This window comes from Dipodomys spectabilis, unplaced genomic scaffold (genome assembly GCF_019054845.1).
Source record: "Dipodomys spectabilis isolate Male_0828 unplaced genomic scaffold, ASM1905484v1 ptg000069l, whole genome shotgun sequence".
Taxonomy (NCBI): domain Eukaryota; kingdom Metazoa; phylum Chordata; class Mammalia; order Rodentia; family Heteromyidae; genus Dipodomys; species Dipodomys spectabilis.
In genome coordinates, this window is record NW_024870746.1 from 8,748,202 (window position 1) to 8,820,290 (window position 72,089).

Here is a 72,089-nt window from a genome sequence, read left to right on the forward strand (position 1 = left end):
AGTGCAGGCAGGGCAATCCACCTAAGCCCAGCTGTAAACATCCTATTGAGGAACCAACTGAAAAGCCCCACCTCCCTTGACCTAGTGGCTTTTTCATGAACCTCTGCCTCCTTGCTCAGACCTCCTATAAAAACCCAGATCCTGTCCCAACTCTCTGGCACAACCTCCAAAACCACGGGAAGGTCTGTGCCCTTCACTGTTCCTCAATAAACAGTCCTCGCCTGTTCATGATCAAGTCCGGCCTATTCCCTTTTCATTCTCCTCCATTTTCCCAACAAGAAGTGTAAAGTAATACCTTTGTATTATTTTTAATACTTTGTATTGATATAAAACAATAGTTTGTGGTAATATTGGTACAGCAGCATTAGGATACTAATATATACCCTTTGGCCATTTCAGATTAATGAAAGTTTGAGAGAGAATATGTTAATCATAATTGTCAATAACGTCTGTGGTGTTCCTTTCATGGGTGTTTGATGATAGTATAATATAATTTCAAAAAATGGAAGAATCAGTTAAATGGAAGCTAGAGTCACTTCAATCTAATTGTAAACATTAAAACTACAAACTTTATGGGGGCTGGGAAGGTGGCTCAGTGGTAGAGTGCTTGCCTTGCCTGCATGAGGCCTTGAGTTCAATTCCTCAGCACCACATAAGCAGAAAAAGCCAGAAGTGGTGTTGTGGCTCAAGTGATAGAGCACTAGCCTTGAGCTGAAGAGCTGAGGGACAGTGCCCAAGCCCAGAGTTCAGGCCCCACAACCAACAACAACAACAACAAAAAAAAAACTACACACTTTAGGGAATAGTTACAAATAGTTCCACAAAGATATAAAAGAATGAGATCGTGATCTTATAAAAAGATACTATGGAGCCTGTTTGGTCCTTCATCCAAGTGAGAATACACAGAAGTTAGAAGTTGTTGAAGTAAGGAGGTCAGGTTTGGCCAGCACCACATTGGCCACATGGTGGATGGTAGGGTCTGGCATCTTGTCTTCATGCTGGGGGAAGGAAACCCCCTGCCTATCACCTGCCTCCCAGATAATGGGCATGCCTGGATCCCTGGAGCCAGAGGGGCACTTGGCTGATAGGTTAATGAATCTGTCAGTCCAGTGCCTGGGACTGGGAATTTCCTGTGGATCTGCCCCCTGCGCTGACCCTATTTAGGTCTGGACCAGCCCAGCCACCAGGATGCCATGCCATGTGTGTCTCCATGATCATCTCCTGGCTCGTCTCCAGTCATCATGGCATCCAATTCAGCTTTCCATTGGAGCTGAATTGGATTGTTGGTATTATTGGTATTGTTTTTGTTCTTTCTTTCCTCTCTAGCATGTTTCCTAGCTGAGTTATGTGTATTTGGGGGCTGCAGGTCTTTGTAACAACTGGCTGCCTGCAGCCTGCTAGCTGTATAATAAAGACTCCAATATTTTATATTTCAAAATGTGGCTTCTGGGATGATTCACCTTACAACAGTGTCATCTATGACAAACAGCCCCGTGCCAGACTTTCAATCTGCTGGCACCTTGGTGTCGGACTTTCCCATCTTCCAGAATTGTGAGAAATAAACTATTCTTATTTACAAATGGCCTAGTCTGAGGTATTTTGTTAGAACTTCTCAAATAAACTAAGATACAAATAGACTACTCAAATGGGAAGCTGGGTCTAGATGGTGCCATCTTGGCCACATAGTAGATAGGGAAATGGGTTTAACTGACACCATCTTGTCTTCATGGTGGAGGAAGATTAAGTCCCAGCTCCCAGGAGATGGGCATGCCTGAATTCCTAGAGGTAGGGGCAGGGACTTGGATGATAGGTCACTGGACCTGTCAGTCCTGTGCTTTGAACTTGAGAGGCTCATGAGTTTCCTGTGACCCTGACCCCTGACCCTGACACTACCTAGGCGCAGACCAGCTCAGGCACCGTTATGCTTTACCTCTTGTTCCTGTGTCTCCTATCTCCTGGCTCTCTTCAGGTCACCATAGCATCCCACTTCAGCTCTCCATTGGGTTGCTCTGGTTTGTTAGTATTGTTTTTCCTCTCTTTTTTCCCCTCTCCTGCTCTCTTGGTTCAGTTTTCTGACAGTGTTAAGTGTAGTCGAGAGGTTGTAGGTCTTTGGGACAGGAATCCATCTGCAGTCACTGGCTTTCCCATAAAGACTCCTGATTTGACCTCTGTTTCTCACAACTAAGATACCTTACAACATTACAAAACCAAACTCTATGGACATTTATATATATATATATATATATATATATATATATATATATATATATATGTATATATACTAGATGATAAACTATCCCCATGAACCTCAAAACCGAAGAAGGTATTTAAAAAAAAAAAACCCTGCATAGTATCAGCATCACTATGGGGGAAAGGGGATGAAGCAGGAAGAAATTGGGGCAGTAACTGATGGACTTTTTTTTTTTTTTTTTGTCGGTCGTGGGGCCTGAACTCTGGGCCTGGGCGCTGTCCCTCAGCTCTTCAGCTCAAGGCAAGCGCTCTACCACTTGAGCCACAGCGCCACTTCCGGTTTTCTGGTGGTTTATTGGAGATAAGAGTCTCACGGTCTCTCCTGCCCGGGCTGGCTTTGAACCGCGATCCTCAGATCTCAGCCTCCTGAGTAGCTAGGATTACAGGCGTGAGCCACCAGCGCCCGGCTACTGATGGACTTTTGAATCCTAAATAGCAATAGATATAGACACAGCTGAAAGACGATTTTCTTCTCCATCCAATACTAGCTGAATTCAGCTGCTCCCAGTAAGGACTGAAAGGAGTAGAACAGTTTGCCCTGTGTGAACTCTCAGAATTCTAAGACTAGGCCCCATGCAGGGGGAAAACCTCCAGGAAATAGGTTCAAATTGAGCAGGACTAAGACAAAGAGGAGGCAAAAAGAAGGTTCCAAAGTTAAGGGAAAGCCAGAATCTCAAGAAGCAAGCTTGCTTGCTTTCTTTTTTCTTTTGACAGTCCAAGGGCTTGAACTCAGGGCCTGGGCATTGCACCTGAGCTTCTTTTGCTCAAGGTTAGCATTCTGCTACTTGAGCTACAGCACCACTTCTGGTTTTTTCTGTTTATGTGGTACTGAGGAATCAAACCCAGGACTTCATGCATGCTAGATAAGTACTCTACCACTAAGCCACATGCCCCAAGCTTTCATATTTAAAATATATTTTTGTCAGTTTTTAAAATGGCTATTGTGATAATTAATTCATATCTGATAATTTGTATTTCTCTCAAAATATGGCAATAAAACAACAGCAGAAGGAGTCCTATTAGAGAATTTTCTTACTCTATTCTAAAAGTTCATGAAAACAACTTCCACATAAAAATAAGCAGCAGAAGCTGGGTGCTGGTGGCTCACCCCTATAATCTTAGCTATGCAAGGGGCTGAGAGTTGAGGATTACAGCTCAAAGTCAACCCAGGCAGGCTTGAGCTGAGGCTCAAGTGATAGAGCACTAGCCTTGAGCAAAAGAAAGCTCAGAGACAGGGCTCAGGCCCAAGCTCCAAGACTAGCACTCCCCACCCCCCACAAAAAAGGTAAAAAACAAACAGAAAAAGGTTTAAGTGGAGTCTTTCCAGAGTTATTATAATTTTAAAAAGTAAAGAACAGAACAGAATAACATTTCTACAAATAATAAAGCATGTTACAACATGGATAAAAATCATAGACTATTATTTTCAAGTGTACTAAAAGGCATAATGAAGATATAAACGTTAAGGCTACAGCTCAATGGGTTTATACATGTTAAAATATCCAAGTAAACACTGCCTACTTCAAGAACTGAAAACTGCTACATCTTTGTAGACTCCATTGCATTCCTGCTGAATAACCATCACCACCCCCAAAGTAAACACAGTTTTGACTGCACTCATTCTAAACTAGTCTTGCCTGGTTTTGGAGGTCATATAAATAAAATACAAATATACTCCTATACGTCTGGATTTTTTTCACTCAACATTAGTTTGTGAGATTCACATAAGGCTGCTGTGGGAAACACAGCCCATTCTTTTATCATTGCAGAAAAGAACTGTAGGACTTTATCACAATTTATCCATTCTACTGTAGATGGACACTGGGGTTGATCCACTTCAATGTCTGAGTTTGTAAGAAGGGAGTATATAAGAGAGTAAGAAAGAAATATGCACTTAAAATTTTTTCTCAAATCTTGAATTTCAGTTCAAAGCCAGCCCAGGCACACAAATCTGAGAGACTTATCTTCAATTAACCAACAAAAAAAGCTGGAAGTAGAGGCATGACTCAAGTGGTAGAGTACTAGCTTTAAGAAGAAAAAGCTGGGCTGGGTATGTAGTTTAGTGGTAGAGTGCTTGACTAGCATGCATGAAGCCCTGGGTTCGATTCCTCAGTACCACATAAGCAGAAAAAGCTAGAAGTGGTGCTGTGGCTCAAGTGGTAGAGTGCTAGCCTTGAGCAAAAGAAGCTCAGGGATAGTGCCTAGGCCCAGAGTTCAGGCCAGAAAAAAAAAGGAGAAGGAGAAGGAGGAGGAGGAGGAAAAAAAGAAAGAAGAAGAAGAAGAAGAAGAAGAAGAAGAAGAAGAAGAAGGAGGAGGAGGAGGAGGAGGAGGAGGAGGAGGAGGAGGAGGAGGAGGAGGAGGAGGAGGAGGAGGAGGAGGAGGAGGAAGCAGCAGCAGCTTAGCAAGAGAGGAGGAAGAGGAAGAAGCAGCAGCAGCAGCAGCTGCAGCAGCAGCTTAGCAAGAGCACAAGGTCCTGAGTTCAAGCCCAGGTACTGGCACACACAGAGTACTGTCTTAATAGACTTTATAGTGTCCAAAACAAAAATTAAACTAATAATAACCTTGGAACAAGCACTGCTCATAGGGTTTTCTCTAAGACTACTGGCACCGTGCACTTTTTAGCTTTTCATGATTCTATGACAGCATGTTCAGAGCCCCAGCACACCAGTGCTGCCACATGACCCTCACCTTCAGAACTGGACAAAACTCTTTCTCAAGAAGTTCCTTTAGCTCATCCTTGCTCAGTGTGCCACTGAGCTTGCTTGGTGTAGTTGTAGAAAATGTCAGTGATGGTGACAGCACTTCTTAAGAGGCCTGTCATCTCTTTGCAAGTTTAAGTGAACCTACAGGAAAAAAACCAAGGCCTCATCATTCATTTTGTTTTTTTATCAACAGTTCTCATTTTAATATTATGCTTTTTAAATCTCTTATTTAAAAACTCAACATATAAGTGTAGGTCAGGTATTTTACAGCACAGTAAAACCTTGATTAACTGAGTTACTTTACTAAGATCAAGTCATGGCATGTAGCTTACCTGGGACTAGCTCTCAGGTCTCCATATTTGGTCCTAGGTGAGTATCATTTCTACACTTTGGGGGTAAGCTGGGTGTCATCCTAGGGTTTCCAAAGTTTCCAGAACCACCATTTCCCAGTCTCTCTTTCTAGTTTTACTGCTGCTTGTTCTGAGTAAAAAATGACAGATCCCTATGATGTCTGCCTCTCCCTTAAATGCCAGAAGTTAAATTAGACCCTAAAGCTCTCCAGGAACTAAAAAAGGGCAAAATAGGCCAACAATATCATAATATTTGAAAACTTGGAATAATCCTTAGCAGAGGTCAGGCACTGTTATGATCTTAACACTTGATCAAACATTGTTCTTTCTCATTAATTAGAGAACTCAGAAATTCAGGAAGGAATTTAGTAAATAATCAAATCTTGGTGTTCTAGGAACTAGCATTGAACAAGGAAGAGACTTTACAACAGTTCCAACCTCTTCCCTATTTGAGCTGTAGAGCCCAGAAAAATTGGCATACACAAAGACAGAGAAGAGTATGGAATGACCTAAAAGAAGACAAACTTCTGTTTGCATTGTTCTTCTCCATAAAAACACACCTATTCTTAAAGACTTCAGAATAAACTAAACTAGCCAGAAAAAAAAACAAAAAAGTAAAGAATGGCATGTGTGTGTAAGTATATATATATATGCAAAATCTCTGCCTTAGCTCATATTCTTAGATGTCTATTAGGGACAACTTGAAATATCCATCCATGTAGACAAATATATTTTCTCTCACTTGATCCATCAATGAAACAAGTAGGAAAAAGCCTGTTGCATCTTTCAGGGTACTAAAGGCATAAGATAGTGGCTCTTCTATAGCTTTTATTATGTAGGTTCTACATTCTTCATGATGGACTGATTCATTTACAACCAAACCTGGTTCCACCTCTCTTACTTCCCTCACATTTGTTCTCCTTTACATTTACCTTTGTCCCACTCTGGAATTCTCATTTGTAACTACAGTAAGGGTGATGCCAGCCCCACCTTCCAATATGACAACATGTTAAGGGACATTCTTTTTGAGTGTTATACATGTCTGAAAAACAGACACTTCGTTAAAGTACCTCGGTAATTCATTTCCTTGAGCTCACAGAAAACAGCAGAATGGGTTACTTGTAAGTGTGCAATAAATGTTCATTTGATTATATGCCACGCCGCCTCCTGTGGAGTCTGTTTGAGAGATCGCGTCAGGCAAAGCATAAGCTTCCAGGAAGCATGCCTGCAGGAAGAGGGTGTTGGTTCAAGGCTTCCCACACACTTGGCTGCACCTTTATTGCCTCGACCTTTATTCTTATTATATTCTTCTTGGCTGCACATTCGTTGCCTTTATTCTCATTTTGGCTATTTTTCTATTGATCCGCGAACAGAGCATGTTGTTTCTTTCCAGTCCAATAGAGATGGCTTTTCTGAATAATAAAGACTAGGACCAAAGATTAGATGTGGGCAATGTCCCAAACAATATATCATCTGATGTGACGCTGCCTCCAGAAGCTCCTGCAACTTTACAAGCAGTTTTGCGGCTCACTCATAGTAAATATAGAAATTTAAAATTTCCAGAAAGGTTACAACAGGCAGAATTAATGAATTAAACTAAACCAGAAGGAGTTATCCCCAAAGCACAGAGAGTTCTAGAAAAAGGGATCCCTGATAATAAAAAAGGAAAAGAAAGATTCCCCCAACAGTTATGACTAAGTTTGGTCCAGCTTACATTATAGGGAATAGATGGTGGTTTCCCACAAAATATAAAATTAGTGACATCACATTTCCTGAACCGACCGATGAACCATTGCCTTATACAGGAGTTTATAAAGATGAAAATAGATGGATTAATGTAAAAGGAAAAAGAGTATCTTGGTACTCATTAGATTTTATGCAAAGATTAGGTAGATCTAGACCATTATGGTGTTTATTATCAAAACAACAAGATATTTTAAAACAACAATTCGAAATTCATGTGAAAAAAATATTGGGATTAAAATCATAGGAAATGGAGAATGTCTGACTCAACCTGGAAGTGGTTTTTAGGATGGTTTCAAAGGGACTTGAAAATATATGGAAAAAATAAAAAGAGTACAATATAAGTACAGCCCTGTCTTAGATTTGTTAATTATTAAACATAAAAAGGCTGAATAGATGATGCATTGTATTAAACAATAGGCTAGACTTGTTTCACACCACTTAGCTTAAACAGTTGGTGGGATAGTCATCAATTTTTATGTAACCCATTAATGCTTTGCTTTAAAAAAAAAAAAAGTTGATTACGTGCTTAAATAAACGAAGAATCTATGTCAGAATCACACACTGTATAAAAATGTTAATTCTCCTCAATAAAGATACACTCAGATGCAACTCTTTTGAGTCTGTGTCTGTTTGTCACTTCGCCGACTCCTTGCCCACCTGTCCCATGGTGGTCCATCGCAATTATAAATGAACCCAAGTAACTGAGCTCCCCAACTTCATGATTTTTGCACTAATAACTGCCATTTTTTAGAAGTTACAATGTGGCAGTCTGTTAAACACATTTTATTTATATCCTCTTTTCACAGTCCTTATTCCTGTAGGTTTTTTTTTTAACTGTATTTCCTTTTCTCTTCTTTTTTGGTACTGGGGATCAAACCCAGGACATTGCACTTGCTAGGCAAGCACTTTTCCACTAAACTACATCCCAGCCTTTACAATATTTCTTTTGTTCATTTTTATTCCACTTTACTGATGGTTGTACAGATTGAGGAAGCATATCCAAAGTTGTAGCTTATTTTAGCTTACCTCTGCATAGTTCTTAAACAACTACTATGCAAAAAGTATGCACCATTTTAGCAGTGTCAGTCCATTCAAACACAAATAATATACAGGAAAGGAAGAAGCATTCTGTGTATTAGTCCATTAGTTTCTTGGTCCATTTTTTTTTCATTACAGTCAAGGACCAGAGAAGAACAACGAAGAAAGCCACACCTCCTAGTCAGTTATTCATTCAGTAATGAACTCATTAGTTAGCACTCTCATGATCCACTTCAGAAGCCACATGTGGTGGTCAAATTTTTCACTGCTGTGAAAAATATTTGATTTAAAAAAATACTTAAAAGGAGGAAAGTTATCTTGACTCATTGTTTCAGCCCAAGGTCAGCTGGAGTCATTACTTTGAGCCTGAGGAGAGGAAGGACATATTCTAATGACAGGAGCGTGCAGCACAGGAAGGCTGCGCAGCACAGGAAGCAGAAAGGAGAGGAAAGGGCCAGGGACAAGGTATATCTTTCTCTATGAGCTACTTCCCTATGATCTTCTTCCAGTGACCTACTTTCTCCAACTAGGCCCTACCTCCTAGTAATGCCCTTCTATTAATCATCCATCAAAGGATTAGTCCAGAGCTAATCCAATTACTTCCCAATGATTCATCAGCTCTGGCCCACAGGAGCCTTTAGAAGTTATGCTTACTATCCAAACCATAACAGCTGTCAAAGTATAATGGACTACATATAGAAGTCAACATTGTCAGAAGTGTTCAAAGTGAATTTAGAGTGAACTTTCTTCTAGTACCCTGCTATCCATTAGTATCCATTTAGTATCTTTGGGCCTAGACTCCAGGAAAAATTCCAGTTGTATGCATAGAATATATCAAAGGTATTCAAAAGTAGAAAAAATAATCTGAAACTGCATTAGGCATGAAGAGCCAAAGCTTCTGTACTTTGCCACCAGAAGATGATGATAGCAGCCCTCATAAGTGGTTACTGTTTTCTGCTTATGGTGGTTTTGTGTATTTATCTACTCCTATCCCATAGTAACCTTGTAATGTCAGTATTATTGTGTCCCCATTTTATAGATAAAAGGAAAAAAATCAAGAAATTTAAAGATGAGAAGACAGTGACAAAAGATGGCAGATTAAAAGCACCATTCATTTCCCTCCACGGATGAGAACAATCTGGTATTATAAAAGAGACAAGAATCTGAAGAGAGAAAGAGAGGAAGATGCTAGACAAAGGAAGTTATAGGGAGGTAGAAAACTGTACAGAGAGATTATTATTCCTGCAGGACCAAACCATAGGAGTCCCCAGGGAAGGGAATTGAAAGGCAACAATGTAAGGTAAAATCAAATGGCTTTGCTGACAGATTGCCAACTCTGGCTCCAAGAAAAGCCCACACAAGCTTCAAACCTTAATCCTACTATAGTAATTTGCCAGGCATCAACCACCTCACTGTGAGAGTCTAGCCGAGGGAAGAAAGGCATTCTGTGGCTCCAAGTATCCCAGAGAGTGACAGGGTTGGATCTTTTTTTTGGGGGGGGGGTCTCATCATGGGGCCTGAACTCTGGGCCTGGGCGCTGCCCCTCAGCTCTTCAGCTCAAGGCTAGCGCTCTACCACTTGAGCCACAGCGCCACTTCCGGCTTTTTCTTTTTGCTTATGTGGTGCTGAGGAATCGAACCCAGGGCCTCATGCATGCAAGGCAAGCGCTCTACCACAGAGCCACCTTCCCAGCCCCCAGGGTTGGATCTTGAGAGTGAAGCCGTCTTCAGGACTGTCATGGAGATAAGGAATAATTATGGCACAGCAACTCAGAACATTCTACCATAGAATTCAAGCATAATTCGTATGATGTGACTGTGGACAAGGACTCAGCAGAGAATCTCAAATGGTGAGAAGCAACATTGCTAGTTTCCACAGAAGAGCTTGGAAAGTCTGGCTGTACTAGGTGACAGAGGCCTGAGATTTCTTGCAAGGGCTCTCAGCAGAGACATGGGGCTAGCAGTTGATGTTTTCACCCTTGGAGGATGGTGGCAACTCATACCATCCAGCAGAGGCCACCCTTAGAGGCAACTGAGACTCAACACCACCTACCTCCCCAAAAATGGCAGTTATTCTAGACTTCTAGGAGTGAAGGATCCCAGTGACTCTTTGCTGGGCCATAGAACAGAGGAACCAAACTAGGCAGGATGATGAAGGCAAGAATGTGGTAGTTTTCCAGGCCTAGCAGAGAACTGCATAGCCTGAGGCCAGAACAGCAAGAACCTTTGAATATGTCTGTGAAGTATTCAGTCCAGAGCTTGCCTCCCGGATTCTCTGTACTGACTGCTGAGGGGCACAGAGCTCAGCTCTCCCATCCCATTGTAAAGAATGTGATTTCTACAGTCCTCTGATCCCTGCAGATACACATGTGCATACACATACCAACAACTGAGAAATTCACGCTGTTTCATTTCAGTCTCTCTGTTACTATTTTGGTTTCATTAATTTTTTAATTCATTTTACTGTATGTAGTTTTCCCTGTGTATCTGTATAGGCCATTTACTGCTAGTGTTTACTTTTTAGTAAAGCCCTTTACCCCTTCCCATGTGCTTTTTAGCTCTGCTTCTTCCTTTCCCCTTCTCCAGAGCCATCATATCTGCACCACAATATCTCAATATTTCATTTGAAATCATATTTAGTCCCTTTTTGATACCCTTTGCTCATTTATACTTCCTTCTGTATCTCATTATGACTGTTCTCTTGTTCATATTTCCTTTCTACACTTGTTCCCCATTCCCTAATTCTTCCTCATTACCTACACTCTTACCAGGTAACTAGACTGCCCATCACTTTTTTTTTTTTGCTTTTTTCTTTTTGTATAATGGTAGTTATTTTGTTTTGTTTTGGTTGTTTTCTTTCATCTATTTTGTTGTTTTGTTTCTTGTGTGTGTGCATGTGTGTGTGTGTGTGTTTGTGAATATTCGATTCTCTTCATTTTGCTTCCCCCAACACATTAACTTGATTTTTTTTCTAACTACCTTATTCTACTTTCTCATTAACCTCTCCTATTAAGATTACCCCTCTTTCTTCCTTCCCTATATAACTAATACTTATTATTATTCATTAGTGTTCTTCTCACTATTTCTTTCCTATTGCCACCTAAGTTAATCAAGATACATCTTTGTTTCTATATTCATCTAAAGATATTGGAGCAGAAATGGTGAGTAGTCTTCATTACAGATTGTCATAAACACAAAATTGGTTTATCATTTCTCTGTCTCTCTCTTGGTGTGTGTGCTAGTACTGGGGCTTGAATTCAGACCTGGTGCTCTCCCTTAGCACTTTACTCAAGGCTGGCACTCTACTTCTGGCTTTTGGCTAGTTGAGATAAGACTCTCAGAGAGATTCCTGCCCAGGCTGGCTTTGAACCATAATCCTCAAATCTCTGTCTCCTGAGTAGGTAGGATTATAGGCTTGTGGCACCAGTGCTCACTTAGAATAATAGCTTTTGTGGCCAAGCTTCCTCACAGTGAACAAGAGTTCTGCAGAGCCTAGAGTCACATGCCTAGAGCTTAATAAACAATGCTTCTTAAGAATAATGTCTCTTCACATGTTCGTTGATTTACTCTTGAGAAAGAATTGCTCTGATAGCCAGGGAATACAAAATCAGTCAGAATAGTTTGCCCTTGGATATTATGGTCAATTCTGAAGTCATTCTGCTTTGGGCAATACATCTTTCTTTAGGTTAATTGAGCTAAGGGTTACCAATTTCATTTGTCTTTCAAAGAATAAATTGTTTTACTGATCCTCTGATCAGTTTTTTGTGTCTATTTTATTTACTTCTGTCCCAATCTTTAGGACTTTTTCCTTCTCTGATTTTGTATTTGATTTGTTCTTGTTTTTCTAAGCTCTTGAAATGTATCATTAGGTTCTTTTGTCTTGGTTTTGTTTTTTATGATATTTGAAATAGCAGTGTGACTTTTTACAATGCAGTAATCATAGCTATAAGTTCCTCTTATGATTGCTTTTACTACATCCTATAGGTTCTAGTATGTTATACTTCTATTTTCGCATTTTATTATGGGAACTTTTAATTTCCCCTCATATTTCTTCAGTGACCTATTGTTCCTTCAAAAATGTATTTGCTCAGTCTCTGTGTATTTATAATGTTTCTGTACTTATTCTTGCTTATTTCTAGTTTCACTTCATTATGATCAAATAATATGGAAAAAAATTATTTCATTTTCAAAAGATTGTTGGGTAAGACTTGTGGGGGGGTTTTCAGGGGGTTTTTTGGGGGGGTCAGTCATGGGGCTTGAGCTCTGGGCCTGGGTGCTGTCTCTCAGCTCTTCAGCTCAAGGCTAATGCTCTACCACTTGAGCCACAGCACCACTTCCAGTTTTCTGGTGGTTTATTGGAGATAAGATCTCACAGACTTTCCTGCCTGGACTGGCTGTGAACCACAATCCTCAGATCTCAGGCTCCTGAGTAGCTAGGATTACAGGCCTGAGACACCAGTGCCTGGAAAGACTTTCTTTAAAGCCTAATATATGTTTTATTTTTTTAAAGCAAAAAAGTTCAATTAGCTAAGATAAAAAAATCTGCCTTTGTCATTGTTGATGAAATTTTCTGTAGATGTTAAGTCTATCTGAGCCACAGTGTAAATAGTGTTCTTTGTTGAATTTTGTCTGCATGACCTATGTATTGATGAATAGCATATTGAAGTTACCCACTATTGTTGTATTATTGATCTCTCTTTTTTGTGGCCAAAGTGTTTTAAAAAACTGAGTACTATAACATCCAAAGCATATGTATAATCATTGTATCTCCTTGATGAATTATTCCCTTTTCCAAGATGGGAAACCTTCTATGTTTCTTCTAACTGATTTGGGCTAAAATCTGTTTTGCCAGATATAAGTAGAACTACTCCTGTTTACATTCAGATTCCATTTGCTTGAAAAACTATTTTCTGTCCTTTCACTTACAGTGTATATCTTTGCCAGCAAAGCAGGTGTTTTGGTTTTTTTTTTGCACAAAGCAACCAGTCTGCACTTTTAGTTGGAGTCAAGACCATTTTACACTCAAGAGTTATTATTCAATGATATATACTTGTTTCCTGTCATTTTGATGAAAACTGTTTTTTGAATAATTTATGCTTGTTTCTTCTTTCCATATTCCTATTAGTGGCTTGATGATTGACTGTATTAATGATTGACTTTCTTAATTTTCATTTGCTTATCTATTCTTTTTTTTTTTTGTCAGTCATGGGGCTTGAACTCTGTTGAACTCTTCAGCTCAAGGCAGCGCTCTACCACTTGAGTCACAGCACCACTTCTGGTTTTCTGGTGCTTTATTGGAGATAAGAGTCTCACGGACTTTTCCTGCCCAGGATGGCCTTGAACTGCAATGCACAGATTTCAGCCTCCTTAGTAGCTAGGATTACAGGTGTGAGCCACTAGTGCCCGGCTGTGCTTATCTATTCTTTTAGTAATAATTATTCTTTCCTAAGTTCTCATGACTGTGTTTCTCTTTCTTCTCTTCTGGCTATTAGGATTCCTTTAGGTATTTTCCTATCAAGCTTTCCATCATTATAACAGAACATAAAGGATCATTTTACCTCATAATTTCAGGGATTTCAATCCACAATTACTTGGCTCCATTCCTTCTGTTCCCCTTGGTGAAGAGTATTTGGGAGATCAAAGCAGTTCATCTGATATACATTGGAGGCAGGGTGGAGGAAGGAAGAAGGGAAGAAATGAGAGATTGGAAGAAAAACAAGCCATGGCTGTTGCTGACACTGCCACCAGATATGTAAGAAACAAGATGTATTGTTCAAAGATATGCATCCAATGACTGTTTCCACCAAGTAGGCCCTACCTCCTAATAGATCACTTTCAGTCGCTCAGTCAACCCTCATTATCTAATCACGTCCTCAAAGCCCAATGTGTTAGATTTTTCATTGCTAAGAAAATACTTTAAGGGCTGGGAAGGTGGCTCAGTGGTAGAGCGCTTGCCTTGCATGCCTGAGGCCCTGGGTTCGATTCCTCAGCACCACATAAGCAAAAAGAAAAAAGCCGGAAGTGGCGCTGTGGCTCAAGTGGTAGAGCGCTAGCCTTGAGCTGAAGAGCTGAGGGACAGTGCCCAGGCCCAGAGTTCAAGGCCCCATGACTGGACCCAAAAAAAAAAAAAAAAGAAAATACTTTAAGAACAACTTGAAAGGAGGAAAGATTCATGTCGGCTCAGGATTTTGGAAGTTTTGGTCCAAAGTTCACTGGGTCCATTGCTTTGGGCTTGAAGTAAGGCAGAATACCATGGTGACAGAAGTCTGTGGCGAAGTCTGCCTACCCCATGGCAATCAGGATTCAGAAAGGAATGGAAAAGGTCCAGGGCAAGAAGACAGATCCTACAAAGATATGCCTTCATGACCTACTTCTTCCAATTAGAGTCTACCTTCCTCAGTTCTACCATCTATTGAAATTTTCAATTAATCAATTCATTGATGAAGGCAGAGCCTCTATGATTCAATTATTTCCCACCTCTGAACACTGCTTGCATTGTGTACCATGCCTCCAATACATGAGCCTTTTGGGATGACACTTCATAGCAACCCCCTTCCCCCCAAACCCTACCCTGAACATTGCTGCATGTGGAATCAACTTTAAATACAGGAATCTGTATGAGCATTTCATATCTAAACTATAAAATACAGCTTCTGTAATGCTAGTTTAGTAATCATTAATTGCTTCAGCTTATGCTTATGTTAGGTCTTTTTCTTTTGATTATTAAGGATAAGTTTCCTAAGTATAGTAATCTAAATTGGCAGTTATTTCCTTTTAGGGCTTGAAATTCAAACTCTTGGGCAAAGATGCTTCTTGCCCTCCTAGTTTTTTGAGTTCCTGATGAGAAATTGTGCTGCTATTCTGACAGGTTCATCTTTAAATATAAGTTGGTGCCTCTTTCTTGCAATCTTTAAACCTTCTTTGTTTTGAATTTTGGCAGCTTAACTATAGTATATCATGGAGAGGTTTTCTTCTGGTCCAGTGTGTCAGTGTTCTAAAGGGCTACGCCTTTCCCAAGATTTGGTAGGTTTTTCTGCTATTATTTCACTAACTAGGTTTTTGATGCTTTTAACCTGTAGCTCTTCTCCCTCATCTATTCCAATCATGCATGTTTGGTCATTTAGTGATATCCCAGAGCTCTTGCATGTTCTGCTCAATCTTTTTTATTACTGCCTGAATGTAATTATTCATCAACCTTATCTTCATGCCTGTTTTTTTTTTTCCATGACATAGTCTATTGGTGAAGCTTCCAACTAAGTTTTTATCTCATTTATTGAACTTTATATTTCTAAGATCTGCTTGTTTCTTGTTGTTGTTTTTCATATCTTGCATTGTCTTCCTTAATTCATTATCCTGTTTATGTTTAGGAATTTAAGTCTTTTTCTGTTATGTTTATTGTCCAGTATTTCACCTACTTCAATATCTTTGCAATAAGATTCTAAAGGTTATAAAACTTCAGGAGGTATACACATATACATATACCTCCTGAAGTTTATAAATAAATATATGTGTGTACATATATGTGAATATATGTATCTTGTGATTATATTAAGATTTTCACATTTGTTGGGGGAGATATGTTTTATTCTTTATATGAGGGCTTTCTTAATAGACTTGATTCATCCTGGGATACCAATTTCTTGTAAGGTTCCAATTGGGTATCATAAGATAGTCTCCCCTGCAGTTCCTTTGGCTGTCATACGTGGGTTTTGACATGATGTATATGGTGTCTGAGCCTGAGAGATTTTCTCTGTAGGTCTGACAAGAGTAAGGCCCCTTGTAGTTTAGGGAGGTATAATGTACACAGAATAATATAGTGTACCCTCTGTGGTTACTTCTCTAGTTCTATTAGTAATGAGTGGTCTGAGAAGGAGTGGGAACAACTTATGCTCAGGTCTTTCAGGTTTAATGTCCACAACTTTTCTGTTATTTCCCCCTATTGTTGCTATAAAGGTGAATACCTAACAGCAGCCTAGTAATAAAAAGTTCATCAGACTCTATCTCTACCAGTGGCTGGTCATCATTGTGCACACAATGATGACAAATACAAATAGGAGGATCAAAGTCTGAACCTACCCAAGCATAGAGCAAAACTGTATTTCAAAAATTAACCAACACAAAAAGCCAGTGGAATGGTTCAAAACCAAAGGGCCTGCCAAGCAGGAATAACTAACCACCCAGAAGGTGGCAAGGAGAAATAAAATGATGACAGACTAATTTCTGAAGTCAACTATTTCAGGAAAAGGAACTAGACAAACACTACTCCCAAGACTCAATTTGGCCCACACAAAAGTGTGCTCCTACAGCCTCAGAGTAATCACAAGCATTAATATGGGCATTTCTGGTACTCTGGGTCTTAAAAGCCCTACCCACTACTCCAGCCTCATCTCTCACCACATGCCCTACTGAATGTATTTCCAAACTCCACTGGAACCATCAGCAGGCAGTTGCATGAACTTCCCCAGTGATTTCATGCTGTCTTGTGGCATGGAGACACAAGACACCTACGGGCATGGAGACACAAGACACCTACAATGTCCTCTCTTGCCTCTTTTGTGGACCAACTCTAAAATTTTTCCTCTTAACATTTAACTCAGCCTTTATCTGCTCAGAAATTTAGTAACTCACACAGGGGCAGTCACGCCCTCTCCCCTTTCTTCTTCTCCTTCCCTTCTTTCCTTCCTTTCCTTCTTTCCTTTTGCAGTCCTGAGGATTACACATGGTAGGCAAGCAATCTACCACTGAGCCATACCCCCAGCCCTGAAAGTTTCATTATTAGCCTATTAGCTTTTCTTTTTGAGATTTTTATAAGGCATTTGAAATAAGCAGAATAAATTGTTTTATAAAAAAAGGAAATGTGACCTACAAATAATCCCACAACTGAAGTGGATTTGTTTCTTTAATCACATGGTTATGACTTAAAATCTGTATTAAGTAGTTGTAAGTACTTATTAATAATGCTTTTTGTAATCATAACATTCCAAGGCAAAATTAGTCATAATTTAAACCATAATTCTGTAAAAAGTGCTGCTTATACAATTCATCCCACCCCACTAATTGCTATAATTTTCATAACAGCTTTGTTCACTAATTCAGGTACTTATGTAACAAATCCTACAGTAGTTTTTAACTGTGAATATAACCAAAGCTATGTTGAGGCCAGCAGCACTCTATCTTAACAACAACACAACAGGGCTGTCTTAAGAATACATCAAAACAGGGGGTTGGGAAGGTGGCTTAGTGGTAGAGTGCTTGCCTAGCATGCACGAAGCCCTGGATTTGATTCCTCAGCACCACTTTATAAACAGAAAAAGCCAGAAGTGGCGCTGTGGCTCCAGTGGTAGAGTGCTAGCCTTGAGCAAAAAAGCAGCTCAGGGTCAGTGCTCAGGCCCTGAGTTCAAGCCCCAGGACTGGCCAAAAAGAAAAAGAAAAAAAGAATACATCAAAACGTCTATGAAATCTGATATCTGATATCTGATGGTGACATGGAAACATATAATTTTCTCCAGGCATTCAACTGGAAAATAGGAATAATAATAGATATCTCACAATATTATCCTGACAATTAAGTAAACTTTGAACTAGAGATAAAAAGTTGGGACTCATCAGCATATAGATGGTGTTTAAAAACATGGGAATTGATGAGATAACTGAGAGGGTTAAGAAAGAAAAGATTCCAGACCTCTTTCTAAACGTTTCCCCTACTGATTCATTCAACAACTACTTTGAGTGTCTGTGATCTGTGCTAGGCACTGGAGGGGGGGGGGGGGGGGAGGAGTGAAAGAGTAAGCTGGGAAGACAAGAAATAGCTTATAATCTCCTGAGGAAAATGGACAACACAAAACTGGAGACGGAATTACAATGTATGACAACTGCTTTAAATGCATAGTTTCAGCAACTATGGGACAACTTAATGAGGCCCTAATTCAAATGAAAGTAATTCACATATGTGAAGCACTATGCATCATGCCCAACATTCTGTATGCACTTTGCTTAGGGAAGGGCTCATTAAAAAAGTGGCAGGTCGGGCTGGGAAGGTGGCTCAGTGGTAGAGAGCTTGCCTTGCATGCATGAGGCCCTGGGTTCGATTCCTCAGCACCACATAAGCCAAAAAAGCCAGAAGTGGTGCTATGGCTCAAGTGGTAGAGCACTAGTGGTTGAGCTGAATTGCTGAGGGACAGCACCCAGGTCCAGAGTTCAGACCCTACGACTGGCAAAAAAAAAAAAAAAGTGGCAAGTCTGCTGCCAGGAAAGGATGGGTAGGAGTTAGCCAAGAAAAGTGTGGGGGCAACAGCACTGCACACAGAGGAATAGCACACAAGAAAGTCTAGACTTAAAGGAGCCAAAATATTCTAGGGGTGGCAAGGGGACTCTATGGCAAATGACACCATCTACCTTGCCACACCACGCGGACGTCTCTTTACCCCCACCGTATGATTAAAATGACTTTAAGAAGACAAAATTTTAAATACTCTGCCTTGGAGGATACTCTTTCCTTAAAGAACAGCTTCCCTCTATAACCAGACAAATAGGAAATAATTTTTTAAAACTATTTTTCATTCACAGAAAATTGCACATTAATGGTTCAAAACAGAATGTTGGAAGAATGTTTTTCTTGTATGTTTGCTTTTGTGCGTGTGTGCCAGTACTGGAGTTTGAACTCAGACTCATACGGTTTTGGGGGGGTTGTTTTTGTTTTTGCACTGGTACTGCAGCTTGAACTGGGGAGTCTTGGGCATTGCGCTCCCACTTGAACCACAACTCCAGTTTCTGGAAGACTGTTTACATTGCAGAATGGCTATGACAAGCTATTTATCATAGGAATTACTTCATATACTTACAGCTTTGTGATGAGAACACATATAACCTATTCTAGCAGCAATTTTCAAATATACTATACAGTGATATTAATAACAGATACTATGTAGCATGATAACTCTCTTGAACTTCTCCCTATTTAACTATATCTGTATCCTTTAACCAACATTTTCCCAATCCCAGGTTTTCCCAATCTCAGCCTCTGCTAACCACCATTCTATGTTCTGTTTCTATATATGCTACTGTTCTAGATGACATTTAAGTGAAATCATGCAATACTTGTCTTTCTGTATGTGGCTTATTTCATTAGTGTAATGTCTTCCATATTTATTCATGTTGCTGCAAATGACAGACTTTTTTTAAGTTCATTAGAATTCTGTGTGTACATGCACTACATTGTCACCACAGAGAATTACCTCATCTAAAATGTCAATAGTGCTAAGGTTCAAAAAACTTGCCCTAATCACTTTCTGGTCCTTTCTTAAAAACTTTAAAAACAGGAGCTGGGAAGGTGGCTCAGTGGTAGAGTGCTTGCCTTGCATGCATGAGGCCCTGGGTTCGATTCCTCAGCACCACATAAGCAGAAAAAAAAATCTGGAAGTGGCATTGTGGCTCAAGTGGTAGAATGCTAGCCTTGAGCTGAAGAGATGTGGGGCAGCACCCAGGCCTAGAGTTCAGGCCCCATGACCAGGGGAAAAAAACAAAAACAAAACTTTAAAAACAGGAACATCAGATGGGTCACAACTGTTTCCAGGTAATTTAACACTTCCCAAAGCAAAGCTCAAGAAGATTTATAGGAATATAAAACTAGCAAGTTTTGTAGAAGATTCATAATATATATCTAACATCCAATTCTTCCTCAAAGATTATAAGAACTACAAAAAGGCAGGAAAATACAATGCATAATCAAAGAAAACATGCCAATTAAGACCAATCAAAGCCACCATGTGATGATGCATAAATGTAATCTCAGTACTCAGGAGGCTAAGGTAGGAAGATTGCAAATTGAAGTCAGCCTGGTAAGTTCAAGTCAAGCCTGGGTTACATAGTGAGATCCTGTCTCCCCCAAAAAAGTTAATTTTTTTAAAATTTATTTATTTTATTGGTCACGGGGCTTGAACTGTGGGCATGGGCGCTGTCCATGAGCTCTTCAGCTCAAGGCTAGTGCTCTACCATTTGCGCCAACAGTGCCACTTCTGGTTTTCTGTGGTTTATTGGAGATGAGTCTCATGGACTTTTCCTGCCAGGGCTGGCTTTAAACCTCGATCCTCAGATCTCAGTCTCCTGAGTAGCTAGGATGATAGGCGTGAGCCTGCAGTGCCTAGCAAGTTAATTATTTTTTAAATCTGTAACTGACACAGATATTAGAGTAGCAGCGCAAATGGTATTAAGATGTTTATACAGTATTTCATAAGTTCAAAAAGGCTAAGGAGAGACAGGCAGATATAAAAACCTCTGAATCAAACTGTAACTGAAGAAAATTTTGCATGAGTCTCCAGCTTCATTTGGTTTTTAGTTGACTTTAACATTATTCAAGACTTAACATCTGCTTTTGCTTTTGTTTGCAATTGGCATTGCAAACACAAGAAAATACAAGAAAAAGGTTAACATCTCTGCCTTCATATTGCATCTATTTCCTTTTCCTACCTTAGACTTTCCATCAGATTTCTACTCAACTCTTCAAGTAAAAATATTAATCATTTAAGGACTATTTGCCTAAAACTGATAATGTTGTTAATTCTAAAATTACCTAATTTTTCTCTTCTCCATTCAATGCTGAAAACACCAAAAATTACTAAAATAATTTTAGGAGTTACAGGAACATCATGACTGAGTGGTTCAGTGGTAGGATTCTCACCTGCCACATGGAGGCCCGGGTTGGATTCCTGGCCCATGCACCGCTGTTAAGAGTAAATTAGACTTAGCCAGAAAACCACGGGGACATTCAAGTAGGAAGAACAAAGGAAAGGTTTACTGCCAGTTAGGGGACTGGCAAGACCCATCTCACCAGCTGAGAGGAAGTGAGAAGTGGCAGCTATTGTCTCGGGCGGTCTTTTATAACCTCCGGGCTTTGGAGGATCTTGCCACCTTACCCCAACAGGGTGCTCTTTCAGGAGAAGGGAGGTAGGGGCTGATCATTTGCTGCCTTTACTACATGGATCTCGTGTTGCCTAGGGAAAGAGCATGTTAAGCCATGAGGGAGGAGGCTTCTGAGCTAACATCCCCCACTCTTTGGTTTAATAATTGGATGAGGTTGGCACCAGGTCAGGAGCAGGGGCGAAGGTCATTTCTTCTGGAGCTGCTTCCTGCTGCGAAAGGGGCAAAGTGGTCAACGGGGGACACTCGACTGGGTACCCTCCTAGGAGCATCTGATTGACCAACTGATGGGTGAAAAGTCTCATCTTTCCCATAAGGATGTTCTTCATGCACCTGAATAGGCAAGGCACAATTAGTATGAGGCAAAAATTACAGTTAAGGGACCCAAGACAGGCATGAGCCAGGGAGTAAGCCACCGGAATAGGTCCCATCCCCCTTCATTCTGTTGGATATTTTCCTCAAGTTCTCTGAGATGTATGTGTTGTTCTTTGATGGCATAGCTGCCATCAGTTAGGTCACAACAGATGTTTTTAATCTCCTCACACCCTTGGTGGTGGAGTAAGAGAAATCAAGGCAGCATGACTGTCAAGAATAGCAGTGCAACAGCAGAGGAGGTATAGTTAATGCTTTTTGCCACTATGCATGCCAAATATATAGACTCCCACCAACCAGCCCTGGTATCCCAAGCAAGGAGAAAGTGAGGGTAATGTACAGTTCTCATTCAGCACTGGAAGAGCTCCTTGTGGGGCGGTACAACAACTAGATGGCTTAGGCAGCATTGGGAGTTATGAAGCAGCCTGGCAGGGATATAATTAAGAGTGTAACTCTCACAGGTTAAAACCAGCCATTGAGTAAGGAAACATGGCCCTTAGCATATAAGATGTTCATAGCTGGCACAAACAAAGTTGTGCAACCTGAGCACAAGTGTTATTTTCTGGCATTATAATCTGGGGAGGGGAGTGCATAACATCACACCTGCTGTCCTTCCAGTGAAGGTATTCCCCAATTATAGGAGCCAGCAGACATGGTATTTTTTTTGTACAAATACGTACAGAGGGGTTATAATTATATGGGCAAGATAATGATAGTACATTTCTTATCAAGCATTGTTGCCTCCTCCTTTGTTTCCCCTTCCCACCCCTTCCCCTCTCCCCCCATCCCCCCACCCCTGGCCAAAGTTGTAAAGTTCGTTTTTTCGACATAAGGACTTGATAGAGGGTATTTTTATCTGCTGCAGGTTTGCACACCAGAACCAGGCAGGCCTGAGCACATGTCCCATCTCCAGTTCTTGCCTCGGACAAAAGTTTGGGACAAGTGAAACCAGATGTTATAATGCATGTGGTCTGGCAAGAACTCCAAGAAGGAGTCTCCACACTGGTATTGTGTGTGTGTGTGTGTGTGTGTGTGTGAAAATACCATACAGAGGGGTTACAATTACATGGGCAAGGTAATGAGTACATTACTTATCAAGCATTGTTGTCTCCTCCTTTGTTTCCCCTTCCCATCCCTTTCCATCCTCCCCGCCCCCCCCCCCCCCCGCAACTGCTCCCCTCTTCCCCCACTTCCCCCCACCGGCCAAAGTAGTAAAGTTCATTTGTCTTTTTTTTTTTTTTTTTAATTTTTTATTGTGAAAATACTGTACAGAGGGGTTACAATTACATAGGCAAGATAGTGAGTACATTTCTTATCAAGCATTATAGCCTCCTCCATTGTTTATCCTTCCCATCCCTTCCCAGCCTCTCCCCGCCCCCCTACCCAATCCTTTCCCCCTCACCAGAGTTGCAAAGTTCCGTTTTCGACATGATAACTTGTACTTCTCATTGTTGCAATGGGTCTACCTGTATCCTTATTTAAACGACTTGTTTTTCCCCTTCCCCTCCACAAATTATACCGACATCAAATACAGTGAAAGCAGGGGTTACACTGTGGGGGAGGGACATACAAAGCAACAAAGAAATAATCTTATAAATGCGTTAAAAACAAATGCATGAAAGAAAAAAAACATTTAAATACATATCTTAGGGTTCATTTTCCTAACATCACCTTATCTGACCTTTTCTGCTTGACTCATACATATACTAGATATTGCAAATTAAAGTTCGTTTTTCGACATAAAGTCTTGTTCATAAAAATATGGAACGCTTCACGCATTTGTGTATCATCCTTGTGCAGGGGCCATGTTAATCTTCTCTGTACCGTTCCAATTTTAGTATATGTGCTGCCGAAGCCAGCACCATATTGGTATTTTTTTAAGTTGTCAATATCTGATGAGACAGGGGCCAGTCTGGCAGGGCTGCTGTTCCTAAACCCACCCCAAGAGGAAATGGCTTAGATGTTATTTGTGTGGGGTGGATGGGATGGCTGATGATGTTGTTTCTTCCCTTGATATCCTAGCACCTGGCATTTCTATGACATGAGTGGTGCTGGATGGATCCAAGTTCAATAAGGTGGGGAAAAGGAGAAGGTACATTTTGAAGGATCAAATCTTGGAAGCTGTTGATACACTTAATACAATTAGGAAATAGGCCAGAGAGGATAGAAAGAACAAAAACAATAGCAACCAACCAATTCAGCTCAAATGGAGAGCTGAAGTGGGACACCATGGTGACCAGAGAAGAACGAGACAGAAGACAAGCCACAGGACGCGAACGTGGAGACACGTGGTATGGCGTCTTCTTGATGCCTGAGCTGTTCCAGGACTAAATAGGGTATATTGAGAGGCTGGTGACTGGAGCCATTTAGGAAGTTAATGAATGCAGAATCAGAACACTGGGTGAAGAATTTCCTCCCAGCAAGAGCTACCAGCATGTCTGTAAGTAGTTACTTAGGATTAGAAATTTGACAATAGAATAATTTTAGGCGGTTGCTGGAGGAAGTAAGGGGGGGGGGGGATTATCAGGCCACTGGGGAAAAAAACAAGCTGCTGCTGAGAAAGATGTTCAAACAGGCAACACAAGCTTCGTGCTACAAGCCCCTGCTTACTGCAAATTCTGCTTTTACCCTGCCTATAAAAACTCTGCTACAGGGCTGGGAAGGTGGCTCAGTGGTAGAACGCTTGCCTTGCATGCCTGAGGCCCTGGGTTCAATTCCTCAGCACCACATAAGCAAAAAGAAAAAAGCCAGAAGTGGCGCTGTGGCTCAAGTGGTAGAGCACTAGCCTTGAGCTGAAGAGCTGAGGGACAGCGCCCAGGCCCAGAGTCCAGGCTCCACGACTGGACCCAAAAAAAAAAAAAAAAAAAAAAAAACTCTGCTACAACCAAACTCAGCATGACCTCTCTGATCCCAACTGGGGAGTTGGACAGGAGGCATACCCCAATAAACTTTCCTGTCAATCTTTTTATTGCTCTCTATGTGGTCCTTTTCTCGCCTAAAACCTTATACTGGTGCCAAAACCCAGGAAGGCCATAGTGCTTCGCTTCCCCCTTGAGAGACCGAGGGCACTGCCCCTTCTTGGTCTCTCTTTTCCTCTCCTCCTTTTCCTGAGGCCTATTGGGAGCACGAAGCCCACCGAATTTACTTTGGGCTAAACAGCCACTTGACAGACCCCATGGCCTCTGCCCCCATATGCAATACATATCCCATGGACGGAGGTGGCGTGGGATGTTATTCGTCATCCTTGTAAACACAGCTGAGGCCTCTACCTCTGCTCACGTGCTCTCTCTCTGTCTCTGTCTCTGTGTCTGTCTCTGTATTTCTGTCTGTCTGTCTGTCTCTCTCTCTCTCTCTCCCTCCCACCTTGCCAGACCAGGACCTCAGCCTGGCCTTCTGAGCACCCCCCACTTTCCGATTGGGTGAGTCCCCACCTACTCTCCCATGGTCCTGGCCTGCTCTCAGGAAACTCATATCTGTCTGTAAAAGTCGCAAGCTCCTGCCCAAGTCTCCCTCTGCCCGCTGCTCCCACCCCCTTGCCAGCCCGCCGGCACTGAGAATAACCAGGGATGTGGTCTTCTCGGTTGCCTCTGCTTCCTTGGCAACTCTTGGGCTGAGACAGACCCGCCTTCTTCAGCCTTAGTTTTACCCCAGGCTGCCTGGGCACCATGGGAAACCAAAATTCCAAACCTGACCCACACACTCCTTTGGGTTGCTTATTGGCTAACCTCAAATCTCTAGGCCTTAGGCCTGACCTTAGACCAAGAAGACTGATCTTCCTCTGTAACTGGGAATGGCCTATGTACCAGGACTTTCAGTTTTAACATATTGACTGACCTCTGCAGTTTCTGTGAGCGAATGGGAAAGTGGGCTGAAATTTTGGGGGTTTTTGGGGGGGGTGTCCGGTCGTGGGGCCTGAACTCTGGTCCTGGGCGCTGTCCCTCAGCTCTTCAGCTAGTGCTCTACCACTTGAGCTTTTTTCTGCTTTTGTGGTGCTAAGGAATCGAACTCAGGGCCTCATGCATACAAGGCAGGCACTCTACCACTGAGCCACCTTCCCAGCCCTGGGCTGAAATTCTGTATGTCCAAGGATTCTTCTACTTACACTCCCGTTCCTCCCTATGCCTCTCCTGCTCCCCCTCTGAAATTTTACTTGACAACAACCCTCCAAAACCCTTCTCCCTCCCCCTTCTTCTTCTGATGCCCTTGATGACCTCCCTGACTCGGCCCCACCTGCAGCAGACCACTACCCTATGCGCCACATAGCTCCACCCTAAGGGCTGCCTCCAGCTCCTTAACTCCAGCCCCAGCCCCTGGACTTAACCCTGACTCACAGATCTCTGGGCTGGCCTCTGCTCAGGCCTCTACTCTAGACCTCCCTTTCCCTGTGGCTGGCCATACTCTGGCCCCGACTAAACCATCGGACAACTTACTCCCCCTCCAAGAGGTGGCTGGGGCCGAGGGTCTGGTCCGGGTCCATGTGCCCTTTTCTTTGGCAGACCTATCTCAGATTGAAGCCTGCCTGGGTTCCTTTTCCAATGACTCGTCCACTTTTATTACTACCGAAGAGCATGAATGGGTCTATCAGGCTGCTCAGGCTCGCAGGGATGAAATCTACCTAACAGGTACTTACTTTGTGGCCCAGGCAGGTGGAGAACTCCTGGAGTATACCACTGCACCCAGTTATCACTTAAAGTTTAATGACCATGCTTGAGAACTGGCTAGACAAATTTTTGAGATTTCAACAGGTTCCCACGGGGCTATTCAAGCCAACTCCACTGAACCACTAGCCTGGGAGCACATTACCTGAAAGAGGCTTTTGCAATGGTTAAATTTGTTAAACATTCTTTTCAGTCTTCCCAAGGGGTAACAGAGGCCAGGAGCACTAGAAGTTTGTACATCGTGTTCTTAAGTGTGTGGGGGAGGGGGGGAGGCAATTTGAGCTCAGGTTTTGATTTGGAGAAGTCAGGATGGACTATAATCTTTGACTTGGTCTTTGACTTGGATTGTATGAAATGGATAATGAATGATTTTAAGATACAACTGTAACTGTGCTTTCTGTGGATAAGCCTTCCCTGGTAACTAACTAGCTATTTTAGCTTCCGTAACTCTGCTTCTGCTGTTTTCTGATAAAATGCGCCCAGGAACCAAACTGAGGCATCTCCACCCCTTGTTCTATTCCCCAGCCAGCAAAACCTTGGCGGGAAATTTAAACTTAAGGTGTGAATTTCTTGGCTAAAACCAACACCCAGCCCCCGCCCCCCATTCCCGGCTCCTGGAGCGGTCCGGGCGCATCAGTACTTTCCGCTCAATACAATCTACATTTTTCACTGTGGACTGAGTGGCCTCACTGCCCCTGCACCCCGGAACAACCTGAGCAAAGCTAGTGATGACCCTTTAACACACCAGCCACGTGCTCCTGAGTTTGGGCGGGGCCCCAAGTGTACCGGGTCCTCACTGTAAACCGAGCGGGCTCGGGGGCTGAGTGGCACAAACGCCCTGCAGAGCATACCTACATCAATACCACCAACTCGGTCCCCGGGATCGCGAGCCCACGGCCTCACGAGGAAGACGTGTTCTTCACACCGCTGCTAACCTGCGCTCCGGTCCTCCCGGGGACTTAAAGAGTGTGCACCGGATGAAGAAATAACTACTTAAGGAACCGGAACGCGGAATCTGTCCCCACAGGCAGGAGGAATAACGGCTAGCCCCACGAACAGCGACTCGCCACTCCCGCACTCGAGCTGAGCGGGCTAAGTCCACAACTGCGGGCGGGTCCGGCCTTCGCTCCCCGAACTCGAGCGGCAGGGCGCCGCAACCCTTCCAGAAATCCGGAAGTCTTCCGGAACGAAAACGCAGAGGCACCTAGTCAGTGGGCCGGCGGAGGCTCGCTGCCACGCCCCCTCACCTCTCCCCCCCCATCCCCGGCGCTTCCCGCCAGGAGGCCCCGCCCACCTCCCGCCAGGCCCCGCCCTCGGACAAGCCCCGCCCCTCCGCCAGCCGCTCGCCGGACGAAGCCTAGCGGGGAGCCGGCGCACTTGGGAGCAAGTCCGCTTTCTCTCTTGGGAAGGTGAAGTCTGCAGCCAGTCGGCGCCACGAGCCATGCTGAGAAGCTGCGCCACGCACCTGCGCACTCTCCGGAGCGGGAGCGTAGAGGTGTGGGTGAGTCTCCGGCGCGCTGTGGGCCAGGGCGGAGGCGAGACACGCGGTGGGTAGCAACCTGGATAATTCCCTTTAGTTCTTCATCGACTACCTAGCCAGGGGATCCCGGACCGACCGCCGGAGCCGGCGGACTTAGGAATTCTTTGCAGCCCTGAAGGTGCGCGGGCGCGGCGTGCTGGATGCTTGGGTTGGGTCAGCTGGAGGAGACCCACCACCGCTGCTAGTATTAAGAAGGAAAGGTGAGCTGGGTGGCTCACGCCTGTCATCCCAGCTACTCAGGAGGCTGAGATCTGAGGATCGCGGTTCAAAGCCAGCCCTGGCAGGAAAGATCGTAAGACTCTTATCTCCAATAAACCACCAGAAAACCAGAAGTGGCGCTGTGGCTCAAGCGGTAGAGCGCTCGCCTGGATCTGAAGAGCTGAGGGACAGTGCCCAGGCCCAGAGTTCAAGCCCCACGACCGACCAAAAAAAGTTAAGCTAGGTCACCCAGAAAACACGTGCAAGAGCAAACCTTGGGGCTCAACCATTGCAGATCCCAGGAGAAGAGCGCCTTCCGATGCTATAATCCTGATAGGCCCCGACTTGTCCTATTTCTGAGAACACAACTAACTTGATCAAAGATAGAAGGGTTGTGAGTATATCAGGTAATCAACCATACCCTCTCTAAGCCACTTTCCTTGCCGTTAAAGATTGCTGTAAGATTCCGTGAGGTAATGCCCGCACTTAAGGTAATGCCTGGTTTAACATAAGTGTGAAATAAATGTTGGCCTGCTCTTACATCCCTAGTTTGTTTCCTTATTGTAGTCCATTAGTACTGGTTTAGTTAGCTCCAGCATTAGTCCAGGCCTTATTGAGTACTGGTGATGTGGGATAAGTAAGAGGAGAAAGGGCTGGGAAGGTGGCTCAGTGGTAGAGTGCTTGCCTTGCATGCATGAGGCCCTGGGTTCCATTCCTCAGCACCACATAAACAGAAAAAGCCGGAAGTGGCGCTGTGGCTCAAGCAGTAGAGCGCTAGCCTTGAGCTGAAGAGCTGAGGGTCAGCGCCCAGGCCCAGAGTTCAGGCCTCACGACTGGACCCAAAAAAAAAAAAAAGTAAGGGGAGAAAAAAAAAAAATACTTTCACGGAGCCTACAGACTAGTTTGGGGGAATAGGGCTAAAATTCAAACTGCAAAATTACAATATCTGGGTACTGTATGTACTGTTACGTTACCAAGGAAACACAGATGAAGGGGACAGGTTGAACAAAACATAAGGACTTCAGTAGTTTGGGCAAGTATGGCATCTCTATTAATCTTTTGTAGCTTTCTGCTAAATCAGAATCAGTGCAGATTGGTTATTAACAATCCACCCTCTTGCTCATTGGAAAAATAAAATGTGTTAGTCTTACAACAACAAAGATGAATTAATTTCTTTAATTATATGTTGATGCCCTGTAATCTGTGCTGAGAATATTTAAGTATCAGTATTTACAGGCTATTTAAGTTACACTTGTTTTTGTTCAGTAACTTAAGCTTACAGAGAGTTTTCCCGGGCCATATAATTATACTTCTTTCTGTTTAGTAACTACTCTTTAAAAGTTGTAACTTTTCTTACAAGTTCCACCTTTATAACCTTTATATAACCTTTATATTACAAAGATCAAGCATGAACGTTCCTCTTTAGAAAAATAAAAGGTAATGATTATCCCTAACATCTATCCCTCAAGCATCTATAGTCTGTAACTGTAAGTTTACAATTGCACTCACTGCAAGTATCTTTTAGTTCTCATATCTTTGTACTAAAACTTCCATTGTTTTTTTCCACATTATAATCTCCACCTGGTGTAACAAATGTAATATGCCTCAAATAAAAATTAGTAGTTCCATTCTTACTCACACTTGCACCAGCAAAACCCTTTTTCTTATAACCATCTGTCTTCTAAGCCACAACTCTGATATCACCTGACTGTTCAGCTTTCTCTTCCCACTTAGTAAGTACCCTTATCCGTTGGTTCTAATGTCCTAAATATCTCTTAAACATTTCTTTTTATTATTATTTGAGGGGAGAGGCAGTACTGAGATTTGAACTTAGGGCCTCTTGATTGCTAGGCAGGCCCTTTACTGAGGAGATACATCTCCAGCTCTGAAATGTATGTTCTGATTATTTTCTTGCTTAAAACTTCTTAATGAAAAAAGGTGTTTTATCATTCATTCTCGCCTTTACAATTTTGTGGTAGTGGTAGTGGTGGTGGTTCTGGGTGTTACTAAGACCTCATGCCATTTGAGCAATTCTACCAGCCCCCAACCCTGCCTTTTTTTTTTTGGATTGGTTATTTTTCAGAAAGGACTAGCTTGGGCTTCAATTTGTACTTCCTGTCATTACCAGGATAACAGGTGCATGCCATTGTACCCAACCATTGACCAAGATGGAGTCTACTTGTTTTTCTTTTTTTTGGGGGGGGGGAGGGGGTAGGGGGAAGACTGAACTGGCCTCAGACCTTGATCTTCCCCATTTCTGCCTTCCAAAGTAGCTAAAGATTACCTGCCTGAGCTGCAACACTAGTTAACTTTGTAATTATTTAAATTCCTTGAAATCGCAAGTGCAAATGCTGTTTATCTCCTTTTATAATGTTATATATGTGCATATAGTATACAATGTGTAAATATTTTATAATACATTTAAAAAAACAAGTATATTTGTCCTTGTTGCACCTAAAATTACCTTTCATTTTGTCTTTGGAAGATGAAATCTAAGTCCTGTACTAGGGCTTCTGTGGCATGATCCCTCTTCTCTTTTGCCAACTACAATTTGCACTCCCCTTTGCATCTTCCATCTATTAGGTCTAAAACACTAAGAGTTCCCAAGTGTGTCAGACAGTTGTTTCATCCTTTGTACCTTTGCTGAGAACAGCCCTCTCATTCTCTCAAGAAATCACACCATCATTTTGAAGTGTTCTCCGAAAGCACTCTCTATACTGACTTCTCTTATAGTATTTTTCATATCTAAGACTGCTGATACTTGAAGACAGGGCCCAGATGTTTTCTCTTTGTCTTACTTGCCCCTGGTAAACAATCAGGCCAGCCACGCACCAGTGGCTCACACCTGTAATCCTAGCTACTCAGGAGGCTGAGATCTCAGGATCGCAGTTCAAAGCCAGTCCAGGCAGGAAAGTCTATGAGACTCTTATCTCCAATTAGCCACCAGAAAACCAGAAGTGGTGCTGTGGCTCAAGTGGCAGAGTGCGTGCCTTGAGCTGAAGAGCTGAGAGACAGGGCCCAAGCCCAGAGTTCAAGCCCACGACTAAAAAAAAAAAAAAAAAAAAAGAATCAGTCCATATAATAGACTTCCAAAACTTTGTTGAATTTTACTAAATCCTGATTATAAAAATTAAAACCAAAAAGGAGATCCCAGAGAGTCATTCTAATCCCTAAATGCCATTAATTAGCTCTATTCACTGGCCTATAAAAGGGTGCTTGCTGGTACCAATTGATCCTGAGATTTTCTATTTAGGAGAAAATCTGGATGAAATGAGCCCAAATTCATGATTCTAAACCTATACACGTTATACTCATTTGACTTGTATTGGTCAGTACAAACTAATCTACAATGAGTTATGTCTGGAGTTACTTCTAGAATTCATGTTCTCTAAAAGCTGCATAGCTGGGTGCCAGTGGCTCGTGCCTGTAATCCTAGGTACCCAGGAGGCTGAGATCTGAGGATCCCAGTTCAAAGCCAGCCCCGGCAGGAAAGTCCATGAGACTTTTATCTCCAGTAAACCACTCAGAAAATCTGAGTGGCATTGTGGCTCAAGTGGTAGAGCATTAGCCTTGAACTGAAGAGCTGAGGGACGGCACTCAGACCCAGAGTTCAAGTCCCACGACTGACAAAAGAAATATATGTATTTACATATATATGTTGCATATTAGCTCCAAAAGAGAAAAAAGACTATTTTCATAATATTCCAATGAACATTTTCATTCACAGCAGCACAAGATTGGGAACCATTTTTTTTCTGGTCATGGGGCTTGAACTTAGGTCCTGGGCACTGTCTCTGAGCATTTCTGCTCAAGGTTAGAACTCTACTACTTTAAGTGACAGCTCCACATTCAATTTTCTGGCCATTAATTAGAGATAAGAGTCTTACAGACTTTCCTGCCCAGGCTGGCTTTGAATCACAATCATCAGATCTCAGCCTCCTAAATTTCTGGGATTACAGACATTAGCCACCAGTGCTCAGCTGAAAATAATTTCAATGTCTGACTTAAATGCTTAAGTAGATTATAGTATGTGGGTTCAAAGGCTGTTAAAAAAAAGGGTGAAGAGCCAGATGCCAGATTCCAGATCCTAGCTATTCAGGAGGCTGAGATCTGAGGATCTCAAATCAAAGCCAGCCTGAGCAGGAAAGTCTGAGACTCTTATCTCCAATTAAACACCAAAAAAGTCAAAAGTGGAGTTGTGGCCCAAGTGAGAGAGTGCTAGCCTTGAGCCAAAAAGCCCAGGGATAATGCCCAGTCCCTGAGTTTAAGCCCCAGTTCTGAAGCACGTACATGCATGCGCGCGCGCACACACACACACAGTGATGATAACTTAAGATTAAGAACCTGAATGATAAAGTGATGAAAGCAGAAAACAAAATATATTTCTTATTGAGATTCCAAGTACATTAAGAAAAATTACAATAAAAAAAATTAGAGGAGCTGGGAAGGTGGCTCAGCAGTAGAGCATGAGGCCCTGGGTTCCATTCCTCAACACTACATAAACAGAAACAAAGGCCAGAAGTGGCACTGTGGCTCAAGTGGTAGCAAGCTAGCCTTGAGCTGAAGAGCTCAGGTTCAGTACTTAGGCCTAGAGTTCAAGCCCCATGACTGACAAAAAAAAAAAAAAAACCTTAGAGGAGACACAGCAAAATAATACCATGTTCTTACTAATGTAGAAGCTAAAAAATGTTAGTATCATAGAAGCAGAGAGAAAGTACTTACTAAAAGAAATGGACAAAAAGTAGGAATCAAGAAAGACTGGATAAACAACCAAAATACAGTTAGATAAGAGGTATAGGGACTAATATCCTACAGCACAGAAGATTGACTATAGTTTACAATAATTTAAACATATACACATATTATGGTGTGGGAGATTGAGAACAGAGCTTTTACTTCACCACTGAGCTACATCCCAGCAACTAGACAGATAGATATTTACATATAAATATATATACATAAATATACTACTTTCCAGAGGGTGGGACCAAGTCATCTCTAAAATTATCTTCCATTTTATTTTATTCTATTTTTGGAAGTGTTCCCAAGTTTTATTCAAGAACACATACAATATAGTTCAGATAGTTGAATTTTAATCCTTATCTTCCTCCTTTGTCCTGGTTAATCTGGAAGGAATGTAAACCATAACTCTATGTAACCAATCAGATATTCTTCAAATATTTTTGGGTGAGATATTTCAAATACCTTTGGAGAAAGGCATTTCAGAGTTTACAGTGATCTTGCTCTTGTTTCTCTCAATGGTGATAACTCTTCCACTAAGATGTCCAGCTTTCCTGTTCACTTTAATTCTTTCTTGGAGAAATTGGCAGCATCCAGGATTCCATCTTCTACAGGGTGGGTGCAGTCCATAGTGAACTTCAGAACCTGCTTCTTCCCCGCCCGCCTGCGGCCTCCACCCCCACCCCGCCACACACACCTTCACCACAAGCTTTTGCACAGTTGCCATGGTGGCTGCAAAGGTAGAAAGGTCCTTTCCATTCTAAAATAGTTTTCTGTGAAGAAAAAAACAATCAACAAAAATAATCTTAGAAAGTGGGAGGAAATGTCATGAAATATGATATTATTCTTCTTTTTCTTTTTTTTTTAAAGAGGTCATTTTCTTCTGAGAAAGTTACTCATAAGGACTATGCTGTTCCCAACCCCAGCTGGAGCAAGGACCTACGATTCCTTTTTGACCAGTTTATGAAGAAATGTGAAGATGGCTCCTGGAAACGTTTGTCTTCATATAGAAAAATTCCTCCTGAACACCTTAAAGACTTCCAAACCCAATTTATAGGTAGGAACAGTCATTTGCCCATTAATAATAATATTTGAATATCGAGTATAAAACTAAGAACATATTGAAGAACTGGTTATTACCTAAAAAGAGAAGGAACAGGAGGACATAGTAGTTTCTACTTGTAATCCAAGCTATTTCACAGGAGGATCACAAGTTCAAGGCCATCCTGGGGATAAAAACAATCTCCATCTGAAGAGAAAGAGAACAGTATAGAGGTTTCTATAGTCTCTGGTTTTATAGGCCAATCATTTATTGCCAGTCCTGGGGCTCAAACTCAGGGTCTGGACACTATCCCTGAGCTTCTTTTGCTCAAGACTAGCCCTCTACCACTTGAGCCACAGCGCCACTTCAGCATTTTCTGTGTATGTGGTACTAAGGGAACAAACCCAGGGCTTCATGCGTGCTACACAAGCACTCTACCACTAAGCCAGCCTACCTGAGCAATTCAGCTCAAGGCGAGTGATCTACCACTTGAGCCACAGCACTACTTCCAGTTTTCTGGTGGTTAATTATGGATAAAAATCTCATGAGCTTTCCTGCCCAAGCTGGCTTTGAATGGCAGTCCTCAGAACTCAGCTTCCTAAGTAGCTAGGATTACAGGTGTGACCCACCAGCACCCAGCGAAAATTTTTAACACTGGATATTGTGGCATATGCCTATCATCCCTGAACTCAGGATGCTGAGGCAGGAAGATTGTGAGTTCAAGACCAGCCTGAGATATGTACAAGATCCTGTCTCAAAAAAATTAAGTTTTAAAAGCTGAGGGTCCTGCTCAATGATGGAGCACTTGCCTTACATGTGAATCTGAGTCCAACTGCCTGCAGCACAAATTATAATTGTTTTTAATTAAAATTGTAAATGTTAAAAAACTTTAAGTGAGCCGGGTGCCGGTGGCTAACGCATGTGGCTCAACAGGTGAAACTCTAGCCTTGACAAAAGAAGCTCAGGGACAGTGCCTAGGCCCCAAGTTCAAACCCCAGGACTAGGCGGGGGAAAAGCCATGATATAAACAACACATTTCAAATTAGATGTCAAAAGACAAATACATCCTTTATCAGCAGTGGCTTTCTGCCTTTATTTTGAAATGATCTACATTTTTACTCAGCCTGTGACATCCAATTTGCACTCAGTTTTTTAGGTGAAGAAACCATAAGCAAGTACTCTAATACTTAAAATATATCTGAAATATTCTGTTGCTTTTTTTTTTTTTTTTTTGTCAGTCATGGGGCTTGAACTCTGGGCCTGGGCGCTATTCCTCAACTCTTCAGCTCAAGGCGAGCACTCTACCACTTGAGCCACAGCACCACTTCCAGTTTTCTCGTGGTTAATTGGAGATAAGAGCCTCACAGATTTTCCTGCCTGGGCTGGCTTTGAACCGTGATCCTCAGATCTCAACGTCCTGAGTAGCTAGGATTACAAGTATGAGCCACTGGCACCCAGCTATTTTGTTGCTTTTAAAAGTCTGATTAACAAGTGTGAGAGATAGCAGGTAAAACTCATACATGTCAGGAAAAATCCTTACTTAAATCCATTTAAGCCTCACTTGCTCCAAGAAGAAATTCTGTCTGTACCTTACCATTTTGTTCAGTTTATTAGCATGTATATATTTCTTGATTGTCATGTGTTGATAAGTTTCTATGTTATGTTTACTCTGTTCCTAGACTAGTAATTCCACAAGGGCCTAGATCTTATATTCTACTTCTTAGAAACCTTTTATTGCTTTTAGTTTTATACTTAAGTAACATTTTAATCAATCATCCATCACCATGTGATTTTAGCAGAACATAGATGCTTATATGGCATTTCTCTCATACATTTTTTTCACCACCTGTACCCACTCACTTCATTTCCATACAGACCCAAGTTATAGCAAAGAAGAATATATGTTAAAGAGCCAACTCTTCACCAGGAGCTTTGAGGATGGCATGGGCTTTGAATATGTGGTCTTCTGTAATGATGTTGAAAAAAAGGTTGTTTGCCTTTTTCAAGGAGGTCCTTTCCTGCAAGGAGTACCTGGGTAAGAGTGATAACCTAGCAGTGTGTATATGAAAGACTTTATCTCCTAACATCTTTATGACTGCAGAGACTACAAAGAAGGCATTAAAATGGTAATGTAGATAAACTTATTGACTTGGAAAGATGTTTATAATACAGTGCTAAACATTATTATATTGTGAATTCTTATTAAATTTCAATATGCTATTAAAGGACATATGTAATATATTATTGTAGAACACAGTAATGGAGTATAATTAGAGGGAATACCATGAGCATGAAAACAGTAGCTTGACACTGACCTGTTATAAGCCTTAAATTGCTTTTCTTCTATTTATCTGCATTTCTTTTTTATTTTTAATATTTTATCTTTTTTCCCTTCCCATCCCTTCCCATCCTCCCCCCACCCCCCCCAATCCTCCCCGACCCCCCACCAAAGTTGTAAAGTTCGTTTTTGACATAATGACTTGTACATCTCATTGTTGCAATGGGTCCACCTGTATCCCTATTTAAACGATTTGTTTTTCCCCTTCCCCTCCACAAATTATACCGACATCAAATACAGTGAAAGCAGGGGTTATACTGTGGGGGAGGGACATACAAAGCAACAAAGAAATATTCTTATAAATGTGTTAGAAACAATCGCATGAAAGAAAAAAAAAACATTTGAATACATATCTTAGGGTTCATTTCCCTAACACCACCTTATCTGACCTTTTCTGCTCGACTCAGACATACACTAGATATTGCAAATAAGGGAAACCATGGGACCTATGTTTCTTTGGGCCTGGCTTACTTCACTTAATATAATTTTTTCCAAGCCTTTCCATTTCCTAACAAATGGGGCAATGTCATTCTTTCTGGTGGAGGCATAGAATTTATCTGCATTTCTGAAGCTTTTACAAAAAACAATAAATGAGTATCGCTTATTTAATAAAAATCATATGTGAATGTTCTAAATTATACTGGATCTTTTTATTTATTGTAAATTCATTATTACTATTAAGTTCCAAATTTACCACAAATACGTAAGCCTGCCCCATTATGCCATGAACAAAGTTGGGGGCATGAGCATTACTTGACATTCAATACACCAAACTTGGGATATTAAGCAGGCTACTCCTAAGTAGTGATAAGAAGATGCTGGTGTGATTTCTCCCTCTTAAGAAGCTTTCTGCTTCCTGAACTTCTGAAAACATTTTCCTTCCTCTGCTGTGTAACTAGATTCCTTCACGGAGGTGCCGCCGCATCCATCATTGATGTTGCTCTTGGTAAATGTGCAGCTAGAGCTGGGGGAATTGTCATGACTGCCAATCTTAACATCAATTATAAAAGGTAAATTTCTATATTTAAAGATTCTTCTCCTACCCAGACACTGTAGAAGGGGATAAGCCCCAGACCCCTGACTTGTGATTATTCCTTGTTTTCAGGTCTACAGTGTAGCTCAGTCCCAAATAGTTGACCCCTTCTCCAATTCTAGCCTGCCCCTCACTCATTGTCACACAATATCTCTGCACTGGACCTAGGACTCTACTACAGAACTTTGGGTTTCTCTTGCAGCTAGGACTGCCAGTGTGTTACCACTAGAGCTGTCTGGCTTACCTTGAGGTTGTGGCTTCAGCTTCCCACCGATCCACCCCTCACAAGCCAGGTTAGAGCTATGGACTGTATCCTAGCTTTCTCTGTATTATCTTGTTTCTCCATGTGTTTTTAGCTGTCCTGTCACCTCTTTTTTGATTCTTGATGCTCTTGCTCCCTTCAGAATATTGCCACTCTTTTACCTGCACTTTCTCATTCAGAATCACACTGAGGAAATTTCTAATCCTCAATGATAGGAGTCACCTTGAAAGGAGGTCAATTAATTGGGACTGAACTACTCTGAAGACCTAGAAACAAGGAACAATCACAAGTCAGGGAGTGTAGAAATACCCTTCCACACTTTCTGAGTGGGAGACAGCCATTTATCTGTTACTGGGAATTTTGTAGTGTTTCTACATCTTGGCTATTGAAAATAATGCATTAGTCAATATTAGTATGCTATTATCCTGTCAAGATTCTGATTTCAAGCCAGGTGCCGGTAGCTCACGCCTGTAATCCTAGCTACCCAGGAGGCTGAGATCTGAGGATCACAGTTCAAAGCCAGGCCAGGCAGGAAAGTCCATGAGACTCTTATCTCCAATTAGCCACCAGAAAACCAGAAGTGGCGCTGTGACTAATGGTAGAGCACTAGCCTTGAGCTAAAGAGTGCAGGGACAGCATCCAGGCCCAGAGTTCAAGCCTCACGACTGACAGAAAACAAAAAGATTCTGATTTCAATTATTTTGTATAAATATCCAAAAGTGGTATTGCTGATGATATGGTAGTTCTATTTTAATTTGTTGAGAAACCCTCTATTGTTTTCCATAGCAGCTCTACATTTTTGCCAGCTGAAATAAAGTGTTGGGATTGCAAATTAGCTTGAAAGATATCTATAAACCATACACAGTAGTACATATCTACACTCTCAGCACTCATAAGGCTGAGGCAGGAGGATCAAGAGTTCAAGGCCAGCCTGGATTATATAAAGAGCCTTTTCTCCACCCCCAGGCTGGGTACCAGTGACTCAAGCCTATAACTACAGCTACTCAGAAGGCTGAAACCAGAAGAGTTATGGTTTGAGGCAGAAAAGTCTTCAAGGCTCCACCTCCAAAATAACCAACAAAAAACAGGGTTGTGGGCATAGGTCAAGTGGTAGAGCACCAGTCTAGCAAGTGTGAGATCATAACCTTAATACTGAAAAATAAAATAAAAAATAGAATAAAACATTGAATAATAGTATTTATCAGGCCTTATCTTTTTGTATAAAGTCATTTCAGTTCAAAACAATATGAATAATAAACTTAATTGAGCAGTTTATAGGCCTTTGAATACTAAAGATAACAACCTAAGATTAACATTTTTATTGTTAATTGAAGATAATTTCCAGTGTTAATTGAGCATTAGGTACCTTCTTGCTTTTAAGAAGCAAAACCATTCCTTAACCATCTCAAATCATTTCCAGCCCTTCAATCACTTGACTTATTTTCTTATCCCTAGTATATAAAGAGAGACAAAGCTCATAACTAGAGGTGATTAACCTGCTGAGAGGTTGTGTCTAAGCGTGCCCATAACCCATTCATGACAAATCACTTCACAAACTTGACTGGACTTTTTTTTTTTTTTTTTGGTCAATCATGGTACATGAACTCTGGGCCTAGTTACTGTCCCTGAGAAATTCAGCTCAAGGCAAGTGTTCTACCACTTGAGCCACAGCGCCATTTCCAGTTTTCTGATGGTTTGTTGGAGATGAGTCTCATGGGCTTTCCTGCCCAGGCTGGCTTTGAACTTCAGATCTCAGCCTCCTAAGTAGCTAGGATTACAGGTGTGAGCCACCAGTGCCATGCCACAATTGGACTTCTTGATGCAACATGACAAATTCTAAAAGGTATTCCTCTTCCTTCAAAATAAGTAGCATTTCCTGCCCCAGATATGTAAGCAAACTATCAAAAGTAACTGTCAGCAGGAACAGTAAATAACAAATTTAGACTCTTAAGAGATTTAAGATATTCATGACATGATAATCAAATACATAATATAGAAGAACAAAATGTGAGATGTGTAAAGAATTAAAAGTCACAAAAAAGGAAAAGCAAAAGGAAACTATAAAGATTATTGGGCAGATTTGTTATAGAAGCCAATAGAATTTGTAGACATGAAAATGTAGCTGTTTAAAACCAAAAAAAAAAAAAAAAAAAGTCAGGAATAGGTAAAAAGACTGTTTTTTCATGTTGTTTTTTTTTTTTGGGGGGGGGGGGGTCTGGTCGTGGGGCCTGAACTCTGGGCCTGGGCGCTGTCCCTCAGCTCTTCAGCTCAAGGCTAGCGCTCTACCACTTGAGCCACAGCGCCACTTCCGGCTTTTTTCTATTTGCTTATGTGGTGCTGAGGAATCGAACCCAGGGCCTCATGCATGCAAGGCAAGCACTCTACCACTGAGCCACCTTCCCAGCCCTGCCTCTAAATTTTTTATACGCCAATAGTGCATTCATTCCTAGGGCTACCTTAACAAATTGCCTCAATCTTGGTGGCTTAAAGCATTTCAGACTGATTTTCTTGCAGCCCTAAAAACTGTAAGTTTTAAATAAGGTCCTTTAAGAACAGCTTCCTCTGAGACCTATAAGGCAGGATTCTGCTTTGCCTCTCCCTAGCTGGGGATAGTGGTGGTTAATCTGCAGTTTTCCTTAACTAGTAGCTATATTACTCACTCTCGTCTCTGCCCCGTCACCATGTGGTGACAGTAGAGAAAATATTAGAGGGCTATTAAATGCAACTAAAAATGAACAGAAATGTAGACCTGCAGAAACTGCCTTGATAAAGCTGTGCAGATGAAGCCTAAGACCTTTCCTCTGAATCTTTAGAAACTCAAAAGCTGTGAGAATGACTTTTCCATTTGCCTGTTACAATTACTCCACCTTGTGGGCAATCTGTATAGAAAGGTTTCAGTACTGCCCAAAAAGTGAAAGCAAGAAATGTAAATGTGAATTTTTATAGATAGAAAACACAGGAAATACTCTCTAAGTATTAGTCTACTACAGGCATTTAAAGCAACACTTTATTCTGGGTCGTGATTTGTTGGGGTTTTTTTTCCTATTTGGTTTTTGTTTTTTGAGTCAGGGTCTCACTATATGGCCCAGGCTGGACTTGAATTCACAGTCCTCCTGCCACACAGCCTCTCTAGTTCTGAGTTTACAGGCACCACCATGCTCGGCTTAAAACTACATTCACTAGTATTCTCTAAATGAAAAGGGAAAATGATAATTCTTAGGCTTCTGTTTTGTTTGCTTTTTTAGAGTTTAGGTTGCTTTTCACTATGTTTTTACTTTTCAGAAGCTCAAATCACTTCAACAATCTTGCACCAATTGGTTCCATTTTCTAGAAGCTTATTCTTCTAAAATGCACAGTTAAATCCTATCCTGTATTTTTTTCACTAAAAATTCATAGATGTTTTACATGATTTAAAATTTTTCACAACCCAGTGAAATCTAAAATCATTTCTCTTCACAAGATGATTGCTCCTTCCATTAAAATTTATTCAAGAGCTTTCACAGATCCATATCCTTCACAGTGGTGATAATGGTAACACTAAATCCTTCACCAATTCCACCGTTTGAAAGGATAGTGATATATCCTACATGCACACTAACATGGCCACTTCAGCTATTTGTCAGCTATAACAAGCTCAAATGGGAAGTAGAACTTTCATCCAGACTGACAGTTAAAACCACATATTCACGTATCAAGTAGACATGTAGCTTTGGCAAGTTATATAGGCTCTCTGGGCCTCATTTTCCTCATCCATTAATAAGAGACAAATATAGCTAGAACACCCAATGTCCATATGTGACAAAGGAAAAGGGAAATGTGAAATGAGTCCAGGGGTGGGAACAGATGGGATAGGGGAGAATAATGGAAGATGTGACTGATCAAGAAGCACTGGATACATAAATGAACACTTTAAATTGTAACCCCATTGTATAACCTTTTTGAAGTTCAGGGGGAAAAAATTAAGAGATAATACTTTTCTTAGAGGTGACAGCTAAGATATTTAGAGTTAGCAATTTAATATGTTAGATAAGCCTTATAAGTTATTTTCAGATCTAGGCTTAGAAGAAAGAAGAAGAAAGCTTGAGAGGGAGGGAGGGGAGAGGAAGGGAAGGGCAGGGTAGGGAGATAAAATATGAAACCAATTTGTGTATGTGTACTGGTCCTAGGGCTTTAACACTTAAACTCAGGGCCTAGTGCTGACCTTTAGATTTTTTGCTCAAGGCTAGAGCTCTACCACTTGAGCTATAGCTCCACATACAGCTTTTTAGTGGCTATTTGGAAATAAGCATATCATGATTATACTTTCCTGCCCAAGCTGGCTTCAAACCATGATTCTCAGATCTCAGACTCCTGAATAGCTAGGATTATAGGCCAGAGCCACCGATGACCCAGTGGAAAATATTTTTTAGACAGTTTTAACTATAAAGGACAAATAAAAAGTTCTAATATCCCGTAATCAGAGTCCTAGAAGAATAAAATAGGGAGAATGAAAAAGATCCGGGATGTTTGCTGAGAATAGTGAAGCTGAGAGAAAGGTAACAGGATAGATTTCTTTTTTTTTTCTTTTTTTTTTTTTGGGGGGGGGGGTCGGTCACAGGGCTTGAACTCTGGGCCTGGATGCTGTCCCTCAGCTCTTCAGCTAGAGCTAGCGCTCTACCACTTGAGCCACAGCACTACTTCCAGTTTTCTGGTGGTTTATTGGAGATGAAAGTTTCACAGACTTTCCTACCTGAGCTGGCTTTGAATTGTGATCCTCAGATCTCAGCCTCCTGAGTAGCTAGGATTACAGGCATGAGCCACCGGTGCCTGGTAAGATCGATTTTTTAAATGTTGCTATTGGAGAATTGAGTGTTTATAAATGTTTGTAAGGAATATTTTAACTAAGGAAGTCCGTGCTCACCTGTGTCAAGTTTCAGAAAATTCTGTATCATGTACTTGATCATCTTTCAGTGTTTGGTAAAAACTCACTTTCTTCTTTTTTTTCTTCTGTAGACCTATCCCTCTTTGTTCTGTTAGCGTGATAAACAGCCAAATTGATAAAATTGAAGGAAGGAAACTTTTTCTTTCTTGTAATTTTCAAAGTAGTGATGAGAAGATCTCATACGCAGATGCAACAGGTAAGAAGCTGCCACTATCTCTTTTGGGTGGATTTAAGCTCCAGGTTTTGTCTTGTCTTTATTGGCTTTGATTTTATAGCTCACACATGCCCAGATGTTCTCAATTCCCTGACATTACTGAACAAGTTAAAAGCATTCTTATACATTGTTGTTGAAGAGCCATTGCAAATGATCTGTCAGAATTACAAATTATGTGCCCTTGACTCACAACACAGATAAAAAATGTAAGCAGAATTATGCACGTCCAACATTATTTGCTCTCGCAAGTAATATTTTTTGCTCTTGCAAGTAATAGATATACCTCAGTAGGAGAATGGTTAAATTGCTATAGTTCATCCCTAAACTATACTGTATTTATGCTATAAAAAAGAATATCATGGGGCCATAAGGAGAAGGAAGCTCTTTGATCAATGAGCTATCTCATTAATATCTGCGTATTGAATGAATACAAAATAAAGGACAGTAAGTATAGTACATTATCACTAGTATAAAAAGAGAGATCTTCACATTTCTTCCCCTTTTCTTCCTCTTTGCTAGTACCTTACTTTCTTCCTGAATAATTTATTCCAAAGCCATTGGCTGGTGTTCTGACTTAAGGATGAGGGAACATCTCTAGGGAAAGGTAGCTAAAATAGCTCAGCACAATATCAGAGCCTGAGTGGACTGAGGAAGGTATCTACACAGAGGTCCCAGGTAAGGAAAGTGGCAGCAGTATCTGGAACCATGTTCATACTGTTAACCGTGACAGGTATAGGAAGAAAGAAAACAGTAAGTCTAGTGTTACATAGGAGTTAGAGACATTGGGTATTCATGTTTTCCCATTCTTTGTTTTATAGTTTTATAACAAATATCTTTATATGTTGCCACTTTTTGTTGTTGTTGTTTTTGGTCAGTCATAGGGCTTGAATTCTGGGCCTGACGCTGTCCCTCAGCTCTTCAGCTCAAGGTGAACACTCTACCACTAGAGCCACAGCTCCACTTCTGGTTTTCTGGTGGTTTATTGGAGAAAATAGTTTCACAGCCTTCCCTGCCTAGACTGGCTTTGAACCACAATCCTCAGATCTCAGCCTCCTGAGTAGCTAGGATTACAGGTGTGAGCCACTGGCACCCGGCTGTTGCCACTTTTTTAAGTGTGTACAGATACTAGAACTTGAACTCAGGGCCTGGGCACTATGTCTTAGCTTTTTCTCACAAGGCTCGTGCTCCACTCTTTGAGCCACTGTTGTACTTTTAGCTTTTTGGCAGTTAAAGTCTCATATACTTTCCTAACTGGGCTGACTTCAAACCACGATCCTCAAATCTGTTTCCTGAGATCACAGCTAAGATCGGAGGTGCGACCACCGATGCCTGGCTCTATGTGATCACTTTTATACACATTTTAACAAATTACTCTCCAGTCACTTAAAGGAAAATGTATCCTTGGACTAGTCTCATGATTTGTCTGTAAGCTTGAAATTATTTCAAAATAAGAAATAATAAATGGGAAGGGAAATATATGCCTATGATTGCATGCATATAGACTACCTCATAAAAGTGCTACACGTGACTTGATTCTTCTGGAAAGAAGACTGGAAGATTTACTATATGCCTTTTTATACATTTTGAAAGTGTTTATGCATGGGTTGGAGGCACAGTTTAAGCACTAGAATATCTATTCTAGCACACTCAAAGCCCTGCCTGAGTTCAAAACCCAGTACCAACAAAAAAAGGAGGGAGAGAGAGAGAAAATAGGGAGATAAAGAAAGGGAAATAAAGACAGACAGACAGACATAAGAAAAGAATGAAAACCATATAAATGGATTACCAAGAAAAAAAGATAGATTTTTCTTTTAGTTTAATGTATTTTAATAGCAAACTTACAGGAACAACACAGAAGACAGACAACATTAAAAGCATGAACTTGCATGTAGGACAACTCAGAAAAGTGGAGTGAACGGATGGAATCTACCGTATGATAAAAATGTTACAAACACCATTTAGTTGCCATCAATAAGAAATTTACTTATTTTTTTAAAAAATCCAAATGCTGGCATTGTCCAGAAAAATTTAACAGATTTATAATTGTTATAAAGTTGAACTGCTGAAACATTTTGACTTGCATTAATGCTTTATATACCCACAGTTATATTAAAAATTCACACACAAATGGAAATGGAAAAACTGCCCATACCTGATTTCTGTCCCCTATTTTTCCACTGGCAGTCATATACTTAGGTACCTTTTGACCCCATGGGAAAAAAATCTAACATTCAGAACCACTGATAGCAAGAAAAGTGGGGGGGGCGGATTTTGAGAATGAAATGCCTCCCATTTTAGTGGATTCTTAAGCACGTTCTCCAGGTATGCTGCGTGCTAGCTGGCTATCTTTTGGCATAATTGTCACAGGTTTGGCATGGATAGCACACAGATTGGTATCTTCAGAAAGGCCAAGGAGATAGGCCTCACTTGCCTCCTGCAAAGCACCAATAGCTGCGCTCTGGAAGCGCAGATCTGTTTTGAAGTCCTGAGCAATGTCCAGACGCTGGGAAGGGAGCTTGCGAATCAGGAGTTCTGTGCACTTCTGGTAGCGTCTCATTTCACGGAGGCCACAGTACCAGGCCTGTAGCGGGGCGGCTTCTTCACCCCTCCGGTGGAGGCCGCGCTCTTGCGCACGGCCTCGGTCGCCAGCCGCTTCCTGGGCGCCTGGCCCCCGTGGACTTGCGGGCGGTCTGCTCCGTGCGAGCCATGGCGGAGGGGCCTCAACACCCCCTTCCTTCGGCTGGAGCTCCGCGAACGAGAGGCGGCGCTGGCACGGCGGCGGCTGCAAACACCAAAAAGATAGATTTTTATGTGGCCCAAAGCTTATAAAAAGCCCAATTTAAGAAAAAGGATTTCAAATTAAGCATAAAAGTGAAAAATTTATTCATAATGAGGAGGGAAATCAGAGTACATTACCAGTGGCTTAAAAGAGTTGCAGAATCTCTCCTTCTCTGATCTCTGTAAGCAATTTGTCAGTCTCTCATAGGACTGCTTCCTTGAATAATGCAGAAAATCGGGGCCTTTGCAAGTCAGTGAAGTAAGGAGGCCTTACCTTCCTAGCTTCATATGTGGAAATAGATAACCAGTAGTTTTCATTTTTTACTTTTTTATTCTAGTGGCCCTCTCTGTGCTTTGGTAGGTTGGTTGGTTCACTTTGTGTGTGTGCTAAGGTTTTAATTCCAGACTGGCATGGATATCAGTCTCATGAATAGGTAGGATTATAGATGTGAACCACCAATGCCCAGTTTTTTGTGGTGGTTGTTTTTATTTTCTGCAAATGCTCCATAATTTAAACACCTGAGGATTAGTGACCTAGAAGGCAGTCCAATGCCCAGGGCTTTTTTGTTTTGTTTGTTTTTCTGGTTCTGGGACTTGAACTCAGGGCCTGGGTTTTGTCCCCGAGCTTCTTTTTGCTCAAGATGATCACTCTTCTGCTTGAGCCACAGTGCCACTCTGGCTTTTTCTGAGTACTTTATTGGACTTAAGTCTCTCACAGACTTTTCTGCCTGGGCTAGCTTCGAAGTGCAATCCTCAGATCTCAGTCTCTTGAGTAGCTAGGATTATAGACATGAGCCACCAGTGCCCTGCTGTACCCAGTTTTTAATGGACCTGTTAGATGCACATGTTTTGATTAATCATAATCCTTGAGTTAGGATACACAGTTCTCACTGGTACATGCATAGCTATATTTTATTTGTTTACTTATATACTTATTTTTAAATTTTAATAATAAAAAATTCTGGTACTTATCATCAAATAGGAACAAGACTTGCACAATATTTTATCCCTATGTAATTGCTATCCCTGTATTTTTCTTCTGCTTCGAGGTCACTGAACAGATTTTGTGCTTTCCATTCTTTTTGACTTTCTATTTTTAAATACTTTATCAAGAATAATATATATCTAAAGGTTATATTACTTGTTTTTTAACTTTTTAGAGAAGAAATTGTGAGGTGTACACTATTCCAGTTTTGGAGTTGTTTTGTTAACTTAGCTGTATTCTACTGAGGTTCATCTATGTTGTTAACCATGTTGTATTGTTTGCTCATTTTTGCAACTATGTGACCATTCCATAATGAATTTAATTCTTCCAATGCTGTGTTTCTGACTGTTGTGACTGGTGCTGCTATGAACATTCTTGTTCATATCTCCTGGTAATATATACAGGCAAAAGTTTGGCTTACACTTGGGAATAGGGTTTCTGGTAATAGGGGATATAAGTGTTCAGCTTAATAGAGTAATGCCAAATTGTTTCCCAAGCTGTACCAAACTGCACTCCCACCAGTAACTAGGGATCCTTTTGATCCCTAATTCCTTTAGTAATAGTTAAGTCAGATTGAGTTTTGTCAGCCAAATGCTTAAAATATGCTATTTGTCATTCTTATTTGCATTTCCCTGATTCCATACCCATATGTAGCATAGGTGTATATTACTAATCGTATTTGTTTCCCATTCTGTGAAATTCCTGTTTGCTTGCTTCTTTTTATTTATTTATTTATCATTGTGAAAATACTGTACAGAGGGGTTACAGTTACATGGGCAAGATAATGAGTGCATTTCTTACCAAGCATTGCAGCCTCCTCCTTTGTTTCCCCTTCCCATCCCTTCCCTGCTTGCTTCTTTTTCTTTCTTTCTTTCTTTTTTTTTTTTTGTCATTCGTGGGGCTTGAACTTTTGGCCTGGGCGCTGTCCTTCAGCTCAAGGCTAGCACTCTACCACTTGAGCCACTTCCAGCTTTTTCTGCTTATGTGGTACTGAGGAATCGAACCCAGGGCCTCATGCATGCAAGGCAACCACTCAACCACTGAGCCACCTTCCCAGCCCCTGTTCACTTCTTTTTCTTTTTAAAAATTTTTATCCAGCCAGGTGCCAGTGGCTCACATCTGTCATCTTAGCGACTCAGGAGGCTGAGATCTGAGGATTAAGTTTCAAAGCCAGACCAGGCAGGAAAGTCTGTGAGACCCTTATATCCAGTTAATCACCAGAAAACCAGAAGCGGCATGGTTCAGTGGTAGAGTGCTAGCCTTAGCCTTGAGCAAAAGAGCTCAGGGACAGCACCCAAGCCCTGAGTTCAAGCCCCATAAATGACAAAAATAAATAAAATAAAAATTACCAATTTATAAGAGCTCCTTATATTATTATATTAAACTTTTGTTGGATTGTAAGCTGTGCATTTCTCCTTCCAGTATATGAGTTCTTTTGTTTTTAATTTGCTCTAAGGTATCCTTTTGTACTCACAAACTTTTAATGTAAGTGTAGTTGCATTCATTAGATTTTTCCCTTTATGGCTAATGAATTTCATATCTTGTGTTAGAAATTTATTTTCCCTACATATCAGCTATTTGCAGGAATGATGGATAAAAGGAGCAGAGAGAGATCATGAATAGCTTGAATCTATAATCAAATTATAACTCCATCCTAGGCTATAGCTTATAACTCTTGTTTTACTAAACCTTTCCATATCCTAAAGGTACCAGATGGCTGGCTCAAATGCAAATTTACTTCTTTCCATTCCCCTGACTGTCTCTTAATGGAAGTGGTAATGAACCATGAAATGGCCAAGTAGTAAAGGACTGTTTTGCTAGGGGAAGATAATATTGTAACAGTCAAAAGTTGATTCTTGATTTGACTGAAAAATGAGAATAGCCAGACAGACTGAAGGTACCTATATGAATCTGCATGCCTCCCTTTGTATATATCGTTCTCGTGAGTTTAATCTCATTAGATTGAAGTCAGCTAATTTATAATCTGTTCTTTTGTTCATTTAGGCTTATTTATAAAGCTGGATCCTAAAAAACGTTTAACATAAAAGAGCTGTCAGAGAATTGCACACGGTTCTGCATGAGGCTCTTCCTCCTCTAGAAGCAGCAGCTGTCCCCGCCCCTGCTCTGCTCACGCACTACAGCATCCCCCAGTGGAGCCTGTTAACACTGATCCTTCGGAACATAATTCTGATAATAAATCCAGACTCTTCCACCTTTTAAACTTTTTAACAAGAAGCACTTCCAGGAGAGTATCAGCAGATCTTTGTATCTCTCTAGGATAAAATGATGGTTTTTCTATCATTTGAACAGATTCCTTCAAGTGGGGTAGAAATTAACAGCTGCCTACGGAAGACTTGGAAACCAATGTAGGAATAAATATGTTGAATTGTATGAGGAGTGTTTATGTGTTCTTATGTGCACAAATTGTGACTTACAAAGCTACCTTTGTTATAGCTGAGCAAACAAATCTATTGGGCCAGAGTAGGAAAGAGAAAAAGTCCCAATGGAAAAGATACCACAAATCTATGATCTAGGGTCCTAGGCATTAAACCACTGTACCTTTTTTTTTTCTTTTTTTTGATCGGTTGTGAGCCTGAACTCTGGGCCTGGGTGCTGTCCCTCAGCTCTTCAGCTCAAGGCTAGCACTCTACCACTTGAGCTACAGGGCCACTTCTGGCTTTTTCTTCTTATGTGGTGCTGAGGAATCAAACCCAGGGCCTCATGCATGCGAGGCAAGCACTCTACCACTGAGCCACCTTCCCAGCCCCATTGTACCATTTTTAACAAGGCTTTGCTTTTGTTTCTTGCCAACAGTATAGTTTGCCCTACTTAAGAGAGACTATTAGTTTCCTAAGGCTGTAACAAGGTACTAAAAACTGAGTGGCTTAAACCAACAAAAACGTACCATCTTAACCATTCTGGAGGACAGACATCCAAAATTAAGGGATTAACAAGACTTGGCACCTTCTGAAAATGGTAGGGTAAGAACTGATTCTCTGCTAGCATGCCCAAAGGAAGCTTCAGGCAATGTCTGGGCTTATAGATACAGCCCAGTCCTCTATGTCTCCATATCATCTTTTTATACACATCTGTCCTCTTTTCATGAAGGCACCAGTCATAGTAGATCTCTTCTGAGCACCTCATTTTAACTTTGTTGCTTTGTTTCCAACTAAGATCCATTATGATGTACTAGAAATTAGAACATTCCTTTTAGGGAGACAAAAGTCAACCCATAAAAGAACCTTGGATAAGACAAAAAATAGAGAGGTTAATGTTCTGGAAAAAAATTGTTTCCTAATGCAGGCAATACATCATTTGGGCTTCTGTATCTTCTTCACCCTTTTTGAAAGTTTAAACCAAAATTATATAAAAGGGCCTTTTTTTTATTTTTATTTTTTTGTCGGTCTTGGGCCTGAACTCTGGGCCTGGACACTGTCCCTCAGCTCTTCAGCTCCAGGCGAGCGCTCTTCCACTTGAGCTACAGCGCCACTTCCGGTTTTCTGGTGGTTTATTGGAGATAGGAGTCTCAAGGTCTCTCCTGCCCGGGCTGGCTTTGAACCGCGATCCTCAGATCTCAGCCTCCTGAGTAGCTAGGATTACAGGCATGAGCCACCAGCGCCCGGCTAAAAGGGCCTTTTTTTTTAAAGTCACAGTGTAACTGTAACCCCTCTATACAGCATCTTTACAATAAAATAAAATTTAAAAAAATAAAAAGTCACAGTGGTCAAATATTAACAGTTTCTAACAATTCAGCCCAGTAACGTAGGGTTAGCCATGTAGTACCCTATCAAGTCATTCTCCCATGGCCAAAAGAGCAGCTAGAGTGCTCCACTACCAAAGCTGACTGACCCTAACTAACATGGCCAAGTCAGGTTGTGGGAGTATCTCAGGTAACCACCTGTAGCGCCAAAGCTTCAGGAAAGGCCTCCCCAGATGGAAGCTTTATCCATGAGGATAAAGCTAGCAGATCCTCCCTGAAAACTCCAGTAGAGCTGGAACACTTTGCAGTTCCCATGTCTGGTAACCACCATTTACTCCAGTCTTCCTTTCCACTAATCCTGAAGCATCAAAGACAGTGGACTGTTAAGATAACTATCTCACACTTGCTTTTTATGGGAACTAGTAATATAAAAATATGTAGGGCTGGGAAGGTGGCTCAGTGCATGCATGAGGCCCTGGGTTCGATTCCTCAGCACCACATAAGCAAAAAGAAAAAAGCTGGAAGTGGCACTGTGGCTCAAGTGGTAGAGTGCTAGCCTTGAGCTGAAGAGCTGAGGGACAGCGCCCAGGCCCAGAGTTCAGGCCCCATGACCGGACCCAAAAAAAAAAATATGTAAAGCCAAAGGAACTAGGCACCACTGCTTTTTAGTTTCATTCATCTAGTAGAGGGTAGAAGGTTCTAGAGAGTGAAGGTTCTTTTGTCATTTGTTCTCTTATCATTTGGTTCATTTTAACAGCCTTGCACAACTGCTAGAAAACACCAGACTTCTGCCCAAGGCAAAAATAAAACAACTGAAAGAATGCCAAAAGACCAGTTTTTCTTATTCCTAGTATCTTCATATCTCTCTTTGAATCCTCCCTTTTTTTTTTTTTTTTTCCTTTTTTCTACCCACCCTCTCAGTTTTAGTTTTAAACACTGGTTTAATTAGGTCCAGGATACATGGAAACATATGAGTGAGATCATTCACAAGATCAACCAAGGGAAAAACTCAGTCGCCATTCACACCTTATAACCAATGAAGAAAAGTGTTTTCTCTGCTTTGAAGCAGACTATAAGTAGGCATCACCATGCCCTGATATTTTTGTCTTCATCAGATTGTATTTTGACAAGTGTAGGATGGCACTGTTAGTTTTCCATTGCTGCAATAATACAATAAACAAAATTTAGGAACATAGATTTATTTTGGCTCATGGTTTTGAAGGTTTCAGGCCATGGGCACTTGATTCTATTGTACTGTGATGAGGTCAAACATCATAGCAGAGATCATGTGGTGGAGCAAGGCTACTCACTTCATAGCGTACAAGAATCAAAGAGAACAAAGTGGTCAGGAAAAATAATAGCTACCAACAAACTCCCCACCACCACCACCACCAGCCCCACTGCCAGTGTCCAATTTCCTCTTATTGGGGCTCTACCTCCAAAAGTTTCCATGACCTCCCAATAATGCCATCCAATTTTGAGTCAGTGAATCCATCGGTTAGGTCAGAGCCCGCATACTACCTCTCAGACAGCAAATCTGCCAGCAGAGGACCAAGCTTTCAACATATGAGCCTTTTTGGTGTCTCATTTCATATCCAAATCACAGCAATGGCTAAAGGAACTGGAGAGTCAGAAAGGAGAGATGTGCAGTCAGATTATTCTCAGCTCCCTTGATCACTGGCTTGCGTGTGACTTAATAGTCCTTATTATTTGTTTTTCCCTCTATACTGTATGGAAAAACAACATTTTGAATGAAGATTAAGGATTGATACTAATGTATTTAAGGTGTTGTATATATGAAAACACAGACTCAACAAAAACTGATGATCAATAGTAGGAGAGAAGAAAAGAAAAATAGACTTTATGGAGGGTGAGGCCTTGCAGAAGGGGGTTGTGACAATAAAGAAGACAATTCTATCAAAATAAGACTATTTCCAACTATGAAAACAGAATGAGTTGGGCACTGTAAGCCTGGCTATTCAGGAGACTGAGATCTGAGTGAGCATCCCAGTTCAAAGCCAACTAGGCAGGAAAGTCTGAAAGAAAGACTCTTATCTCCAATTAACCCTGAGAAAACCAGAAGTGGCACTGTGGCTCAAAGTGGTAGAGGGCTATCCTTGACCAAAAAAGCTCAAGGACAGTGCCCACACCCCGAGTTCAAGCCCCACAACCAACAAAAAGAAAAAAAAAAAAAAAAAGAAGGAACGAAAAATGAGGAAACCTATTGGAGACATTATTTCTTAAAATGAAGGGTGCAGGGTATAAGAGTAGGTGAAATTGACTGGAATACAACTTTAACATATATAGACATGTAGCAATGAAATCTCCCCCTCTTCCATATAACTGATGTAAGCCAATAAAAATCTTTGAACTATCAATATAAGCATAAAAGTTGGCCCCAGTGACTCACACCTAATAACCCTAGCTACTCAGAACACAGATATGGAAGAATGTGGCTCAAGTCCAGCCCAAGCAGAAAAGTTGGCTAGATTCCAGCTCTAAAATAACCAGTAAAAGGCAAGGCTTGAGGGGTACCTCAAGTGGTAGAACAGCAGCCTAGCAAGTGAGAGGCCCTGAGTTCAAACCCCATACCACCACAAAAAAAATCATAATTTATTATGATATTTTGCTTTTACTGCCATGTTTATAAAATGTGTAAAGCCAGGTACCAGTACACACCTGTAATCCTAGCTAATCAGGAGACTGAGATCTGAGGATTGCAGTTCAAAGCCAGCTCAGGCAGGAAAGTCCGTGAGACTCTTATCTCCAATAAACAACTCAGAAAACCGGAGTGGCACTGTGGCTCAAGTGATAGAGTGCTAGCCTTAAGCTGAAGAGATGAGGGACCGCGCCCAAACCCAGAGTTCAAGCCCCACAACTAACAACAACAACAAAAACAAACCAAAATAAAGTCTAAGAGGCAAAATAAAAACATTGTGTATAGATATCAGAAATTTTAAAAACAATATTTTTCCCAAATGAGAAAGTGAAACAAAACACTTAAGAAAGTCAAGCTGGGCGCTGGTGGCTCACACCTGTAATCCTAGCTAATCAGGAGGCTGACATCTGAGGATTGCAGTTCAAAGCCAGCCCAGGCAGAAAAGTACTCATGAGACTCTTATCTCCAATTAGCCCCTAAAAAACCAGAAGTAGAGCTGTTGCTCAAAGTGGTAGAGTGCTAGTCTTGAGCCTAAGAGCTCAGGGACAAAACCCAGGCCCTGAATTCAAGTCTTACAACTGACTGGAAAAAGAAAGGAAGAAAGAAGGAAAATAAGAAAGAGAGAGAAGGAAGGAAGGAAGGAAGGAAGGAAGGAAGGAAGGAAGGAAGGAAAAAGGAAGAAAGGAAGAAAGAAAGAAAGAAAGAAAGAAAGAAAGGAGAACAGCGGATCGCCAGGAACAGAGAAACCTACCAGCCCGGAGTCTCCAGGAGGATCCCACCCCACCCATCACTCTCCACCGGAGCGGAGAGGCTCCATCCCGCCAAAGCCGCCCGGCACCAGCAGCGCCACAAAGGGACCTGCCGGGATCGCAACGACCCGGCGGGGGGCCGCCCAACCCAGCCCGCAACCACCCCAACTGAACTCGGACTGCAACAACAACTGACGGACTGCAACAACAACTGACGACCTACAGGGTGAGTACCCATCAGGGGACAGGGAATCCATCAAGGGAGACCAGAGCTGGAGGGAATCCCCAGACCCTGACCTAGACTCCCTACCCCAACACCCGGACCACAGGACCCACTAAAACTGGGAACTGTTCGAGAGCCCCACCAGCCGGTGGAGCACACTCTGCTGGCCAGGCCAGAGCAAGAGCGCCCCGGGAAGGGAGCTTAAATGCTCAAGCCAGGAACAGTGCCCCTGGGTCAAGACTACCAACAGTAGAAGAAATTTGAACTGTGTCCTCCAGGCTGCATAACCAAGGTGGTATACACATTAGCACAGGCCTAACGAGCGCGCTCCAGGCTGGGGCCGGAACCAGGCCAGGGGACCGGCGCCTGAACAAAGCAAAAAGGGTCAGAAGTGGGGCTGTGGCTCAAATGGTAGGGTGCCAGCCCTGAGCTGAAGAGCTGAGGGACAGCACCCAAACCTAGAGTTCAAGCCCACAACCAGCCCAAAACAAACAAAAACACATCAGGAGCCCATAGCAGACTCCAGTATTTGGGAGAGTGCATCCAGAGCATCTGATCTTCCCAAGAGCACCCGCAGGAGCAAACACAAGCAGTCTAGGCTGCTCAACCCTTCCAAAGGCGGGAATTGCTACAGCAGAGAGCTGAGAATCCTAAGTGAATAGCAGCTGGAAATAGGCTCCCAACAGAATCCAGATCAGACACAGACTCTCTCTACCAATAGAGAATCAGCAACCAAGCAAAGACAGACACACCAAAACAAGATTGAAGAGCAGTCTCCTGAACCCCCATGCGAAAATCACAGAGAAAAATCACAAGGTTTACCACTACCCAGGACAGCAAGCTCACCTCAAAAGCCAGCAGCCACGCAGGGGAGAGCCCCAGTGGGAGCAAAGCAGGAATGGAAGACAAAAGCTACATCCAAGGGTTGCTGGAGGCAATGACTCAAGAAATAAAGCGAGAAATGGATCAGAAATTGAAAGAGCACAAGGATGAACTATCAAAAGATATACAGGATATCAAACAAAAATTGGATGCAAAAATAGAAGCTGCACAAACCTCAGTAAGAAGTGAGATAAACGCCAAATTAGAGGTAATGCATACTGATATCACCTCATTGAGAGGTGAGATCAGTACTCTGAGAACCAACATTGAATCCATAAAGGGATCCATTTCCATCATGCAAACCACAATAGAAGCCACGGTCAACAGAGTGAATGAAATGGAAGGTAGAGTGTCAGATACAGAAGACAGAATACACCAACTGGACCAAAAAGTGACAGATATGGAAAAATCACTCAAATTAAACCAAAGGGAAATTCAAGAGCAAGCAGATAATGCTAAAAAATTTAACCTTCGCATAATCGGAGTGGACGAAGGTGAGGAATTCCAGAGCAAGGGAATGCAACACCTATTTAACAAGATAGTCAATGAAAATTTTCCCCACCTCAAAAACGACCATCTTAACTACATCACAAAAGCTTATCGAACACCCAACAAGCAAGATCCCAGGAGAAACACTTCTAGGCACATAATAGTAACAATGATGGATCTGAATAATAAGGAAACAATCCTGCATGCAGCAAAAATGAAGAAGGAGCTATACTACAACGGGAAAAAAATTAGAATCACTGCAGATCTCTCCACACAAACAATGAATGCAAGAAAAGCCTGGGAAAGCACCATACGAGCCCTGAGAGCCAATAACTGCCAACCCAGACTGATATACCCGGCAAAGCTAGCATTCACATTCGATGGAGAACTGAAAACTTTTAATAGCAAAGAAAAACTAAATGAATACATAAACATTAAGCCAGCATTACAAAGAATTCTAAGAGGGGGGACACAACCTGAAGAAAGCAACCAGGAACTGGGACCTGCCCCAAACAGGCATTACTCAAAGTCTAACTGAGCAAGCACAGGAGGAAAGGAAAGAAGAAAAACTTAGGAAAACGGAATGGCAGGGACAACAATGCATCTCTCTATACTTTCTCTTAATATAAATGGGCTGAATTCGCCAATTAAAAGAAAACGAACTGAGGACTGGATCAGAAAACAAGACCCATGCATCTGTTGCCTTCAGGAGACCCACCTCTCAGCCAAACATACAAACAAACTCAGAGTGAAGGGGTGGAAAAGGATCTACCAATCAAATTCCCCCAATAAGAAAGCAGGTGTAGCTATCCTGATATCTGACAAAATAAACTTTTCATTAAAATCAGTACAGAAAGACAAGGACGGACATTACATATTAATAAAGGGAACAATCCAAGAGGAGGATATAACCATCATCAACTTATATGCCCCAAATATTGGTGCACCCAGATATGTTAAACAAATGCTCTCAAACTTACAGAATAAAATAGATCCCAATACGATAATACTAGGAGACTTTAACACGCCACTCTCACCAAAGGACAGGTCTACCAACCAGAGGATTGGCAAAGAAGCTACCGAATTAAGTGAGGCCATACTTCAAGCGGAATTAACTGACATCTACCGAGTATTTCACCCTAAAACAACACAGTACACATTCTTCTCAGCAGCTCATGGAACTTTCTCCAAAATAGACCATATCATAGTTCATTCAAGGAACTTAAGCAAATACAAAGGGATCGACATAATCCCCTGTATCCTATCTGACCACAGTGGAATCAAGCTAGCTCTCAATAACAAAGCATACCGCAGAAATTTCTCTAATACATGGAAATTGAACAGCACACTCCTTAACAAGGCCTGGGTAACAGAAGAGATCAGAGAAGAAATAAAGCATTTCCTAGAACTCAATGAAAATGAAAACACCTCACAAAGAAACTTGTGGGACACAGCAAAAGCAGTCCTGAGGGGCAAATTTATTGCCCTCAGTGCCCACATCAAGAGAATGGAGACAGACCAAGTAAATAATCTCATGTTGCAACTAAAACAGCTAGAAAAACAAGAAAAAATGGGACCTAAAGCTACTAGACGAAGCCAGATAACCAAATTGAGAGCAGAGATTAACCAATTAGAAAATCAGAAAACCATAACCAAAATAAACCAAACAAAAAGCTGGTTCTTTGAAAAAATAAACAAAATTGATGGCCCGTTGGCAAGATTAATTAAAAAAAGAAGAGAGGAAACCCATATTAATAGGATTAGGGATGCCACGGGAAACATCACAACACGTACCCAAGATATCCAAACAATTCTAACAGACTACTTTCAAAAGCTATACTCTCTAAAGGAAGAAAATCTGGCGGAAATGGATGCATTTTTAGAGAAATACAAGTTACCCAAACTGAGCAAAGAAGAAGTTAACCAATTAAATAAGCCAATATCCTATAATGAGATACAGGAAGCTATCAAAAGTCTTCCAACAAAAAAAAGCCCAGGACCAGATGGATTCACAGCAGAATTCTATAAGACCTTTAAAGAAGAACTAATACCCATACTCCTCAAGCTCTTCAGAGAAACAGAGAAGGAGGGAGCTATCCCAAACTCATTCTACGAAGCCAATATCACACTCATCCCCAAACCAGGCAAAGACCCAACCAAAAAGGAGAATTACAGGCCAATCTCCTTGATGAACACAGATGCAAAGATCCTTAACAAGATTCTAGCTAACAGAATCCAGAAACACATAAAAAAAATAATACACTATGATCAGGTAGGCTTCATCCCAGAGACACAGGGATGGTTTAACATACGTAAGTCAATAAATGTAATCCAGCATATCAACAGAGCCAAGGTCAAGAATCACATGATTATCGCCACAGATGCAGAAAAGGCCTTTGATAAAATTCAACATTCATTCATGCTAAAAGCTCTGGAGAAAATAGGAATAGAAGGAACATTTCTAAAAACAATAAAAGCCATTTATGACAGACCAATAGCCAATATTATACTTAATGGGGAAAAGCTACAACCAATCCTCCTAAAAACAGGAACAAGGCAAGGATGTCCACTGTCTCCACTCCTCTTCAACATAGTCCTAGAACCCTTAGCCAGGGCAATAAGGCAAGAAAAAGACATTAAAGGGATCCGCATAGGGAAAGAAGAAGTGAAACTATCCCTTTTTGCAGACGACATGATACTATACCTCCACGATCCCAAAAACTCCATCCCCAAACTTTTAGAAATCATAAGTCACTTCGGCAAAATAGCAGGATACAAAATAAACCCACAAAAATCAGTTGCCTTCCTATACACTGATAACGCACAGGAAGAGAGGGAAATAAAGGGAGCAACCCCATTCACAATAACCTCCCAAAAAATAAAATATTTAGGAATTAACCTAACCAAAGATGTAAAAGAACTATTTAATGAGAACTATAAAAAGTTAAAGAAAGAAATTGCAGAAGACACTAGGAAATGGAAAGACCTCCCATGCTCCTGGATAGGCCGACTTAATATAGTAAAGATGGTGATACTTCCAAAATTAATATACAAATTCAATGCAATTCCTATTAAAATCCCAATGACGTACATCACTGAAATACAGAAAATAGTCCAAAAATTTATATGGAACAACAAAAGACCTAGAATAGCCAAAACAATTCTAGGGGATAAAGACAATATGGGAGGGCTATCCATGCCGAACTTCAAACTCTACTACAGAGCTATAATCACAAAGACAGCATGGTACTGGCACAAAAACAGACCCGAAGACCAATGGAACAGAATAGAAGATCCAGATATAAATCCACAGGCCTACAGCCAGCTGATATTCGACAAAGGAGCCAAAGACATACAATGGAAGAAACACAGCCTCTTCAACCGCTGGTGCTGGGAAAACTGGGCAGCCACATGCAGAAAACTAAAAGTGGACCCCAGCCTATCACCATGCACCAACATCAACTCAAAATGGATTAAAGACCTTAACATTAAACCTGAATCTCTGAAACTACTGCAGGACAGAGTAGGAGAGACACTTGAACTAATAGGCACAGGAAGGAACTTCCTGAACAGAGTCCCAGGGTCACAACAAGTTGGAGAGAGACTCGACAAATGGGACTACCTTAAAATAAAAAGCTTCTGCACAGCTAAATCTATCGCAACTAAGCTAGAAAGACAACCAACTAATTGGGAAAAAATATTTACCAGCAATATATCAGACAAGGGGTTAACATCCTGTATATACAGGGAACTCAAGAAACTAATCCCTCCCAAACCTAACAAACCAATTACTAAATGGGCAAGGGAACTAAAGAGGGACTTCTCAGATGAAGAAATAAAAATGGCAAAGAAACACATGAGGAAATGTTCATCATCCCTGGTGGTGAAGGAAATGCAAATAAAGACAACCCTGAGATACCACCTTACCCCAGTCAGAATGTCCCACATCCACAAATCAGCCAACGACAAATGCTGGAGGGGATGTGGAGAAAGAGGAACCCTATTACACTGCTGGTGGGAATGTACACTTATACAACCACTTTGGAAAGCAGTCTGGAGGGTCCTTAGAAAGCTAAAGATTGACCTCCCTTACGACCCAGTCATACCACTTCTAGGCATCTACCCTGAACAACAGGAACCAATATACAAGGACACGTGCACCTCCATGTTTATTGCAGCACTGTTCGCAATAGCTAGGATATGGAAACAACCTAGGTGCCCCACCACAGATGAATGGATCCAAAAATTGTGGTATCTATACACAATGGAATATTATGCAGCCATTAGAAATGACAAAATAATGGCATTTGCAGGGAAATGGATGGAGCTAGAAGGAATCATGTTGAGCGAGGTAAGCCAAGAACGAAGAGACAAACGGTACATGGTCTCCCTCATAAGTGGATGCTAAATCCAAAAGGTTAGTGATACGACAAAACTAACAGGACTTAAGAAACAAAGAACTCCCGCTCATCTGGTTGAACCACTACTAAATATCCTCATGCTGCTGATCACAAATATGGTATATAACATGTGAACACTGTTATATATTACAGACTGTGGTAGACAATTTGCTCCAGGGAAGTTAGAATGAACTTGTGACTTTGAAATTATGTAATCATTCAATCACAATCAAAAAAAAAAGAACCTCGGGGAAGGGAGGGAGGGAGGGGATGGTAGGGGGAAAACAATGGAGGGGGTAACAATGTTCAAGAGGAAGTGTACTCATAAAAAAAAAAAAAATAAAATAAAAAAAAAATAAAAACAACAATAACAAAAAAAAAAAAAAAGAAAGAAAGAAAGGAAGGAAGGAAACTCAATGAAACCTTTGTGTATTCTGTATTAAGGAAACTCATGTCTCCCATGTTTGTGTTGGGGCCAGACCTAGGACTTAAACTCAAGGCCTGGGCACTGTCCTTGCTTGAGCTTTTGTGCTCAAAGCTAGTATTCTACCCCTTGAGCTATAGCTCCACTTCTGGCTTTTTTCTGCTTAATTGGAAATAAGAGTCTCACAGACCTTCCTACCCAGGCTGGCTTTGAACTACAATCCTCAGATCTTAGCCCCCTGAATAGCTTGGATTACAGTACCCAGCTTAAACATACACTTTTTAATACCAAATCTGTGACATTCTCTATGGTGAATATAGCGCAATCTCTTACATTTCAGTTACTGGAAATAAGTCATGATTTAAATATATCAAGGCTTAAATTTGTCCTGATCATATTCTGGGTCTGGTACTGTGGTAAATTTGTAGTTATAGAATTGGTTTGCTTTATTCCTCGTCTTAATTAAAAGCTTAATTACAGATTTAAAATTAGAGAATATGCAGACAAAGAAAGCTCAAGGGGGGAAAAAACCTATAGACCAATATATCTTATAAGTACAGATGCTAAAATCCTCAACAAGCTGCTAGCAAACCAAATCCAAGAATACATTAAAAAAAAAAAAAAAAAAAAACTACATCTAAGCTGGGTGCTAATGGCTCACATCTATAATCCTGGCTACTCAGGAGACTGAGCTCTGAGGATCATGGTTTGAAGCCAACTTATGCAGTAAAGTCTGTGAAACTTATTTCCAGTTAACTACCCCCCCTCACCAAAAAAAGCCAGAAATGGAGATATAGTTCAAATGGTAGAGTGCTAGTCTTAAGTGAAAGGAGCTCAGGGACAGTGCCCAGGCCCTAAGTTCAAGCCCCAGGACCAGCACCAAAAGAACAAAAACAAAAACCCTACATATTATGACCAAGGGATTTTTATCCTACCAATGTAGAAGTGTTTCAGTATATGAAACTCAAAAAAGCAAGCAAGCATGGTGGGTCATACCTGTAATACCAGCACTGCAGAGGCTGAGGTAGGAAAATTGATCATTCAAGGGCAGCCTAAGATACGTATTGAAATCCAGCCTCAAAAGAAAAAGATAATTCAACATAATACAAATAGAACAAAATAGGGGCTGGGAAGGTGGCTCAGTGGTAGAGCGCTTGTCTTGCATGCCTGAGGCCCTGGGTTCGATTCCTCAGTACCACATAAGCAAAAAGAAAAAAGCCAGAAGTGGCGCTGTGGCTCAAGTGGTAGAGCGCTAGCCTTGAGCTGAAGAGCTGAGGGACAGCACCCAGGCCCAGAGTTCAGGCCCCACGACCGGACCCAAAAAAAAAAAAAATAGAACAAAATAAAACTACATGAAGTTAGACCTAAAATATAAACTCATAATGAAAATACCTATACACACACACACACACACACACACACACACACACACACAGAGTCAAGCTGACTAACTTCCGAACAATTAATAGATTGGTTCAACAAAATGAATATCAAGAAGCTAAAGGGGGCTGGGAAGGTGGCTCAGTGGTAGAGTGCTTACTTTGCATGCATGAGGCCCTGGGTTCGATTCCTCTGCACCACATAAGCAAAAGGAAAAAAGCCAGAAGTGGCGCTGTGGCTAAAGGGGTAGAGCGCTAGCCTTGAGCTGAAGAGCTGAAGGACAGCACCCAGGCCCAGAGTTCAGGCCCCACAACCGGAACAAAAAAAAAAAAAGGGCTGGGAAGGTGGCTCAGTGGTAGAGCGCTTGCCTTGCACGCCTGAGGCCCTGGGTTCGATTCCTCAGCACCACATAAGCAAAAAGAAAAAAGCCGGAAGTTGGCGCTGTGGCTCAAGTAGTAGAGCGCTAGCCTTGAGCTGAAGAGCTGAGGGACAGCACCCAGGTCCAGAGTTCAGGCCCCACGACCGGACCCCAAAAAAAAAAAGAAGAAGCTAAAATATGTCTTGTCTCGGGGTGAAGGGCAAGGGAAGGGGTACAGACAAGTACAAAAAGTAATGGTGGGCCAATATAGTGATAATACTCAAAGTACATACATGAAACTAGAACGAGGAATCAAGGAGGGGGGGGAAAGGATAGAAGGGAGAGAGAGGAGAAATTTATATGCATTGTGCATATAAATTGACATGTTGAATTGAAAACTCTTTTTCAAAAAATTTTTGGAATGGGGCTGGTAAGGTGGCTCAGTGGTAGAGCGCTTGCCTTGCATGCATGAGGCCCTGGGTTCGATTCCTCAGCACCACATAAGCAAAAAGAAAAAAGCCGGAAGTGGCGCTGTGGCTCAAGTGGTAGAGTGCTAGCCTTGAGCTGAAGATCTGAGGGACAGTGCCCAGGCCTAGAGTTCAGGGCCCACGACCGGACCAAAAAAAAAAAAAATTTTGGAGGAGGAGTGAACTCAGGGCCTGGATGCTGTCCCTGAGCTTTTGTACTCTACCACTTAAGCCACAGCTCACTTCTGGCTTTTTGGTGGTTATTAGAGATTAGAGTCTTGTGGAAGCCAGGCGCCTGTGGCTCACACCTGTAATCCTAGCTACTCAAAGGAGGCTGAGATCTGAGGATCGAGATTCAAAGCCAGCCCAGGCAGGAAAGTCCATGAGACTCTTATCTCCAATAAACCACCATAAAACCGGAAGTGGCGCTGTGGTTCAAGTGGTAGAGCGCTCGCCTTGAGCTGAAGAGTGCAGGGACAGCATGCAAAGCCCAGAGTTCAAGCCCCATGACCGACCAAAAAAAAAAAAAAAAAAAAGAGTCTCATGGACTTTCCTGCCAGGCTATCTTTGAACCATAATCCCCAGATCTCAACCTGCTTAGTAGCTAGGATTACAAGTGTGAGCAATTGATGCCTGATACTACTGCTATTTTTAGTATAGTTCTAGAAGTCCTAAACAGAGATCAAATGAGAAAAAGAAACAAAATCAATGCAAATTGGAAAGGGAGGAAAAATAATCTAAATATCTATCAATAAACAATGGATAAACAGGCCATAATACATATAATGTAGTTATGGTGACAGTGATTAAAATGACAGGCCCTTCTTGCTTCTGCGAGGACACATGCCCAGTCTTGAGGTGTGGCAGTTTCTGGACTCTGGTAAGCTATTTCCCACCCTTGCATATGTCCTTCTACTACAAGGCAATCTGGCCACATGCAGAAGGAGAGGGGAGAAGAGGGCTAGAAATGAAGTGTGCCAGCTGCCAAGTGGCAGTGACTAACATTGACCTTAAAGAATCGTTTTTATGAGCACATGTGAAATAGATTTAATTCACAGCTCTGCTCTACTCACCTGTTTGTGTTTTGTTGGCCAAGGCAGAGACAGTGTTAAAGAAGGTATAGAAACGGTTGGGGAGAGACTATCCAGACATGGTGAACCTGCATTGACCCAGAACACTTGTCTAAATGGGCCAGACCTTTGCAGTACAAGTAACTGTGAAAAGCATGGTAGCTAATTACTTAAAATTACAATTTGATAGGCCTGGTGTGAACACAGTATTTGTGTTACCTCCTTTGTAGATATTGTTACCAATTGGCTGGGTGTTCTTTTGCTCTATCTGGATGGAAATCACAAATAGGCAAAGTGCAATTCCTTTACTGTCAGCAATTCCAAGCTTAGAGTGTCAGAATCTCCTGCTTTTTATTGTGGCCGCTGCTGACTGTAAGTGCCCAGCTACTAATGTTACAGCTCAGAGCTTAAGATGTCAGAACCTTTCACTATTAGTGTTACAGCTGCTTGGCAGCCCAAGCTGCTAACTCTTGCTGGCTTCCTTGAAACTCTTGCGGCATTTGGGCTTGCAGCTCTGCCACAGCCATGGCTCTTCACAGGCCTTTGCCTTCGAGCTCCCTGCTGTCTCTAACTCTCTCAGCACTTCTGTAGTCCTTTATAGTCTCATCTCTTTGCAGTCTCTGTTCCTTCCCAGTCACTCTCTGAAACTTCAGTGGCCTTGTAGCTGCTCCTCTTGGCTATGCTGGGGATGTAGCCTGGCTCTGCTTCTGGGCACTGCTGCTGCAGACAAACACGGGGGGGGGGGGGGGGGGGGGTGTCCGATAGGTGTTAAAAGCAGCTAAAATGATGCCACATAAGACAGCTTCAGTCATTTAAAAGAGGATTAAGGAGTGCTTGCAATAAAGAATGAACCGGGAGCGCTGGTGGCTCACGCCTGTAATCCTAGCTACTCAGGAGGCTGAGATCTGAGGATCTTGGTTCAAAGCCAGCCCTGGCAGAAAAGTCTGTGAGACTCTTATCTCCAATAAAACCACTAGGAAACCGGAAGTGGCACTGTGCCTCAAGTGGTAGAGTGCTTTCCTTGAACTGAAGAGCGCAGGGATAGCGCCCAAGCCCAGAGTTCAAGCTCCACGACCAACCAAAAAAGAAGGAATCAACCTGAAATTAACATTTTTCTTTAACATTTTCTTTATTTAATACCACTACACCACCAGCACTACCACCCCTCGCCTTAATATCAGTTGAGAGTGTCAGGTTGTCCTGGTCCATCTCAAGACCATCAATAGCTTCAATTTACATCTGTAAATTGTGCAAGCTCTGTGATGTTGAAGCAAATTTCCCCAGATCACACAGCCAGCCCTATAAATTAGGTAGTCTTATGCCCATGTTTAGATGAGGAAGCTAAAGCAAACCTGAAATTTGTGTCTGGGTCCCCCTGACTCTAGATCCCAAGCTTCCAACACAGGGATTTACTATCATCCTGTGATCACATACTAGGACATAGAAGTGTGTAAAAGTGTAGCAGAATCAGTAAACAGACGTCCTAAAGATGGCAGGTAGGCAGTATGGACATTCCCTTTTCTTTATTAAGATAGGATTTTGCATTTGTTGCATAGATTGGCACCAAACAAATTCACAGTCCTGCCTCAACCTTCCCAGCAGTAGAGATTACAGGTACACACACCATGCCCAACTTGATTGTTTTCTTTTATCAAGTAAAATGTGGCCAGTTTTCAATACTGAATTTTGAAATTTTTCTATTTTATGTAAAAATAAAAAAGATACCTCATGCCTGTAATCCTAGCTACTCAGGAAGCTGAGATCTGAGAATTACAGTTCTAAGTCAGCTCAAGCATGAAAGAAGGTAAAGTTCTTGTTTCCAAACAATACCAAAAACCTGAAGTGGAGCTGTGGCTCAAGTGGTAGAGCACTAGCCTTGAGTATAAAAGCTCAGTGTCAGCACCTAGGCCCTGAGTTAAAACCCCAGGAGTGGTACACACACACACACACACACACACAAAAGCTACCTCAAATCCATTTTGATAGTAATATATAATTAGTATCTATGATCAGAAAAAATATCCTCTGAAATAATAGCATAGAGTCAATAGCAGTGGTATATATATATGTAATACCAACTCTCAAGAAGCTGAAGCAGGAAGATGACAAGTTCAAGAAAGCCTGGGCGCCAGGCACCTGTGGCACACTCCTGTAATCCAAGCTACTCAGGAGGCTGAGATCTGAGGATCGCAGTTCAAAGCCAGCCTAGGCGGGAAAGTCTATGAGACTCTTATCTCCAATAAACCACCATAAAACCGGAAGTGGCGCAGTGGCTCAAGCAGTAGAGCTCTAGCCTTGAGCTGAAGAGCTGAGGGACAGTGCTCAGGCCCAGAGTTCAAGCCCCATGACCGACAAAAACACCTGGGAAATATAGCAAAACTCCATTTTCCCCATCTCTTTCCTTTCCCAAAAATTAATACCAGCCATAAGTAAATGGAAGTACACATTACTGGAAGTGAACATTTTAGAGCTGTAGCTATAGTTAGATGTCTGTAATTGTATATTATCCGACAAGAAATACACATAAAAATAAATGCTCTATTCATTTCCTCTAAAGTGTTCTGCTAGTCTTCAAAAATAAAATAAGAAAAACACAGAGGGAAAAAAATAAAAATAATAAACCAAAATGAGGCCATCACTATAGGTAAAGATGAATAGAACAATAGGGTAAGTACTGGGAACATGAGTCAGGAATAATACCCACACCACCCAAATCTAAAATATGGAGGAGACTGTTTCCACATCTTCAACATCAGCAAGCTGCTGAAGAACTCTATGGTTGGATAATTCTGATCTGCAGTATTTTTAAATAAGCCTCAACCAAGAGGACCACTTTCACTTCCTTTTTCTCTTCCTTTGTCTCCATTTCATCCCCTCCATTCCCAAAACATAATCTTTACACTGGAGGCATGCCTCCTTGGCTACCCCCTCCCATCATGAAGGCTTGTTTTCCTATTCATCCCTGGACTTGTTAAGATACAGTTATGGATTTTAGTCATTATTTTGTCTGTCTACCTTCCCTTCTCCCTGTCTTCTGATTAACAGAACTGTGCAGCAGTGGCAGGCAACCCTTTCCGCTTTTCCTTAATTCTCACGATCTTTGAGAGCCACTGGCATTAAGACACACATGCCGCTAGCCTTAGTCACTCCCAAAGAGGAACATGATAGTGGAATCTTTCCTTGGGATTTTATGTGGATGATAGAAATTGAACAGATTGTGATATATTCTGGAAATACAATCCATGAGGCTCTATATGTGGATAGAAAAGTCACTTAACCTCAATAAACTTGAGCTTCCTTCTCTCTACAATGTAAGACTTAGACCAATGGCTCTTTGAGGCCTGCCAGGACTCAGTCTGGGATCTGGCAGTTCAATGGAGCTTCACCTGAGTCAGTCTGACTGGAAAAGACATACTCTTCAAGGAAAGAGGAACCTGGCAAAATTACACATCTAGGGAAATTCCGTTCCTGTAAATCCAGACTCAAGTTTATCCCTATGATTTCCCCCTTCTCTAGAGAAAATTAAGAAAATGCTCAGAGGAAAGAAAATCTCCCTTCCAACCTAAAGTCTTTGGAGAAGCATCTGGGGCAGAAAGGGCAGGGGAAGTCAGTAATGGTAGATTTTTATTCACTCTGTTGTTCTGCCTGCTTTATTCCCAGTTTGGGACCCATAAGTGAATATTGGGTTTAGGAACTTCTCTTTCTAAAATATTGGAATCTAGAAGCACATTCGGAGCCTGGCAGAAGACCCAGCTGTGTGGTCTGCTGGGACATGTTTTAAAAAAATCTACTTTGGAGATAAATGGTGGTTGTGGTGATTCGTAACATTTTTCCATTTCTGTGATGCAAATATTGTCATTATGGCTGATTTCAAGTTGGAGAGGAATGTACATGATCTAGCTCTGGTGAAATAGGAACTGGCCCCAGCACACCACTGCATGAGTGACTTCTCTGGCTTGAACTGAAGCCACAAAATTGACCAAACCTCAGTAGATTTAGTATATCAGTTCTTTGTCCCAGATCTAAATTCAATTATGTTTCTGTATGTTTTGGAGTTCTCTTTCTCAAAAGACTGACTATGGAGTATTTCTTAGTCTTCCCAGCCTATCTGCTTTGCTGAACATCCAACAAATCCAAAAGACATTTTTTGTTGTTGTTTAGATCTATTTTCATCACTAAGAAGAAACATGAAAATCAGTATTTCTAGAAATATCACCAAGTCTACTTCAGCTTGGGTGGCCCTGGAAGCCCTTTCCAGATCAATATGAACACATGGCTAACTTCTTAAGGATGGAGGAGCATTCCAGCCAAAACTCAGGGTTTTTATCAGTAGGATTAATGAAATGTTAAAGGTATTAGCAAAGCACTTCTCCACATCCCTAAACAGCTGACCTCATCTACAAAGAGCTCCATTTTGCAGGGGAAAAAAAAAGAGGAATGATGAATCAAAACAAAGAGTTGGAAAGGGAGCCATTTCTCCAAAATCTTTGTCATTCTCTTCCAAGATAGCTTTAGACAATGGTGTGAGTGTGTGTGTGTGTGTGTGTGTGTGTGTGTGTGTGTGTGTGTGTGTGTGTGTGTGGCATTAGCCACTGGCACCAGGCTCCTCTTGCCTTCTCCCAGTTATCTTTCTAATATCCTCCAATTTATCATATCCTTTATTCTACTAAGTCCATCCTCCATTACATAGATATCATCAGATCCTCATTGCTTTTACCTTCTCCCACCCAGATGCTCTTCCCTCTCATTCTTTGTTTCCCTAATTCTCGGGGACCACACCACCCCCCAAGCGTTGGTAATTATCAACTCAAGGAGAATAAAATTTGTATCCTCAAAACAGGAATGTTATCTATATTACATGGCAAGACTGAGATCAAAAGTCACATACGCATAATTATGTAGATACCTGAAAGTGGATATCACCAAAAACTGTGAAGCAAGAGAGGGTTATTGCCCTGGTCTAGCAATACAAGACTTAGAGCTGACTGGGCCTGGTAAAAACCAGCTCCCTTCGTGGCTCTTGGACAATGAGGCAACACTGTCCTCACCCAGGTTTGCGGCTGGTTCTTTGTGGGAAGGGTAATCATTTCCTCCTCCTCCTTGAGCCATCTTGTTGGGATCAATTCCCAGTGTCACAGACACCTGAAGAGCGCCCCCTTGTCCCCACTTCCCTTACCTCTTCATCCGTCTCACATGCTTCTTTTCTCCCCTGTCTCTTCCTCAAATCTCACCTTTTAAATCAAAGAAAATGAAGAGAAGCCCAGCACCAGAAGAGGCCTGAGCAAACACAGGCAGGGCAGCAGCCCAGCCAGCTGCTGCTGAGACATGAGTCTTTCCTCTCCTCTTTGGAGAGCTCTGACGTTCTGCTTTGTACAAAACTCTCTGTTTTTCATTGTTATCAATTAATAAATTATCTTTAAGTTAAGACTTGGTGCCTGAGAGAGTTTAGAGGGGAAAAATCTGGTTCCTCCAGCTCCTGGGAAATACAAACCTTCCTTAGAGGTGTATATTGTAGTTTTCTAGAGCAGTCAAACCCAGAGGGTGATTGAAACCAAGCCACAGGCCATAGCTATCTGCTTGGCATTTATCAAAAGAAGAGTTTGTAATCGCAGTTGTGGGACTCTAGCCACACCATACATTGCCTGGACTCCTAGGCCATCCTTTGACATCCTCGTTAACTCACCCCAACAAGCACAGTTAGCCTAGTTTTATTTACACTATTCACATGTGTGTGCATGCGTGCACTGGTCCTGGGGCTTAAACACAGGACCTGGACACTGTCCCTGAGATTTTTACTCAGTGCTAGTGCTCTACACTGAAACCACAGCTCTACTTCCAGAGTTTTGGTGGTTAATTGGAGATAAGAGTCTCATGAACTTTCCTGACTAGACTGACTTCCAACTGCAATCCTTAGATCTCAGCCTTCTGAGTATTATAGGCATGAGCCACAAACGCCAGGTTTCTTCTGTAGTTCTTACTTCTCTGACTTTGAGAGAAATGCTCTACCTCTCTTGACTACTTCCTTTCAGTTGGCTTTAAAAAAAATCACTAATTCAGGGCTGGGAAGGTGGCTCAGTAGTAGAGTACCTGCCTCGCATGCATGAAGCCCTGGGTACGATTCCTCAGCATCACACACGCAGAAAAAGCCGGAAGTGACCCTGTGGCTCAAGTGGTAGAGCACTAGCTTTGAGCTGAAGAACTCAAGGACAGTGCCCAAGCCTAGAGTTCAAGCCCCACACCAACCAAAAAAAAAAAAAAAAATCACTAATTGTAGGATTGAGTCCTAGTTCAAGGGGTAGAATATTCACCTAACTAAGCTCAAGTCTCTAAGTTTAAACCTGAGTAACCACTCACACACCCAAATGAAAATGAAAACAAAATCATTAATTCTGCAGGTTATACAGATGAGCTATATATTACACTCACACTAACTATACTGTACATAATACTTTAACATATAGGTTATAATGATTATCATTGCCTAAATTGCTTTTCAGGAACATAAAAGGATTTGAGGTGGAGGTTTTTTTTAATCAAAAACTACCAATTATTCACTTGTACTTGCATAGGTGTCTGATGGGTGACCTTTTGAAGTCAGAAGGCTGACTTCAAGATCACATATCACATGAATTGCCATGATGTTTAACTGTGTGCACAGACCCCAGATCATTCCCAATCGCCTGTCTCCACAACCTAAATACTCCAAATGCCATCCTCAGATTGGCAGATTTGAGACTTGGGTGTTCCCCCTCCATGCTCAACTGCATTGCAAATAATCTCTTTTGTAAAACCTGTCTCAGAGATTCACTTATTGTGTGGCTGTCAAAATGGATCTGATTCCATAACATGACAAATGTTTTAACTTTATATTTTAAAGTTTAACCCTTCAGAACCTGCCAAGAGATCATAATCAACACTATCAACTTCATATCATCATCATAATTCCATCTTTGTATAGGTCCCATCTTTTTTTTTTTTTTTTGTGGGCCCTGGGACTTGAACTTTGGGCCTGGGCACTGTCTCTCAGCTCTTCAGCTCAAGGCTAGCACTCTACCAATTAAACCACAGCACCACTTCCAGTTTTCTGAGTGGTTTATTGGAGTTAAGAGTCTCACAAACTTTCCTGCCCAGGCTGGCTTTGAACCATGATCCTCAGATCTCAGCCTCCTGAGTAGCTAGGATTAAGGCATGAGCCACCGACACCTGGCTTGTTCCCATCTTTAGAACATGATTATTTTATTTTAGTAAACTAAAACTAAGACCTTTGGCCAGGCATGATGACATATACCTATAATCCTAGCACCTATTTAGTGAAATGCTGTCCAAGTGGGGAAGAAGGGAGGTTGAAGATAGGGCTCAAAATGGTAAAAACACGTGCCTAGCATGTGTGAGGCCCTGAGTTCAATCCCCAGTACTGAAAGAGAGAGGAGGGACAGAGAAAGAGAGGGAAACTGACAGGTTTCAGCTAATAGAAGAAACAATGCTACCAAAAAAGCATCCACAGCTTTGTAGATATTGGCTGAGCACTCAAGCATCTCCCTCAATACACAGATACACAAAGCCTCTACAGAATGCTCCACCTCACTCCCTCTCTCAAAGCATGAGTTTCTTGCTAAATTGCTTTTCCCATGTGGCTCTTCCCACCTCTTCCCCCTCCATCCTTCCCCTTAATCTCTCCACACATACCCTCAACTCCAGTCCCTGGCCAGAGGTGAAGATGAAGGCCTCCCTGTGGTAACCCTTGTCTGACACTAAGAAAAGGGGTGTCTAGGGGCTGAGAGTTGTTTTTCTGAATCCCCAAATCATGCCAGAGCTTTCAGTCTTGCTGCAGAGCACGTGTCACAAATACTCCACTGACATCCACCAATCAAGAGGTAGACAACCACTTTTCTTTCTGGAAATTTTTATTAGTTCCTTCCCAGATACCCAGGGCATCTTTCTAAGGCTCCATGTACCCTCCTCTTACTTGTTTATGCACGTTTTATTCCTTAAACAAAATTTTCTTTTGGAATTCAAGCCAGTCCTCCTTCCCACCCATGCTTAAGCAATATCTGTCCCTCCCCCAAACACTGGGTTGGGCTTTGGAAGCAGATGAAGGCCTCAAGCAACTAGGGGCCTTGTCTGGCCAAACCCACCCCCACACTGTCACCCTCTGTAATGAGCTCTGTGTGCCAGAACAAAGCTTGCGACACCGAGGAGTGGTTGGTGGGAGGTGGCTGAACCCTCTGCCCAGAGTATTTCACAGCGCTTACCTTATTAACCGCTTCTCAAGAATCAGCTGCACCTCTGATACAAGCAAGGCCAGGAGCCTGGCCCTCAGCCATGATGAGAAGAGGCTTCCAAGTGGCAGCAGGACTTGGCCACCAAAGAACTCTTTCCAAGATACCCCATCTCTTGCCTAGACTCAACATGGCCTCAGCATCTGGATCCCCCACAGACTCCCTGGTGAGTGAATTCCCAGCCCAGTCAGATGAGCAGCTTTTCTTCCCACAGCCCAAGCAGCAGTCCCTAACCTCCAGGACACCATCTGTCATCTTGATTTTTCCTACCCAGGTCTCAAGATTCTGTCTAGAGAAGACAGACTTGAAGGATTATGCCCTTCCCAATGGCAGCTGGGGTCCAGAAATGTTGAGCCTATACCAAGAGTTTCTGGAGAAGACCAAATCGGGCAGTTGGGTAAAAATGCCCTCCTTCAAGTCTAACAGAGAACACATTCAAGGGCTCAAACTGCCATTCGAGTTGGGAGTTACCTCAGGTAAGACAGGTCCTGGGCCCTCTCAGACCCACATACATCCTAACCCACACTGAGGGGACCCTGAGTGGGGCCTGTGGGTCACTTCACCTAGCTCCATCCCTGTGTTAAAAAAAAAAAAAATCTGGAAGACTTACAAAGCCCTTTCCAGTTCTCAACCTAGAAACTCTTCCTGGGTCTGAACGCTCCCCAGCTGTGGATGGGAAGGGTGTCCGCTCAGGTCTCTCACCCCCTTCCTTCCCTCTGAATGGAACACTTCCCGGTGATGCCTTTGCTCCCAGCCCATTGTATGTCCCCACTGGAGAGCTGTCTGCTCGGTATGTGCCCTTTCTCACTTCTCACTGGCAGGTCTTTTCTCACAGTGCTCTCCTCCCCAGCCCCCCTTGCCCTCAGGCCTCAGCTTAGCTAGGCTCAGAGTGGCGTTTTAGACAACCATTGTAGTGTACTACCACCTT

General features: G+C 41.8%; 2 protein-coding genes, 1 non-coding gene and 1 pseudogene across 3 annotated transcripts in view; 2 read left to right on the forward strand and 2 right to left on the reverse strand.

Moving 5' to 3' along the window:
• Positions 1 to 23,127: 23,127 nt before the first annotated feature.
• Positions 23,128 to 23,234, reverse strand: LOC122109763. Its single transcript, XR_006147739.1, has one exon. It is a non-coding gene; the product is annotated as a U6 spliceosomal RNA (small nuclear RNA).
• Positions 23,235 to 27,381: 4,147 nt separating this feature from the next.
• On the forward strand, positions 27,382 to 48,472 carry Them4 (thioesterase superfamily member 4). The gene is made up of 6 exons (XM_042681844.1): positions 27,382 to 27,531; positions 33,379 to 33,565; positions 35,426 to 35,585; positions 36,788 to 36,898; positions 42,176 to 42,300; positions 48,086 to 48,472. The coding sequence occupies exons 1-6, from the start codon at positions 27,472 to 27,474 to the stop codon at positions 48,124 to 48,126; spliced, it is 684 nt and encodes a 227-aa protein (XP_042537778.1). The 5' UTR covers positions 27,382 to 27,471; the 3' UTR covers positions 48,127 to 48,472.
• Positions 44,092 to 45,026, reverse strand: LOC122109438 (annotated as a pseudogene).
• A 22,658-nt stretch (positions 48,473 to 71,130) lies between the features above and the next one.
• Positions 71,131 to 72,089, forward strand: part of Them5 (thioesterase superfamily member 5) — a 7,852-nt gene continuing 6,893 nt past the window's right edge. Inside the window, exons 1-2 of the mRNA XM_042682181.1 lie at positions 71,131 to 71,327; positions 71,436 to 71,637. Of these exons, the coding sequence (XP_042538115.1) occupies positions 71,205 to 71,327; positions 71,436 to 71,637 (325 nt within the window). The 5' untranslated portion in view covers positions 71,131 to 71,204. The remainder of the gene's footprint in view (positions 71,328 to 71,435; positions 71,638 to 72,089) is intronic.

What these genes read in the sequence shown, in the direction of transcription:
- Them4 (XM_042681844.1), top strand. Translation starts at nt 27,472, where the DNA reads ATGCTGAGAAGCTGCGCCACGCACCTGCGCACTCTCCGGAGCGGGAGC. An exon ending in GCGGGAGCGTAGAGGTGTGG is followed by an intron (nt 27,532 to 33,378) that starts GTGAGTCTCCGG and finishes TTTTTTTTAAAG; the next exon opens with AGGTCATTTTCTTCTGAGAA. An exon ending in TTCCTGCAAGGAGTACCTGG is followed by an intron (nt 35,586 to 36,787) that starts GTAAGAGTGATA and finishes CTGTGTAACTAG; the next exon opens with ATTCCTTCACGGAGGTGCCG.